The sequence below is a fragment of the Aegilops tauschii genome, chromosome 3 (assembly GCF_002575655.3).
Source record: "Aegilops tauschii subsp. strangulata cultivar AL8/78 chromosome 3, Aet v6.0, whole genome shotgun sequence".
NCBI classification, from domain to species: domain Eukaryota; kingdom Viridiplantae; phylum Streptophyta; class Magnoliopsida; order Poales; family Poaceae; genus Aegilops; species Aegilops tauschii.
Genome location: NC_053037.3, coordinates 545,165,930 through 545,227,108, shown reverse-complemented (window position 1 = coordinate 545,227,108; position 61,179 = coordinate 545,165,930). Strand labels below are relative to the sequence as shown.

General features: G+C 43.6%; 3 protein-coding genes and 1 pseudogene across 3 annotated transcripts; all 4 read left to right on the top strand.

Annotated features, from left to right (window-relative positions):
- Window positions 1-4,810: 4,810 nt before the first annotated feature.
- On the top strand, window positions 4,811-6,432 carry LOC109778634 (uncharacterized protein At4g15970). Its single transcript, XM_020337199.3, has 3 exons — window positions 4,811-5,150; window positions 5,248-5,622; window positions 5,725-6,432. The coding sequence occupies exons 1-3, from the start codon at window positions 4,941-4,943 to the stop codon at window positions 6,229-6,231; spliced, it is 1,092 nt and encodes a 363-aa protein (XP_020192788.1). The 5' UTR covers window positions 4,811-4,940; the 3' UTR covers window positions 6,232-6,432.
- Window positions 6,433-11,830: 5,398 nt separating this feature from the next.
- LOC109778642 (uncharacterized protein At4g15970) lies at window positions 11,831-13,567 on the top strand. Its single transcript, XM_020337204.4, has 2 exons — window positions 11,831-12,778; window positions 12,862-13,567. The coding sequence occupies exons 1-2, from the start codon at window positions 12,107-12,109 to the stop codon at window positions 13,369-13,371; spliced, it is 1,182 nt and encodes a 393-aa protein (XP_020192793.1). The 5' UTR covers window positions 11,831-12,106; the 3' UTR covers window positions 13,372-13,567.
- A 4,703-nt stretch (window positions 13,568-18,270) lies between these two features.
- Window positions 18,271-19,595, top strand: LOC109778633 (uncharacterized protein At4g15970-like; annotated as a pseudogene).
- A 27,585-nt stretch (window positions 19,596-47,180) lies between these two features.
- LOC109774591 (uncharacterized) lies at window positions 47,181-56,907 on the top strand. The gene is made up of 4 exons (XM_073495575.1): window positions 47,181-47,259; window positions 50,787-51,224; window positions 52,573-52,937; window positions 53,030-56,907. The coding sequence occupies exons 1-4, from the start codon at window positions 47,181-47,183 to the stop codon at window positions 53,231-53,233; spliced, it is 1,086 nt and encodes a 361-aa protein (XP_073351676.1). The 3' UTR covers window positions 53,234-56,907.
- Window positions 56,908-61,179: the final 4,272 nt, after the last annotated feature.

Here is a 61,179-nt window from a genome sequence, read left to right as displayed (position 1 = left end):
TCCACGTCAGGGGGCCTCCACCTGTCCACGAGGGTGGAGGGCGCGCCTGCCCCCCTGGGCGCGCCCCCCTGCCTCGTGGGCCCCCTGACGCTCCACCGACCTCAACTCCAACTCCATATATTCGTGTTCGGGGAGAAAAAAAATCAGAGGGAAGGATTCATCGCGTTTTACGATACGGAGCCGCCGCCAAGCCCTAAAACCTCTCGGGAGAGCTGATCTGGAGTCCGTTCGGGGCTCCGGAGAGGGGAATCCGTCGTCGTCGTCATCATCAACCATCCTCCATCACCAATTTTATGATGCTCACCGCCGTGCGTGAGTAATTCCATTGTAGGCTTGCTGGACGGTGATGGGTTGGATGAGATTTATCATGTAATCGAGTTAGTTTTGCTAGGGTTTGATCCCTAGTATCCACTATGTTCTGAGATTGATGTTGCTATGACTTTGCTATGCTTAATGCTTGTCACTAGGGCCCGAGTGCCATGATTTCAGATCTGAACCTATTATGTTTTCATGAATATATGTGAGTTCTTGATCCTATATTGCAAGTCTATAGTCACCTACTATGTGTTATGATCCGGCAACCCCGAAGTGACAATAATCGGGACCACTCCCGGTAATGACCTTAGTTTGAGGAGTTCATGTATTCACTATGTGTTAATGCTTTGGTCCGGTACTCTATTAAAAGGAGGCCTTAATATCCCTTAGTTTCCGCTAGGACCCTGCTGCCACGGGAGGGTAGGACAAAAGATGCCATGCAAATTCTTTTCCATAAGCACGTATGACTATATTCGGAATACATGCCTACATTACATTGATGAATTGGAGCTAGTTCTGTGTCACCCTATGTTATGAGGCGCAGATCCCCTCCCACCCTGCGCCCACTCCAGAACTGCCAAGTGGCAGTTCGCCATCGGCTGCCGCACCAGATCCGTCTGCTCCCTTGCAGGCAGCGGATTCAGGATCTTCTGCGACCGCGTCTGCTTCATCCGACTCCGCCGTGTCGTCTACACACAACCGTCTTCAGATCCAGCAAGCTCGGCCAGCTCCGCCTCCTCCTGCCTGTTCACATACTCGGTCACAAAGCGGTATTGCTAAACCCAAGGTCTATAACGATGGATGTGTTCCTTGGGGCTCTTTCTGTGCCACAGGTGAACCGAAGACTTTGCAAGATGCCCTGGGAGATCCCAAGTGAAAACAGGCAATGGATTAAGAATTTTTTGCTCTTGTTGAGAACAAAACGTGGCGCCTGGTGCCTCTAGCTAGAGGGAGGAACGTCATTGACTGCAAATGGGTGTACAAAGTCAAGCGGAAATCTGATGGCACAATTGACAGGTACAAGGCACGTCTTGTGGTCAAAGGTTTAAAGCAAAGGTACGGAATCGATTATGAGGATACCTTTAGTCCCGTGGTCAAAGCTGCTACTATCAGGTTAATTCTTTCAGTTGCAATATCTCAAAATTGGTGCATGCGACAACTACATGTAAAGAACGCGTTTTTGCATGGTGTTCTGGAAGAAGAGGTCTTTATGAGGCAGCCTCCTGGGTATGAAAGTTCAGCTTTGCCACGACATGTCTTCAAGCTTGATAAAGCAATTTATGGCTTGAAACAAGCACCTCGAGCTTGGTATTATCGTCTGTATTGCAAGTTGCAGTCTCTTGGTTTTTCTGCTTCCAAGGGAGACACCTCATTATTCTTTTACCATCGGCATGGAGTCACTATTTTTATGCTTATTTACGTTGATGATATTATTGTCACCAGCTCCTCCTCTAAAGCAGTTGAAGCTCTTCTTAAGGATCTGCACATGGATTTTGCGCTCAAGGATTTGGGCAGTCTTCATTTTTTCCTTGGGATTGAGGTAAAGCATGTTGCTAGTGGCATTGTTTTGTCTCAAGAGAAGTATGTACAGGACATCCTTGAGCGAGTGGGCATGAAAGGTTGCAAGCCTTCTCCAACTCCTTTGTCTACTTCAGAGAAATTGTCTCTTCATGATGGTGTGAAGCTTGGAGCTGAGGACTCCACCAGGTACAGGAGTGTTGTAGGGGCTCTGCAGTATTTGACCTTAACCAGGCCAGATATTTGTTTCTCAGTTAACAAAGTTTGTCAGTTCCTGCATGCTCCTACTAGTACTCATTGGATAGCGGTAAAAAGAATTCTTCGGTATCTTCAGGTAACCAAGAGTCATGGTCTTAAACTTGCTAAGTCAGATTCTACGCTTGTCAGTGCCTTTTCAGATGCAGACTGGGCAGGTTGCCCTGATGACCGAAAATCCACTGGAGGCTTTGCGTTGTTTTTTGGTGGTAATTTGATTTCTTGGAGTGCACGTAAGCAAGCTACTGTGTCCAGATTGAGTACTGAAGCTGAGTACAAGGCCTTAGCAAATGCCACTGCCGAGATTATTTAGGTACAGAATCTGTTAACAGAGTTGGGCACTCGTCACTCATCTGCAGCGTCACTTTGGTGTGACAATCTTGGTGCTACCTATCTCTCTGCCAATCCTGTTTTTCATGCTAGGACGAAGCACATTGAGATTGATTATCATTTTGTCCGTGAGAGGGTGGCCAACAAGCTTTTGAACATTCGGTTTGTTCCTACTGGTGATCAAGTGGCGGATGGTTTTACTAAACCAGTATCACTGCGGCAGCTGGAGGTTTTCAGACGCGATCTCAACTTAGATAGTTGTGATTGAGGGGGAGTGTTAAACATTGTAACATAGTTAGGGCGTGGCGTGTGTTGTAATCTGTTAGGATAGGTTAGGTTGTTGTGATCTGATCCTATAGTTAGCTTGGAGATCAATCCACACCTAACCTAACCCTAACCTCTCTATAATCCTGCGCCGGCCTCTGGCCTTTATTAACACGTAGCGCGCCCCTGCAGTAGCATGCGCTTCCAGCTATTTTCACACATTGATCATTGTGTTGTGTGATAATCATGCGCTTGATGTTTTTTTATGCTCTCTTGCTTCAGCAAGATGTATTGCACTTCGGGTTGTTAAGGTTTACAATCCAGTTTCCCATATAAACTGGAAAAACTAGATCTTTATGTTCGACTCGGTTTTCCACACTATTAAACTGACTCAATGTATATGTTGAATGCCAAAGTACATAAGGGGAAATAGAAATGAACATTGCAAGACAATCAAGCTATCACTGCTCATGAATGCAACAATATGGTAAGCTATATATCAAGAAAGATGGAGCAGGGACCTTGTACCTAAAAACATCGAAAATTAGCAGGGACATGCAGGTGCAGTAGGTACCTGACGCACCTGCGGATCCTTCTGCAAGCGTTGATCTGTGCCGTGATTCGAACAAATGTTCCGACGGAAATTTATTCAAAAATGAATGCAAATTTTTAACCATCGCAATAGAGACAATACACATATTTATCGTAGATAGGAAGGGTGCTAGCGAGTGGGGCATTTTATAGGATGGGTTCCATGGACCCTTTAAAAAAAATACCAAAACATATTTGAAAGTTGAAATAATCTACAAATACATACACATGTTCTCTAAGTATTTATAAAGTTCCATTAAACATACAGTTATTTGCCAAAAATTGCTTTTGGAGCTCAGCCTCCATGGAGGTTGGTTTTTGAAAAGTTCAAATTCCGAAAACTTCATATTTTTACATTTAAAAAATTCTGAAAAAAATGCAAAGATACATGGAGGCATAATACACATGTATGTAAAATTTCAGGATGAAATACGTTGAAATGACGGTTGTGCGAAAAAGAAAAATCTATGGCTTTTCAACACAAATACTATTCATCCCAAAAGTCCACGAATTTGTTCGTTTTGCACAGATCGCATCTCCAGGTATTTCATTCTGAAATTTTACACAAATACACATCACATCCTTGTACAGAAACCAAAAAGTATGAATTTTCAGTTTTTTTTTAAAAAAAATCGGCCTCCATGGAAGCCGAGCTCTAAAATGCCATTCTCGCTATTTGCATGCTACATAAAATTATTAAAGAAAATTGGCCTGAATACAACAAAGCAAAAAACCATTTTAATCTATGTAATAGTCTTTTTTGTGTATACAGTTATCATGAATGTTTGTAATTTTTTTCCTATAAAATTGATCAAACTTCCAAAGTTTTGACATAAGACAAATCTAATATGTGAAGTAAAAAGAAACGGAAGGAGTATATCACATATGAACATAGGGTGTGCTTAGGTCTTAGTCGACTGAGACTTAACCAAGTCTCAGTCAAGTGCTATAACATGTAAGAAGGAACAAAGAAAAAACTAAAAAGAAAAATTGCACGGATCTCAACGTAAGATCTTATGAATATAGCATCGACCGAGACATAACGAAGTCTTATTAGTCGACTGGGACTTAGCAAAACAGATGAACATATAAGTTCAAGAAATTTCATACATATATGCTCATGCTTATTTATTTTTCTATTTTTTAAGATGTAGGAAATGTATTTTCGATGAAAACCGAATAATGAGCTCCCTAGAGCCCGGCCAACATTGCACTTTCCGGAGTGCTAGCACACTAAATTACGCTATACCTACCTATCGTAGGTACGTACTGGTCTCTCTTGTCGCTCATGCACATGCTGCCATCTCACCTCTGACCTCGGGATCATCATGGCCATTGGCCAGTACGTCCGTCTGGTGGCCGTCAGAAAGTCAGAATATGCCGGCCACGAGATACCTCCATGGCATGGCCATTGCCAAGCCGGAGAACAGCGCGCTCTTGGGTACGTCCCCATGTGTGTGCAGGTACGTTTTGACATCTTCCTTGCCGTACACATGGAGCAGGAAGCAAGTACAACTGCCACATCATTCAAAACCAACGAATGCACATGGATCGTCGAACCTTCTGCTAGCTCCTCTCATGCACATGCAGATACGGTCGACCTACGCATCTAGCAGAGGAGTTTAAGTATACCTCTGCAGGCTAGCTAGCAGCATTGGCTCCGGGTCATGGCGATCGGCAAGAAGAGCAAGCAGCGCAATGGCGGCGTCAGCCACTCGGCCTCGTTCCTCCTCGGGGCTCTCCTGCCCACCCTCCTACTCCTCCTCCTCGCGTCCGATCGGGTCGAGGAGCGACTGACCGGCATATTCATATCCAGCTTGGGGAATGGATCGCCTCATCAGATGATTAGCCACGCCAACCTCTCGAGCGCGGAAAAGGTTTGCCTGCTCGGGGCTTAGGTTGTGCGGCCCTAGGGTGCACCCGGGCCCGGTCGATACTTTTGAAAATCATACAAATTGATGGTAAAATTTCCAGGACATGCAGGAGGAGAGATTCCCAGGGCTCGCAGAGCTGCTGCCAAAGGTGGCCACCGACGACGGGACGGTGATCGTAACGTCGGTGAACGAGGCGTGGGCGGCACCGGGCTCCCTCCTCGACCTATTTCGCGAGAGCTTCAACAACGGCGAGGGGATCGCACACCTCCTCAACCACACCCTCATCGTGGCCGTTGACCCCGGCGCCATGTCCCACTGTGAGGCCGTGCACCCGCACTGCTACCTCCTCGAGGTCACGTCCGCCAATGTCAGCTCCGCCAACGGCTTCTTCACCGAAAGCTACCTTGAGCTCGTCTGGGCCAAGCTCTCCCTCCAGCAGCGCGTCCTCCAGCTCGGCTACAACTATCTTTTCACTGTAAGTAAATTATCATTTTTCATTCACATTTCAACAAGTGAACCAAAATGTAATTCAAATATACACACTCTGATATTGTCAGTTAATGTTATGTCCATGCAGGATGTGGATGTTATGTGGTTGCGTAACCCGTTCCGGCATATCAGCCTCTACGCCGACATGGTCGTCTCCACCGATCGCTTCAGTGGTGATGCGGAGGCGCTCACGAACGCACCCAACACCGGCTTCTACTACGTCAAGTCCACGAACCGGACGGTGGAAATGTTGAGGCGATGGCGCGTAGCGAGATCGCGGTTCCCACCGACCCACGACCAAGCGGTCTTCAACGAGATCAAGGCCGAGCTTGCCGCTGGCGAGCTGGACATCAAGTTCGTGTTCCTTGATACGACACTCTTCGATGGCTTCTGCCAGTTCCATAGCAAGATGGACACGGTGTGCACGATGCACGCTAACTGCTGTATCGGGCTCGAGAACAAGGTGCATGACCTCGGGAACATGGCTGCCGACTGGAAAAACTACACGAACAAGGTGATACCGTTGGAGAAGAGGAGTCACGAGTCGAGGTGGACGTTTCCCGCCAAGTGCGAGGCATCGATGGGACACCGCTAACTATTGGAGTATACAATCCAGAACTTGAGATGTCAAATTTAGCTGAGCTGCACGAGTAGCGGAAAGGCCTAGCGGTCCAATAGGCGGAGCCAAGATTTAAGCATAGTGAGGGCAAGTGAGACGATAACCGCAAAAGTATTACCATATGATGTGCTCTCGGTTTGAGTTTATACTGGCATTTCTACAGATGCCAACATATGTTATTAAGAGTTTGCATATCAACCGAAATGAGATCAGGGCGAGCTCCATCTCCTCAGTCAGATTTTCAATTTCAAAAGTAAGGTGGTACGTTATTATTTCATCTTCATTCTTGAAACACATCAAACTTCAAAAATAACTAACTAGTCTTCGAAATCAATATTTGTGTTGTGTGATTGTATGGTACTATGGTAGTATCCAAGCTAGACAGGCTAACAGTTCCGAACTAGGAGTTTACATAGTGAGGGGGCAAATAAAACTTCAAAAAATAGTATGTAATTCTAATAGATCTAACAAAAATACTATACATAATATCTAAAGATCTAACGTTAACATTAATATGCAATGATATACATCAGGTCTAGGGTTGACTCGCATGAGCCACGCCGTCATATATGAGACTCTGATGATCAATGCGTCAGGGATGACGGGTGCGCACCAAAACACGTTGTTGTGATGTCGAATGCGGCGACACAAGAACAAAGTATCAAAAGAGCTCGTGATGGCTACTGGCTATGCCCTAGGTCAACGACGACGATCAAGTCTAAACGGAAGTTGCTATGTACGTGATGAATATGTCTCGCCCTCAGCAAGATACAGGCTTGTCTCGCCTCAGCGTAGCTACTAATGGGCCAACCCAAGTAGCTTCATGCAGGTTGTTTTGTTTTCCATCTCTTTTTATTATTTGTTTGTTCATATTTTTAAGCTATTCTAAATACACACACGCACACACACACACACACACACACACACACACACACACACACACACACATATATATACATACATACATACATACATACATACATACATACATATATATATATATATATATATATATATATATATATATATATATATATATATCTCAAAACTTAGTTTTACTTTAGTTTTTTTAAAACCATGAATCTGAAAAATGTCAAATCGGTATAAATTTTCTTTAGCCCGATTTAGAAAAATGTTCATACCATTAAAATCGTTTGTGACATTTAAAATGTTATTGCATTGCAAAACAATGTACATGACATTTAAAAATTTGTTTATACAATGTAAAGAAAACGTTCATGTAATTCAAAAGTATTGTACCATTAAAAAATGGAAGGTACATTTGAAAATATGTTCACACACTTCGATAATATGGTAATGACTTTTTAAATAAAATTATACTATGTACAAAAATGTTCGCATAATTAAATATGGTTTCTACCATTCAAAACAGTCGGTACACATTTATTTGAAAATTGTTTAACACCCACTAAAAAAGTTCAAAAACATGTACCTAAAAATATAAAAGAAGTATTTTAAAAATATTAAATGTGTATAGGAATAATTTGATGTATGCAAAAAATGTACAATGTGTATAAACAAATAGAAATCAAAACATATATTTGAAAAAAAATCTCAATCGTGTATTCGAAAAAATGTTAAACATGTATAAAAAACTGTTCCGGATGGATGCAAAAAATGTACAACGTATAGGAAAAATGTAGACATGTGTGAAAAAAATCCACTGAAAATGAAGAAAGAAACATAGGAAATTGAAGAACACCAACGAAAAATAAAGAAAAAGAAAAAAAAGGAAAGAAGGAAAATCAAAGAAAATAAAAGAAAAGCTAATCTAAAACAATGAAACGGATAAAAACTCACATAGGAAAAAGAAAACATGTAGCAGCTATAGTTCTGGACCAACCTAGTGGTGCCGTACGAGAGGCAAGGCGAAGTTAAGTCTCACAGTAAGTGAGTCATAGCTAACATACTGCAAATGGTTGCAAACTTACCTACCATCTTGCTCATGAGAACAACGGCGGCGACCTAAATCTTGGTTTATTTCTAGACATGGGGCGCCATGTGTGGCAGCTAGTTTATCTCTAGAAGTGGGGTGTCATGTGTGGCTGTTGCAACCCCCCGATATTGCATGTATCCCAACTTCAGTCTTTTTTGAATAAATAAAGTGGTGATGATCCTAAAAAAAGTGATGACTGCCGATTTCGTGATCAGGCGAGCCCGGGCACGCCTACAAATTTTCGGCATCCAATAAATTATCCACCAACTCTATCTACACTAAGATTTAATTAAATAGCGTACTAGGCTATGTTTTCACACCTTGATGACTTCTGAAAAATAGATTGACTATAGCAATTGTATTCAGTATTGTATTCGAAAAAACAAGGATGGATCTAGCTGGCGGCCGGAGGCTCGTTAGCCTCGCGAGCGGCCGGCCAGAAAAAGGTAAGCGCCTGCCCCTGTCCTAGTATATTAAAAAGACAAAATTACTGCAATGCAAAAGTGATAAAAAAGACACTGCTAATTAATTATCCTATGTAGTCTTTTCTCATATAATAGATGCCTGCATGCAGTTGCATTAATGTTCCTTATGTTCATCCCTTGTATATTAATTTTCGCTTTCCAAAATTATAAAAGACATATCTTCTAAACTGCGTGTCGAAATTCAGATCCATTTTCACCGTTGAAACCCTTGCGACGTGCTCTTCAAAAGTAGATCCCGCATGGGGATATTTTGACAAACTAGTCTTTCTGCCAACTAAACATCAATATGTGTGCAACTGGACTACATTGCCGCGCCAATTGAGCATATGCGTGTGCCAATAGTTCTGCCAACTAAACATCAATGTATGTGCAACCAGACTACATTGCCGCGCCAACTGAGCATATGTGTGCCAAAAATAGTCCTACCAAGTAAACATCAATGTGTGTGCAACTAGACTACATTACCGCGCCAACTGAGTATATGTGTGTGCCAATAGTCCTGTCAACTAAACGTCAATGTGTGTGCAACTAGAAAACATTGCCGCCCCAACTGAGCATATGTGTGTGCCAATAGTCCTGCCAACTAAACATCAATGTGTGTGCAACTAGACTACATTGCCGCGCTAACTGCGCATGTATGTGTGTAACTAGTCCTGCCAACTGAACATCAATGTATGTGCAACCAGACTACATTGCCGCGCCAACTGAGCATATGTGTGCCAAAAATAGTCCTACCAAGTAAACATCAATGTGTGTGCAACTAGACTACATTACCGCGCCAACTGAGCATATGTGTGTGCCAATAGTCCTGCCAACTAAACGTCAATGTGTGTGCAACTAGACTACATTGCCGCGCTAACTGCGCATGTATGTGTGTAACTAGTCCTGCCAACTGAATATCAATGTGTGTGCAACTAAATTACATTGCCGCGTCAATTGCGCATATATATGTGCAACTAGTGTCCTGCCAACTAAACATCAATGTGTGTGCAATTAGACTACATTACAAGCCAACTGAGCATATGTGTGTGCAACTAGACTACATTAGAAGCCAACTAAATATCAATGTGTGTGCAACTAGTCTTCCTGTTAACTAAATATCAATGTATGTGCAATTAGACTACATTACAAGTCAACTAAACAGTAAAGTGCTAGGTGTTAAACTGCATGAAACAATCAGCCAGAGAAACTTATACTGGGTTTAAAGGGTGAATTTACGAATTACAGAAAAGTTGATAAATTTGGATGCAAAAATGACGAAGAGATAAGGTTCCTGTCTATCTGTGCGTGTGGATAGGAACGAAATTGCTTCGTCCAGATTCAGCAAACCACCATCGCAGTCCGCCTGCAGCAAGACGAGCCGGAGGGCGCCGCTATTTTGCCGTGTCTCATTTCGTTGCCGCGCGAGCGAGAGGAGCGCAATCACGGCCGACCGCGACGCTGGCCCGTTTGACCTCCCCTCCAATCAATTCCAGCCGTGAGCGCCTCTTTCTCCCACACCGACGAAGGGAAGAGAACTTAATCCATCTATGGGAACTTAGAAGGAGCGGCCAGGAGATGGGTCGGCAGCGAAGATGGCCGGCGCGAGCTGGCGGCGACGGCCAACGCGAGGAGGATGGGGACGAAGGATGTGGACCCGTTTGGATGGCGACAAACGCTAGTGGTTGAAAGCGCCCGACCAGGTAGCACCTTGCGCGCGGCGGTTCGGGCGAGATCGTGTGGCTAGGGAGCGGCCGCTCGTGAGAGCCAGATAGTGCCCGCGCACTTTGTAGTATTTAGGAAAAAACAAAGCTCAATTGGAAAGAAAGAGTAAACTCCACTTAACTTCTTAACTTCATGATGAAGAATAATTGCAACTCCTGATCTTGCATAGCTGCCACCTTCCCAAAGCTTGACGATCTGTTGAGCATCGGACTGTATATAGACATTTTGTGCAAACCACCTCTGCGCGCACATGGTGGCATCTTGCCTCTCACCTCGTACCAAGACCACCATATGGCTGCACGTGCTCCTACTTGGATCCGGTGGCGTAATCACGTACGTACACCTGGCCGCTGGAGAGATAGAATGCCTCGACAGCGTGCATGAATTTCGGAGCTCCATCCCCGAGTCAACTGTGTCTTTCGTATATACTCCGCACACAGACTGACGAAAAGCATGGGACGATCATCAGAGATTCGCGCCGCGTTCAGCTGCCTCTTCCACGTACGTGGGCGAGCAGGAGAGAGCGTGCGGGGCGGCGTGGCGTTCGAACAGCGCCAGATGGCGCTGCCGGATGATCAGAACCTTCGCCTCGTACATCTACCACGGTTTAACAACCGTTCTTCGTACAAAGCTCTTTGCCCGGCTCACGTACACCATTAAGATTACGATGCCCGGCCATGTGAATCAGCGTTTTGAGTGGACATCGGATCTGGAAACGGGTGGACGCTTGCGTGCAAAGCGGGAGGTGGGGAGATCGTGATCCGAGCCTAAGAGAAACACCACTAAAATTATGACAGTTTAGAGAATCAATTTGTGAATGGACGGTCAGAAGTTCCGACCTATTCATCGACTGTCAACGTAGCAGAAAAAATACATAAAGGTTACATCTAGGACCATGGACAACCTAGGGAGGACTACAAAAACTGAGGTGAGTCGATTAGCTCCTCCCTCACTTTTTGTGTCAAGTAAGGGCGAAACATTTCTTCCCAAGGTGGGTGATGTTTTCGTCGACATCAAGGTGCATATGGTGTCATCGTTTAATCTCAACAATATTCATTGGCTCAGTCTCTTAGAGGTGTTCATAAGCGTAAGCGTAGGATTTATCGTACCTGTCTGTGTATACATAAACGTCTGCGCCTGTACATTGTTTCTAAACAAAAAATATCCAATAATCGTAGGAAACCGCCTGTCCATTGTTTCTCGAAAAAAAAAGAGCCAAAAATAGTAGGTTACGGCAAGCACGCATATATACGCATAAGAGGGTCCCCCGCAAAAAAAAAAAGTAGTATGCATAAGAGGGAAGGAAGAGACAAACACACGTTGGCGTTCACTACACGGTTGCCCGGCTGAACTGACTGAAATTAAGGAATGCATGAGCATGGACGCACTAGGATTAAAATGGCCTTGCTTCGCGTGCCTGGTCGGCGTTTGAAGAGTCAAGACACTACTAGTAGCTAGGACAAGGAGTAGTATAGTGCTCCTTGTAAGACGCACTCGGATTGACCTTGGTTCGCGTTCATCCTAGAGATCAATGGTAATATAAGTAGGGATGGTACACTTATATTCAGCAAAGGTGTTTAGCAGAGTAGGAGCATACATACGTCTGCATTCTAAGCTGGAGTAGAACAGAAGTAGTATATCGCCTTACGGGTCTCTGCAACAAGTCCGTCCACCGACGAGTACTGATCGATCTGGTGCGATCGGAATGGGCGGCCTGAGGAGCACGCAACACGATTGCGGCGGCGGCGTCAGCCACTCGCTCTCGTTCCTCCTCGGGGCTCTCCTCCCCACCGTGCTGCTCTTCTTCCTCGCCTCCGACCGGGTCGACGAGCAGCTGTCCAGCATATCGACCTTCAGGTTCGGGAACGGATCGGCAGCTCATCAGCTGACTAGCCATGCCGCTAGCCTCCCGACCGATGTCGGGGATGGTGCCGACGAAAAGGTACGCGTAGTCCAGTTGCAGTCTACAATGCCCGCGATGGCTGGGAGATTAACCGATTTGCATGCGCAGGAGGAGTCATTCCCGGGGCTGGCGGAGCTGCTGCCGAGGGTCGCCATGGACGACGGGACGGTGATCATCACGTCGGTGAACGAGGCGTTCGCGCGGCCGGGCTCCCTGCTCGACCTCTTCCGCGGGAGCTTCCGCGACGGCGAGGGGATCGCGCACCTCCTCAACCACACCCTCATCGTCGCCGCAGACCCCGGCGCCTTGGCCCTCTGCGAGGCCGTGCACCCGCACTGCTACCTCCTCCAGGTCATGGCCGCCGGCGTCAGCTCCGCCAACGGCTTCCTGACCAGAAGCTACCTCGAGCTCGTCTGGTCCAAGCTCACCTTCCAGCACCGCGTCCTCCAGCTCGGCTACAACTATCTCTACACCGTAAGCTACATAAGCCACCGTGGCTCAAAATACTCTCGTCTCACATTTCAGTGTTTGATCCGAAATTTGTTATTATGATGCAGGATCTGGATGTGATGTGGCTGCGCAACCCGTTCCGGCACATCAGCCTCTACGCGGACATGGCCATCTCAACCGACCGGTTCAACGGCGACGCTGAGGACCTGACGAACGCGCCGAACACCGGCTTCTACTACGTCAGGTCCACGAACCGCACGGTGGAGATGCTGAGACGGTGGCGGGCGGCGAGGTCGCGGTTCCGGCCGAAGGCCCACGACCAGGAGGTCTTCGAGGCGATCAAGGGCGAGTTCGTCGGCGGCGAGCTGCAGATAAAGCTAGTGTTCCTCGACACGGCGCTCTTCGACGGCTTCTGCGAGTACCACGGCGAGATGGACAGGGTGTGCACGATGCACGCCAACTGCTGCCTCCGTCTCGTGACCAAGTTGCACGACCTCAGGAACGTGGTCGCCGACTGGAAGAGGTACTCCAGCCTGACGCCGCCGGAGAAGATGAGCAGCAAGCTCAGGTGGACGTACCCCGCCAAGTGTGCGGCGACGATGAAAATACCAGCATAATTAATGGCTTTTTACTAGTTTGTGTAGTGACCTTACGAACTTTTATGCAGTGATTTTGGTTTCGACACTTTTAGAAGATATTTCTATGGAAGGATAGATGTTGGTATTTGGACTCGCAATGGGCCTGAATCTTAACTTCATTTCTTCAGTCTCGATTTGGATTCATGCCACAATTTTTTAAAATTCTTTGTCAGAACAGGTTTGCGTGCTTAGGTCTTAGTCGACTGAGACTTAACCAAATCTCAATCGAGTGACATGGTGTATAAAGAGAAAAAAAAGGGAAAGAAAAACTTCGTACGAATCTCCATGCAAGATCAAAAGAATATAGTATTGACTGAGACATAACAAAGTATCAGTCGATTGAGACTTAGCAATCCCGTTTCCTTTTTATATTAATATAAAGGCTAAACAGCCAAACCAATACAAAGTGGTGTGAAAATACTGCACAGGTCAAAAGAAACGATAACCAGGTGGATAGAAAAAAAAGCTCCACGCACGTCATGGAGCCCCACCACTGGTACACTCTTCCTTCCCCAAATGCAAATGGCCAAAATAATCGACCGTGCGGACGACCACCTGCGTAGTACGAGCGTACGAGCGTACTTTAGAAGATATTTCTATGGAAGGATAGATGTTTGGTATGTGAATTTCTAATAGATGACACTATATTTTTCTTAGATGATGCTAATTTAGTTTGGACATGGTATATTCGACATGCGCCCACACACGGTATGTGGTGTGAGCCAGAGGCAGCCCACACGGGCTGTGTGTGGGCGGACATTAGAATTGCCCACACGTGTGGGCGCGGCTACTTCGTGCCACACGCCCAACAAATAGTACTCATCTCCATCCCGCGTGTGTGGCACGAAGCAAAAATGCCTACACATCCTAAAGCAGCTACGTTAGGTACCCCACAGGATGACGATTTAGTTGCCATCCTGGTTGGCAGATGTAGTTATCCGGGATGGCAAGTGTAGTTGTAAAAGCATGGCAACTCTATCTGTTTTGGTTAACTATAGTTGCCATGTCTAATTTATGATAGTTGCCGCGTGTAATCAAACCGTAGTTGCCGTGTGTGATTAACTACTTGCCACATATGGTCAAACAGTAGTTGCCCTGTGTGTTTACCTAGTTGCCACGTGTGGTCCAATCATAGTTGCCATGTACTGTTAATCACAGTTGTCATGTGTGTTTATCTGGTTGCCACGTTCGCGCAGCTGCAGTTGCCGTCTAGCAAAGAATCACAGTTGCCATGTGTGTCCTGAGTTGCCACGTTCGCGTAACTGCAGTTGCCATCCACAACGTAGGAGTGTCGTGTGGGACGAAAAGCAGTTCGCTTACACGCGCATGACCTAGGTGGTGGGTGTGTGGGCAGAAACTAGTTCGCCCAAACAGCGCAGCTGGCAAACAACATGGTGCGGGCGTGTGGGCAAACTCTCCAACGCCCACACACCACACACCAGCCCCGTCCTACGTGGCACAGAAAATCAACTTTTTCATGTCAAGATTCGTGTAAAAGGCACTGGACGACGATCCAGGCGTGTGGGCGAGTTGGGGATTCCGTTTAGTTTAATCATCATAGATTCTGAGCCCACCCTCCATTTTTCTTTTGGATTCGCCACTGCACGTACGGCTGGGTCACGTACGTGTGCCTTTTATCTTCGGGGACGTTTCCCGTTGCCCTGCCTCAAAAGCAGTTCTACGTTGGCTTTGAGCAAGGGCCGAGTGCGTATGCGCAGTGGAAACCATGCGCCACCTGGAAGCTTTCCTCGCCGGCAAACCTGTTGCGTGCACAAGTCGCTGATAGTGAGCTTAATTTCTTCACTGCACTAGTTTGGCTGAAAGCTTGCAACGACGGGAGCGAAACCAGGGGATCTTGTTCTTTTGTGTGGAAGTGGATATCTATGGCCCCTTTTTTTAAGGCAAGGACATGTATGAATTTAATAAAGTACCATGATAATGATACGTACTTGGTAAGTAAAGATGAACTTAATCCTTCATGCGTGCATCCGTCTCCATCTACCTAGTTTTTGTCCTTGGCCGGAGCAGTACAAATTGGTCTCTGTTGTGGCCAACTCCCAAGGCCAAAGGTCGGGTAAATGCATGCAATACCCAGTAAAATTAACGAAAGTAAATACAAAGTTAACCCTCAAGAAGAAAGAAATTCAAAAATGAATTAGAATACATAAATTGCAAAAATTCCACACTTCTTAAAAACAAAAAATACACTTTTTATAGTATGCAAGAACAAAGATATAATAGTGGATTTTTGGTAAAAAAAAATCTAGGAATGAATGAATTACTGCCATTGGTAGAAAGGAAATGAAAAATAATCAAATAAAAAAATGTTGCACACAATTTACGTAAAAATTATGCTTTTTTTTCATAATATGCAAGAATAAGCACATAATAGTGAAATTTTTGGAAGAAAGCAAGTCTCCAAAGAAGGAATGAGTTAGTAGCATTGGTTTTAGCATTAAAGAAGAAAGAGAATGAAATAAAACTAAAATAAAATCAAAACAGTACAGTTTTCTAAGAATGAATGAATTAATGGCTTTGGTATTACACTTTAAGAAAAAAAAAATTAATGAAAACTTAAAAAATCAAAACAATCTATTTTCCTAAGAAAAAATGAATAAGTGGCTTTGGTATTGCTCTTTAAGAAGAAAGAAAATTAAATAAAGATAAAAATACAAATAATGAAGTTTTGTAATGAAGAATGAATTAGTGGCATTGGTATTAACCTTTAGAAAAGAATGAAAATGAAATAAAATCTAAAACAAACAATAAAAAAATTTGCACATCATTTACAAAAATATGTTTTTTTTAATATGCAAGAATAAGCATGTAATATTGGGATTTTCCAAAAACAAAGGTAGTCTCCTAAGAAGGAATGAATTAGTGGCATTGGTATTGCCATTAAAAAGGAAATAATGTAAAATAAAATCAAAATAATGAAGTTTTTCTAAGAAAGAATGAAGTAGTGTCTTTTATATTACCCTTTAAGAAGAAAAAAATGAAATGAAAACTAAAACAATAATTTTTCCTATGCTTTAATGAATTTATCTTTGGTATTACCATATAAGAAGAAAGAAAATTAAATAAGAATTAAAACTAAATCAAAATTATAATGTTTTCTAAGGTAGAATGAATTAGTAACATTCGTATTACCCCTTAAGAAGATATAAAATTGCCCCTAAAAATGAAACAAAATAATGACAATATTTACACAAAAGGTGTGCTTTTTTAAATACGCAAGAATAAGCATATGATAGTGGAAGATCTCAAAAAAGAAATAGTTTCCTAATAATGAATGAATTAGCGGCATTGGTATTACACTTAAAGAAGAAAGAAAATGAAATATACATAAAGTAAAAGTAAAAATAAAGTTTTCTACAGAAGAATGGATCAATGGCGTATTAAACTTTTAGAATAAAGAAAATGTAAAAAAACTTGGACACAATTTTGCAATGAAATTGCACTTTTTGAGTATGTAAGAAATGGACATATAATAGTGCAATTTTTGTACTCTAATGTAACGTATACACATATTTTATTTTATACTCACTTACATCCCAAATATGCCCATAAAACCGACTAAAAATAGAAGAAAAAACCTATACAAACAGCCTAATAAAAAAACACGTAATGGGTTTTAGCCCAGTAAGGAATCGACTAACTCAAAACATTGGTCAGTCAAATCCTTTCGGCCCAAAACCTGACGGGCTTGTTACATTAAAAAATGTCACGTATTTAAAAAATGTATGTGCCCTTTAAAAAAGGTTTATAAATATATAATAAATGTTTACATAATTCAAGAAGATGTTTCATATATTAAAAATAAACACAAAATAAAAATAAAGTTTTCTAAAGAAGAATGTATTAGTGGCATTGATATTAAAATTTTAAAAGAAAAAAAACTTGCACACAACTTTGCACTGAAATTGCACCTTCAATATGTAAGAAATACGCATATAATAGTGCAATTTTTGCACTCTAATATAATATATATACACATATTATCTAGTATTTGCGTGTATACACACCCAATATCCCAAATATACCATAAAAACATTCCAAGTATACCCATAAATAGCCGACTAAAAAAATATAAAACAGAAGAAAAAAGGCACACAAACAGCTCAATAAGGAAATGCGTAGCTGGCTTCAGCCGAATAAGGAATCTACTGACCCAAGACAGTGGTCAGCAAAACCTTTTGGCCCAAAACCTGACTGCACACACAACAGAAAAAACTAAAGAGCATGCATCTTGAAGCAGCAATCAGCGGTAAAAAAAAATATTGACGGATCCAAATTTAAAAATCGGGCAACATAAATATAGCTAAAGTCCAAAATGGATATTTTACTTACTCTGCATTTTTCAAGCGCTGTAGAGCTGCAACACTTCTTTATACGTTGAGGTCTCCAAGCAACAATGAACTGGTGCATTCTCAACAACAAGAAAAAATGAACTAGTGTATAGCGCGCATTAGAAAATTCAGGTTCCCGTGCCAGTCTTTGTTATCGCACGAGCACATGCTACCAACTCACCTCTGATCATCGTGGCCAGCACGTACGCCATGGTGGCCATCAGAAAGTCAGAATGTCGCCGAGATACCCTATGGCGCCATTGCCATTGCCAACTCGGGAAACAACCCAAATTAAACACCGTGCTCTTTGGTCCATGCGTGCAGCCGTGCAGGTTTGTTTTCACCTGGAGTGACGAGAGTTGGTGTTTTTTAAGTACAAAAATGGAAGCCTTTGGAGCGTGACGAGCTTCTGACCGTGTCAGCTCGCGTTCGTGGTGGGAGCGACGTGCAGGGAACAGCCTAGGGGCGCCATGTCTGGCTGTATATATATGCAGGCTAGTTGGGCTTGCAAGTCCACGGCGACTCGGTCATGGCGATGGACATGGTGGCCGGCCTGGGAAAGCAGCGCGGCGTCAGCCACTCGGTCTCGTTCCTCCTCGGGGCCCTTCTCCCCACCCTCATGCTCTTCTTCCTCGCCTCCGATCGGGACTTCCAGTTCGGCTACTCACCAGCTGACTACTAGCAATGCGACTAACCTCCCAGGTGACGGCTCGGACGGCGAGAAGGTATGTCGCGCAGTTCATTCGCAGTGTGTTGCATGGCATGGTACTGTATGTACAGTGGTTGAGAAACTAACCGATTTCCATCATGCAGGAGGAAGCATTCCCGGGACTCGCTGAGCTGCTGCCAAAGGTTGCCATGGACGACGGGACGGTGATCATCACGTCGGTGAACGAGGCGTGGGCGCGCCCAGGCTCCCTCCTCGACCTCTTCCTCGGTAGCTTCCGCGACGGCGAGGGGATCGCGCACCTCCTCAACCACACCCTCATCGTCGCCGCCGACCCCGGCGCCTTGGCACTTTGCCAGGCCGTGCACCCGCACTGCTACCACCATGAGGTCACCTCCGCCAACGTTACCTCCGCTAACCGCTTCATGACCAAGAGCTATCTCGAGCTCATCTGGGCCAGGCTCGAGGTCCCACAACGTATCCTCCAGCTTGGCTACAACTATCTCTCCACCGTAAGCTACCCCGCATGCCTTTAACAATTTCACAAACTGTTGAGAAACATTGCATTCTCTTTTTTCTCTCATTACATTTAATTATTTCTTTTTTAGTTGTGGTACATTTTATTATTTCAAAAGAGTGAAATATCACCCACTATGTCTAGGTTATGCATCTTCAGTTAATATTATTGCTGGCAGGATGTGGATGCCATGTGGTTGCGCAACCCGTTCCGGCACATCAGCCTTTACGCCGATGTGGCCATGTCGACTGATCGCTTCAATGGCAATGCCGAGGACCTACAAAATGTGGGAAACGGCGGCTTCTACTACATTAGGTCGACAAACCGGACGGTGGAGATGCTAAGTCGCTGGCTGGCAGCGAGGTCGCGGTTCCCCTCCGCCCATGACCAAGGAGTGTTGAACGAGATCAAGGCCGAGCTCGCAGCTGGGGACCTACAGATCAAGTTCGTGTTCCTTGATACGGTGATCTTTGGCGGTTTCTGCCAGTTCCACGAAGAGATGGACAAGGTATGTACGATGCACGCCAATTGCTGCATTGGGCTCGAGAACAAGGTGCACGACCTCACCAACATGGTTGCCGATTGGAAGAACTACACAAGCAAGATGCCACCGGACAAGTTCAAGTGGACGTTCCCCACCAAGTGCAAGGCGTCGATGGGAAAACGCTAATTAGTGAAATGGAGTATTATAAGAACACAATCCAGCATTGCAGATGCAAAAAGAACGAAAGAGAATTACCTCCTCCTCCCCATCCCCGTGCATCTTGACGTCCCTATGAAGACCCTTCAGTTTGGTCTGTTTTCCATTGTTATTAAGTCCTTTCCGTTTTACTACACGATAACGCCTCAGTCTTGCTGATATTTCACTAAGGTTTGTTCAAGGTTTTTATTAGTTTTGTGAAACACTTTAAGAGAAGGTTTGCCGTAAACCCGAGTGAAACTCAAACTAGCTAGTACAAAACTACATTGAAACTGAATCCAATGAAGTAGGCACCAAAACCATATGAACCCCATGAAACCACTTTGAAAGTTGTTGGATACCTTATAGTACCTGCATGGTTAAAATATAGTTTCGGAATGTTTTATTCAATTTTTAAACACAAAATTTTGAAATCCACTAAAACGTGAACCAAAACTATATGAAAATATGAAACCATGATGAGGTTACTGAAAACCATATGAAATTTTATCGATAAAAAATGGGTTCGGTTTCGTCAATATTTGATTCCAGTTTCATAACATGAACATTATAAATTTGAAAAATGTTCAACATCGATATTCTTTGACAGACTGTCAAGATAACGAAAAGGTTTATGGTTTCAAACTTTAAAATGCGTGGGTTCTTAAGAAGTGGAGAGTTCTAAATTAAAAAATGTATGATAAAGGATCCCACGAATGTCAAAGTGCTTGGAATCATTGGATAGTCCTTGGACATCAACATACATGTGGGAAATCCTCATTGATTCCATATGCGCAATTTCACATAGAGTTGTCTGAGCCACAACCGAGGTATGTGGCCTAGTCCTACCCCGACTAACGAGTGTGCGACTATTCAGAATACCGGAGAATGCTTCGGTGGCTACTAAATGGTGTGACGCTCTCAATCGAAAAACTGAGATGCTCGGGTGGATCTCAGTTCGGTTCTCTATGATAGCTTTACAAGAAACCTGAATTGCCATGATAGAATCTTTCCGCAATAGCTCCTCTCTTTTCTTCATCTTGTCGTGGTGGGTATGGGTGGTGATCACCCATGGTTGCTATGGTGAAGTGGTTATAACAGTTAACATATATGCCTTTATTTTAGTGTCATTAGAGTTTGCATGACACAAATGTATGTGTACATGTTAGTCATGGCAAAGTTGTTTGTGCATCTCGACGACAGTACGAAGGACAACTAAAGATGGATGCGAACTAATTAACTTGAGTTCTTGCATGAGGATATATGCTTACCAATATATGGTACAATATATGTGAAGATGTGGCTTGGATTCAAATGTTAGGTTCGGGAGTTGATTGCAGGAATCATTGAAACAAGTTTGTGTAGAAGTCACATAGGAATAGTTTGGGTCATTTCTGTCATTGTATCCGAGTTGTAATCAAGCTAGCTAGTCTATCTCTCTTGTTTTTCTTAGGTTAGGTAACAACATGCCATTGAATTATAGTCACCAGAAAATGGAATAAATAGGAGACACATAGGTGCAAGTCGCCAATCATAATGTATTCATGTGTGTGTTTTGGTCATGAGTGTTCAAATTGGATAAAAAACGGTGGCTTGTCTCCTTTCATGATCAGGGTTCGAGTTAGTTCGGATAGATAAAAGCAAGTCCTCAGTCCTTCCCTCCCTCCCTCCTCTCTCTCTCTCTCTCTCTCTCTCAACTGGTACAATACACCAAAAAGTCCATCCAGTATGTATGGACGAGATAGTGCCAATCATTCATGATAGAAGAACGAAAGCCACACTTAATACAAGTTAAGATGAACCAGGGAGGCTATGTTGAAAGAGCAAGAACTAGAGTACAGATCTCAGGGAGGAAAAACAGGAGTCTGAACCAGGGAGGTTTTCCTCGCAGATTGAGATGAACAGATTCAAGGAGTGGCCAAATTGAAGGAAATATGACCTAGAGGCAATAATAAAGTTATTATTTATTTCCTTCATGATAAATGTTTATTATTCATGCTAGAATTGTATTAACCGGAAACATAATACTTGTGTGAATACATAGACAAACAGAGTGTCACTAGTATGCCTCTACTTGACTAGCTCGTTGATCAAAGATGGTTATGTTTCCTAGCCATTGATATGAGTTGTCATTTGATTAACGGGATCACATAATTAGGAGAATGATGTGATTGACTTGACCCATTCCGTTAGCTTAGCACACGATCGTTTAGTATTCTGCTATTGCTTTCTTCATGACTTATACATGTTCCTATGACTATGAGATTATGCAACTCCCGTTTACCGGAGGAACACTTTGTGTGCTACCAAACGTCACAATGTAACTGGGTGATTATAAAGGTGCTCTACAGGTGTCTCCGAAGGTACTTGTTGGGTTGGCGTATTTCGAGATTAGGATTTGTCACTCCGATTGTCGGAGAGGTATCTCTGGGCCCACTCCGTAATGCACATCACTATAAGCCTTGCAAGCATTGCAACTAATGAGTTAGTTGCGGGATGATGTATTACAGAACGAGTAAAGAGACTTGCCGGTAACGAGATTGAACTAGGTATTGAGATACCGACGATCGAATCTCGGGCAAGTACATACCGATGACAAAGGGAAAAACGTATGTTGTTATGCGGTCTGACCGATAAAGATCTTCGTAGAATATGTGGGAGCCAATATGAGCATCCAGGTTCCGCTATTGGTTATTGACTGGAGACATGTCTCGGTCATGTCTACATAGTTCTCGAACCCGTAGGGTCCGCACGCTTAAAGTTTGATGACGATTATATTATGAGTTTATGTGTTTTGATGTTCCGAAGATAGTTCGGAGTTCCGGATGTGATCACGGACATAACAAGGAGTCTCGAAATGGTCGAGACATAAATATTGATATATTGGAAGCCTATATTTGGATATCAGAAGTGTTTCGGGTGAAATCGGGATTTTACCGGAGTACCGGGGGTTACCGGAACCCCCCCGGGGGTTTAATGGGCCTACATGGGCCTGATACGTCTCCAACGTATCTATAATTTTTGATTGCTCCATGCTATATTATCTACTGTTTTGGACATTATTGGGCTTTATTATTCACTTTTATATTATTTTTGGGACTAACCTATTAACCGGAGGCCCAGCCCAGAATTGTTGTTTTTTTGCCTATTTCAGAGTTTCCAGAAAAAGAATATCAAACAGAGTCCAAACGGAATGAAACCTTCGGGAACGTGATTTTCAGAACGAATATGATCCAGGAGACTTGGACCCTACGTCAAGAAATAAAGGAGGAGGCCATGAGGTAGGGGGGCGCACCCACCCCCACCAGGCGCGCCCTCCACCCTCTAGGCCCCCTGTTGCTCCACCAACATACTCCTTCCTCCTATATATACCTACGTACCCCCAAACGATCAGATACGGAGCCAAAAAAACCTAATTCCATCGCCGCAACCTTCTATACCCACGAGATCCCGTCTTGGGGCCTGTTCCGGAGCTCCGCCGGAGGGGGCATCGATCACGGAGGGCTTCTACATCAACACCATAGCCCCTCCGATGAAGTGTGAGTAGCTTACCTCAGACCTTCGGGTCCATAGTTATTGGCTAGATGGCTTCTTCTCTCTTTTTGGATCTCAATACAATGTTCTCCCCCTCTCTCGTGGAGATCTATTCGATGTAATCTTCTTTTGCGGTGTGTTTGTTGAGACCGGTGAATTGTGGGTTTATGATCAAGTTTATCTATGAACAATATTTGAATCTTCTGAATTCTTTTATGTATGATTGGTTATCTTTGCAAGTCTCTTCGAATTATCAGTTTGGTTTGGCCTACTAGATTGATCTTTCTTGCAATGGGAGAAGTGCTTAGCTTTGGGTTCAATCTTGCGGTGTCCTTTCCCAGTGACAGTAGGGGCAGCAAGGCACGTATTGTATTGTTGCCATCGAGGATAACAAGATGGTTTTTTTATCATATTGCATGAATTTATCCCTCTACATCATGTCATCTTGCTTAAGGCGTTACTCTGTTTTTATGAACTCAATACTCTAGATGCATGCTGGATAGCGGTCGATGAGTGGAGTAATAGTAGTAGATGCAGGCAGGAGTCGGTCTACTTGTCTCGGACGTGATGCCTATATACATGATCATACCTAGATATTCTCATAACTATGCTCAATTCTGTCAATTGCTCAGCAGTAATTTGTTCACCCACCGTAAAATACTTATGCTCTTGAGAGAAGCCACTAGTGAAACCTATGGCCCCCGGGTCTATCTTCATCATATTAATCTTCCAACACTTAGTTATTTCCTTTGCTTTTTTACTTTGCTTTTATTTTACTTTGCATCTTTATCATAAAAATACCAAAAATATTATCCTATCATATCTATCAGATCTCACTCTCGTAAGTGACCGTGAAGGGATTGACAACCCCTTATCACGTTGGTTGCGAGGATTTATTTGTTTTGTGTAGGTGCGAGGGACTCACGCGTAGCCTCCTACTGGATTGATACCTTGGTTCTCAAAAACTGAGGGAAATACTTACGCTACTTTGCTGCATCACCCTTTCCTTTTCAAGGGAAAACCAACACAGTGCTCAAGAGGTAGCAAGAAGGATTTCTGGCACCGTTGCCGGGGAGGTCTACGCAAAAGTCAACATACCAAGTACCCATCACAATCCCTTATCTCCCGCATTACATTATTTGCCATTTGCCTCTCGTTTTCCTCTCCCCCATTTCACCCTTGCCGTTTTATTCGCCCTCTATTTTCGTTTGCCTCTTTTTCGTTTGCTTGTCGTTATGGCTAGTCCTCTATCTTCTCCGTTGTCTCCCGAGAATGAAGTTCTAAATTTTAAACAAAGGGAGGGAGAAAATTTAAAAGACGCTTGGTATAGAATTTGCAATGCTCAAAATAGATCTGCCAGGAAGCAATCTACTTCCGTTCTTCTCCGCAATTTTTATGTAGGCGCTAATCCTTGGTATAGATATATTCTTGATACCATTACCGGAGGGAATTTCTTGGGTAGCCATACTTTTGACTCTTATAATGCTATGATAGATTTATTTGGCTCGCCACCTCTTTTGGTTAATGGAACTATGTTAACTTTGGAGCATGTAATGCAAAGACTTGAAATTATTGAAAATAAAGTTGCTACCGTAGAGTTAATTGAAAATCTGGATAAAAAGATCCACAACCAAATTACCCAATATGGATCTAAGGTAGGAGTCACTTTGAAAAATATTAAGGAGAAGGAACCCATAGTTAATGAAAAAATAAGTCAAGATTCCACTAGAATTGATAAACTTGAGGGTATCATTACCAACTTGGGAACCGCTTTTTCTTCCGTAAAGAATACTCCTAGTCCTTCAACTAAAATTGCTAAGCTTATGTATGTTCCTAAAAACAAGGGTGAATCCTCTAATAAGGAAACTGCGGATCTCAAGTCTATAAGTATTCATCCCAATCTTTTTGCTATCATTAAGGAACCAATTGTTGCAAATGAATTTTTCGATCTTGTGCCTAAAAGTTTGGTATTTACTAAAAAGAAAGAAATTCCTAAGGATGATAGATGTCTCATTGAAGAATTGCCCACCAAAGATGGCAATACCTAGATCTATCCTTGCTTATATGCCTAGCTAGGGGCGTTAAACGATAGCGCTTGTTGGGAGGCAACCCAATTTTATTTTTAGTTTTTAGTTTTTTGCTTCTGTTTAGGAATAAATAATTGTTCTAGCCTATGGTTAGATGTGTTTTTATGTTTTAATTAGTGTTTGTGCCAAGTTAAACCTATAGGTTCTTCTTGGATGATAGTTATTTGATCTTGCTGTAATTTCCAGAAACTTCTGTTCACGAAAATAATTGTTAAAAATCACCAGAACGTGATAAAATACTGATTCCAATTGATGCTGATCAATAAACAAATTTTCTAGGTCGTCCTATTTTTGCTGATTTTTTTCGAGTTCCAGAAGTTTGTGTTAGTTACAGATTACTACAGACTGTTCTGTTTTTGACAGATTCTGTTTTTCGTGTGTTGTTTGCTTATTTTGATGAATCTATGGCTAGTAAAAGAGTTATTAAACCATAGAGAAGTTGGAATACAGTAGGTTTAACACCAATATAAATAAATAATGAGTTCATTACAGTACCTTCAAGTGGTCTTTTGTTTTCTTTCGCTAACGGAGCTCACGAGATTTTCTGTTGAGTTTTGTGTTGTGAAGTTTTCAAGTTTTGGGTGAAAGATTTGATGGATTATGGAACAAGGAGTGGCAAGAGCCTAAGCTTGGGGATGTCCATGACACCCCCAAGATAATCTAAGGACACCATAAAGCCAAAGCTTGGGGATGCCCCGGAAGGCATCCCCTCTTTCGTCTACTTCCATCGGTAACTTTACTTGGAGCTATATTTTTATTCACCACATGATATGTGTTTTGCTTGGAGCGTCTTGTATGATTTGAGTCTTTGATTTTTAGTTTACCACAACCATCCTTGCTGTACACACCTTTTGAGAGAGCCATGCATGATTTGGAATTTGTTAGAATACTCTATGTGCTTCGCTTATATCTTTTGAGTTATATAGTTTTGCTCTAGTACTTCACTAATATCTTTTAGAGCGCGGCAGTGGATTTGTTTTATAGAAACCATTGATCTCTCATGCTTCACTTAGATTATTTTGTGAGTCTTATATAGCATGGTAATTTTCTTAAATAATCCTAATATGCTTGGTTTCAAGATTAGTAAAAACTTTCTTATGAGTGTGTTGAATACTAAGAAAAGTTTGATGCTTGATAATTGTTTTGAGATATAAAGATGGTGATATTAGAGTCATGCTAGTTGAGTAGTTGTGAATTTGAGAGATACTTGTGTTAAAGTTTGTGATTCCCATAGCATGCACGTATGGTGAACCGCTATGTGATGAAGTCGGAGCATAATTTATTTATTGATTGTCTTCCTTATGAGTGGCGGTTGGGGACGAGCGATGGTCTTTTCCTACCAATCTATCCCCCTAGGAGCATGCGCGTAATACTTTGCTTTGATGACTTGTAGATTTTTGCAATAAGTATATGAGTTCTTTATGATTAATGTTGAGTTCATGGATTATACGCACTCTTCTTCCTTCCGCCATTGCTAGCCTCTCTAATACCGCGCACTTTTTGCCGGTATCATACACCCACCATAAACCTTCCTCAAAACAGCCACCATATCTACCTATCATGGCATTTCCATAGCCATTCCGAGATATATTGCCATGCAACTCTCCACCGTTCCGTTTATTATGACACGCTCCATCATTGTCATATTGCTTTGCATGATCAAGTAGTTGACATCATATTTGTGGCAAAGCCACCGTTCATAATTCTTTCATACATGTCACTCTTGATTCATTGCATATCCCGGTACACCGCCGGAGGCATTCATATAGAGTCATATCTTGTTCTAAGTATCGAGTTGTAATTGTTGAGTTGTAAGAAAATAAAAGTGTGATGATCATCATTATTAGAGCATTGTCCCAAGTGAGGAAAGGATGATGGAGACTATGATTCCCCCACAAGTCGGGATGAGACTCCGGACGAAAAAAAAGAGGCCATAAAAAAGAAGGGAAAAGGCCCAAATAAAAAAATGAGAGAAAAAGAGAGAAGGGACAATGTTACTATCCTTTTACCACACTTGTGCTTCAAAGTAGCACCAAGATCTTCATGATAGAGAGTCTCTCATTTGGTCACTTTCATATACTAGTGGGAATTTTTCATTATAGAACTTGGCTTGTATATTCCAATGATGGGCTTCCTCAAAATGCCCTAGGTCTTCGTGAGCAAGCGAGTTGGATGCACACCCACTTAGTTTCTTTTGTTGAGCTTTCATATACTTATAGCTCTAGTGCATCCGTTGCATGGCAATCTCTACTCACTCACATTGATATCTATTGATGGGCATCTCCATAGCCCGTTGATACGCCTAGTTGATGTGAGACTATCTTCTCCCTTTTTGTCTTCTCCACAACCACCATTCTATTCCACATATAGTGCTATGTCCATGGCTCACGCTCATGTATTGCGTGAAGATTGAAAAAGTTTGAGAACGTCAAAAGTATGAAACAATTGCTTGGCTTGTCATAGGGGTTGTGCATGATTTAAATACTTTGTGTGGTGAAGATAGAGCATAGCCATACTATATGATTTTTTAGGGATAACTTTCTTTGGCCATGTTATTTTGAGAAGACATGATTGCTTTGTTAGTATGCTTGAAGTATTATTATTTTTATGTCAATATTAAACTTTTGTCTTGAATCTTTCGGATCTGAATATTCATACCACAATTAAGAAGAATTACATTGAAATTATTCCAAGTAGCACTCCGCATCAAAAATTCTGTTTTTATCATTTACCTACTCGAGGACGAGCAGGAATTAAGCTTGGGGATGCTTGATACGTCTCCAACGTATCTATAATTTTTGATTGCTCCATGCTATATTATCTACTGTTTTGGACATTATTGGGCTTTATTATTCACTTTTATATTATTTTTGGGACTAACCTATTAACCGGAGGCCCAGCCCAGAATTGCTGTTTTTTGCCTATTTCAGAGTTTCCAGAAAAAGAATATCAAACGGAGTCCAAACGGAATGAAACCTTCGGGAACGTGATTTTCGGAACGAATATGATCCAGGAGACTTGGACCCTACGTCAAGAAATAAAGGAGGAGGCCACGAGGTAGGGGGCGCGCCACCTCCACCAGGCGCGCCCTCCACCCTCGTGGGCCCCCTGTTGCTCCAATAACGTACTCCTTCCTCCTATATATACCTACGTACCCCCAAACGATCAGATACGGAGCCAAAAAACCTAATTCCACCGCCGCAACCTTCTGTACCCACGAGATCCCATCTTGGGGCCTGTTTCGGAGCTCCGCCGGAGGGGGCATCGATCACGGAGGGCTTCGACATCAACACCATAGCCCCTCCGATGAAGTGTGAGTAGTTTACCTCAGACCTTCGGGTCCATAGTTATTAGCTAGATGGCCTATTCTCTCTTTTTGGATCTCAATACAATGTTCTCCCCCTCTCTCGTGGAGATCTATTCGATGTAATCTTCTTTTGCGGTGTGTTTGTTGAGACTGGTGAATTGTGGGTTTATGATCAAGTTTATCTATGAACAATATTTGAATCTTTTGAATTCTTTTATGTATGATTGGTTATCTTTGCAAGTCTCTTCGAATTATCAGTTTGGTTTGGCCTACTAGATTGATCTTTCTTGCAATGGGAGAAGTGCTTAGCTTTGGGTTCAATCTTGCGGTGTCCTTTCCCAGTGACAGTAGGGGCAGCAAGGCACGTATTGTATTGTTGCCATCGAGGATAACAAGATGGTTTTTTTATCATATTGCATGAATTTATCCCTCTACATCATGTCATCTTGCTTAAAGCGTTACTCTGTTTTTATGAACTTAATACTCTAGATGCATGCTGGATAGCGGTCGATGAGTGGAGTAATAGTAGTAGATGCAGGCAGGAGTCGGTCTACTTGTCTCGGACGTGATGCCTATATACATGATCATACCTAGATATTCTCATAACTATGCTCAATTCTGTCAATTGCTCAACAGTAATTTGTTCACCCATCGTAAAATACTTATGCTCTTGAGAGAAGCCACTAGTGAAACCTATGGCCCCCGGGTCTATCTTCATCATATTAATCTTCCAACACTTAGTTACTTCCTTTGCTTTTTACTTTGCTTTTATTTTACTTTGCATCTTTATCATAAAAATACCAAATATATTATCCTATCATATCTATCAGATCTCACTCTCATAAGTGACCGTGAAGGGATTGACAACCCCTTATCGCGTTGGTTGCGAGGATTTATTTGTTTTGTGTAGGTGCGAGGGACTCACGCGTAGCCTCCTACTGGATTGATACCTTGGTTCTCAAAAACTGAGGAAAATACTTACGCTACTTTGCTGCATCACCCTTTCCTCTTCAAGGGAAAACCAACGCAGTGCTCAAGAGGTAGCAGTGCCTTAGTGGAGAAGAGGAGGGGCGGCCAGGGCAGGCCGCGTGCCCCCTCCCCCTATAGTCCGAATTGGACAAGGAAGGGGGGGCGGCGCCCCCCTTTCCTTCCTCTCTCCCTCCTCCTTCCCCCTTCTCCTACTCTTGTTGGAAATATGCCCTAGAGGCAATAATAAAATGGTTATTATTGTATTTCCTTGTTCATGATAATTGTCTGTTGTTCATGCTATAATTGTATTAACTGAAAACCGTAATACATGTGTGAATACATAGACCACAACATGTCCCTAGTGAGCCTCTAGTTGACTAGCTCGTTGATCAAAAGATAGTCATGGTTTCCTGACTATGGACATTGGATGTCATTGATAACGGGATCACATCATTAGGAGAATGATGTGATGGACAAGACCCAATCCTAAGCATAGCACAAGATCGTGTAGTTCGTTTGCTAGAGCTTTTCCAAATGTCAAGTATCATTTCCTTAGACCATGAGATTGTGCAACTCCCGGATACCATAGGAGTGCTTTGGGTGTGCCAAATGTCACAACGTAACTGGTGGCTATAAAGGTGCACTACGGGTATCTCCGAAAGTGTCTGTTGGGTTGGCACGAATCGAGACTGGGATTTGTCACTCCGTATGACGGAGAGGTATCTCTGGGCCCACTCGGTAATGCATCATCATAATGAGCTCAATGTGACCAAGTGTTTGGTCACGGGATCATGCATTACGGTACGAGTAAAGTGACTTGCCGGTAACGAGATTGAACAAGGTATTGGGATACCGACGATCGAATCTCGGGCAAGTAACGTACCGATTGACAAAGGGAATTGTATACGGGATTGATTGAATCCTCGACATCGTGGTTCATCCGATGAGATCATCGTGGAACATGTGGGAGCCAACATGGGTATCCAGATCCCGCTGTTGGTTATTGACCGGAGAGTCGTCTCGGTCATGTCTGCATGTCTCCCGAACCCGTAGGGTCTACACACTTAAGGTTCGGTGACGCTAGGGTTGTAGAGATATTAGTATGCGGTTAACCGAAAGTTGTTCGGAGTCCCGGATGAGATCCCGGACGTCACGAGGAGTTCCGGAATGGTCCGGAGGTAAAGATTTATATATGGGAAGTCCTATTTTGGCCACCGGAAAATGTTCGGGATTTTTCGGTATTGTACCGGGAAGGTTCTAGAAGGTTCCGAAGTGGGGCCCACCTGCATGGGGGGACCCACATGAACGTGGGTAGTGGGGGCAAGGCCCCACACCCCTGGTCAAGGCGCACCAAGATCCCACCTTAGAAGGAATAAGATCATATCCCGAAGGGATAAGATCAAGATCCCTAAAAAAGGGGGATAACAATCGGTGGGAAGGGAAATGATGGGATTTCTTTCCCCCACCTTTGCCAACGCCCCAATGGACTTGGAGGGCAAGAAACCAGCCCCCTCCACCCCCATATATAGTGGGGAGGCGCATGGGAGCAGCACCCCAAGCCCTGGCGCCTCCCTCCCTCCCGTGACACCTCTTCCTCCCCGCTTGCGCTTGGCGAAGCCCTGCCGGGATCCCGCTACTTCCACCACCACGCCGTCGTGCTGCTGGATCTCCATCAACTTCTCCTCCCCCCTTGCTGGATCAAGAAGGAGGAGACGTCCCCACTCCGTACGTGTGTTGAACGCGGAGGTGCCGTCCGTTCGGCGCTAGGATCATCGGTGATTTGGATCACGACGAGTACGACTCCATCAACCCCGTTCTCTTGAACGCTTCCGCTCGCGATCTACAAGGGTATGTAGATGCACTCCTCCCCTCTCGTTGCTAGCATCTCCTAGATTGATCTTGGTGACACGTAGGAAAATTTTGAATTTCTTCTACGTTCCCCAACAGTGGCATCATGAGCCAGGTCTATGCGTAGATTCTATGCACGAGTAGAACACAAAGTAGTTGTGGGCGATGATTTGTTCAATTTGCTTGCCGTTACTAGTCTTATCTTGATTCGGCGGCATTGTGGGATGAAGCGGCCCGGACCGACCTTACACGTACTCTTACGTGAGACAGGTTCCACCGACTGACATGCACTTGATGCATAAGGTGGCTAGCGGGTGTCTGTCTCTCCCACTTTAGTTGGATCAGATTCGATGAAAAGGGTCCTTATGAAGGGTAAATAGCAATTGGCATATCACCGTTGTGGCTTTTGCGTAGGTAAGAAACGTTCTTGCTAGAAACCCATAGCAGCCACGTAAAACATGCAACAACAATTAGAAGACGTCTAACTTGTTTTTGCAGGGTATGCTATGTGATGTGATATGGCCAAAAGGATGTGATGAATTATATATGTGATGTATGAGATTGATCATGTTCTTGTAATAGGAATCACGACTTGCATGTCGATGAGTATGACAGCCGGCAGGAGCCATAGGAGTTGTCTTAATTTATTGTATGACCTGCGTGTCAATGAAAACGCCATGTAATTACTTTACTTTATTGCTAACCGTCAGCCATAGTAGTAGAAGTAATAGTTGGCGAGACAACTTCATGAAGACACGATGATGGAGATCATGATGATGGAGATCATGGTGTCATGCCGGTGACGAAGGTGATCATGCCGCGCCTCGAAGATGGAGATCAAAGGCGCAAGATGATATTGGCCATATCATGTCACTTTATGATTTGCATGTGATGTTTGTCATGTTTACATCTTATTTGCTTAGAACGACGGTAGCATAAATAAGATGATCCCTCGCTAAAATTTCAAGAGATGTGTTCCCCCTAACTGTGCACCGTTGCGAAGGTTCGTTGTTTCGAAGCACCACGTGATGATCGGGTGTGATAGATTCTAACGTTTGCATACAATGGGTGTTGACGAGCCTAGCATGTACAGACATGGCCTCGGAACACAAGCGAAACACTTAGGTTGACTTGACGAGCCTAGCATGTACAGACATGGCCTCGGAACACAAGAGACCGAAAGGTCGAACATGAGTCGTATAGTAGATACGATCAACATGGAGATGTTCACCGATGATGACTAGTCCGTCTCACGTGATGATCGGGCACGGCCTAGTCGATTCGGATCATGTATCACTTAGATGACTAGAGGGATGTCTATCTAAGTGGGAGTTCATTAAATAATCAGATGAACTTAATTATCATGAACATAGTCAAAAGGTCTTTGCAAATAATGTCGTAGCTTACGCTTTAGTTCTACTGAGATATGTTCCTAGAGAAAATTTAGTTGAAAGTTGATAGTAGCAATTATGCGGACTGGGTCCGTAAACTGAGGATTGTCCTCATTGCTGCACAGAAGGCTTATGTCCTTAATGCACCGCTCGGTGTGCTGAACCTCGAGCGTCGTTTGTGGATGTTGCGAACATCTGACATACACGTTTTGATGACTACGTGATAGTTCAGTGCGTAATGTTGAACGGTTTAAAATTGTGGCACCAAAGACGGTTTTGAAACGTCGCAGAACATATGAGATGTTCCAAAGACTGAAATTGGGATTTTAGACTAGTGCCCACTTCAAGAGGTATGAGACCTCTAACAAGTTTCTTAAGCCTGCAAACTAAGGGAGAAAAGCTCAATCCTTGAGCATGTGCTCAGATTGTCTGAGTACTACAATCACTTGAATCGAGTGGGAGTTAATCTTCCAGATGAGATAGTGATGGTTCTCCATAGTCACTGCCACCAAGCTATTAGAGCTTCGTGATGAACTATAACATATCAGGGATAGACATGATGATCCTTGAGCAACTCGCGATGTTTGACACCGCGAAAGTAGAAATCAAGTAGGAGCATCAATTGTTGATGGTTAGTAAAACCACTAGTTTCAAGAAGGGCAAGGGAAAGAAGGGATACTTCATGAAACGGCAAATCAGCTGCTGCTCTAGTGAAGAAACCCAAGGTTGAACCCAAACCCGAAACTAAGTGCTTCTGTAATGAGGGGAACGGTCACTGAAGCAGAACTACCCTAGATACTTGCTAGATGAGAAGGTAGGCAAGGTCGACAGAAGTATATTGGATACACATTATATTAATGTGTACTTTACTAGTACTCCTAGTAGCACCAGGGTATTAGATACCGGTTCGGTTGCTAAGTGTTGGTAACTCGAAATAAAAGGCTACGGAATAAACGGAGACTAGCTAAAGGTGAGATGACGATATGTGTTGGAAGTGTTTCCAAGGTTGATGTGATCAAGCATCGCATGCTCCCTCTACCATCGAGATTGGGGTTAAACCTGAATAATTGTTATTTGGTGTTTGCGTTGAGCATAGACATGATTGGATTATGTTTATCGCAATACGGTTATTCATTAAAGGAGAATAATGGTTACTCTGTCTATTTGAATAATACCTTCAATGGTCTTGCACCTAAAATGAATGGTTTATTGAATCTCGATCGTAGTGATACACATGTTCATGCCAAAAGATATAAGATAGTAATGATAGTACCACATACTTGTGGCACTGCCACTTGAGTCATATTGGTATAAAACGCATGAAGAAGCTCCATGTTGATGGATCTTTGGACTCACTCATTTTTGAAAAGATTGAGACATGCGAACCATGTCTATTAGTATATATGCATGAAGAAAGTCCATACAGATGGATCATTTGGACTCACTTGATTTTGAATCACTTGAGACATGCAAATCATACCACATGGGCAAGATGACTGAAAGGCCTCGTTTTCAGTAAGATGGAACAAGAGAGCAACTTGTTGGAAGTAATACATTTGATGTGTGCAGTCCAATGAGTGCTGAGGCACGCAGTGGATATCGTTATGTTCTTACTTCACAGATGATTTGAGTAGATGCTGAGAATATTTACTTGATGAAACACAAGTCTGAATTATTGAAAGGTTCAAGTAATTTCAGAGTGAAGTTGAAGATCGTCGTGACAAGAGGATAAAATGTCCGTGATATGATCATAGAGATGAATATCTGAGTTATGAGTTTGGCACACAATTAAGAAATTGTGGAAATTGTTTCACGACTAATACCGCCTGGAACACCATATTGTGATGGCGTGTCCGAACATCATAACTGCACCCTATTGGATATGGTGCATACCATGATGTCTCTTATCGAATTACAACTATCGTTTATGGGTTAGGCATTAGAGACAACCGCATTCACTTTAAATAGGGCACCACGCAATTCCGTTGAGACGACACCGTATGAACTATGGTTTAGACAAACCTAAGCTGTCGTCTCTTAAAAGTTTGGGGCTGCGACGCTTATGTGAAAAAGTTTCAGGCTGATAAGCTCGAACCCAAAGCGGATAAATGCATCTTCATAGAATACCCAAAACAGTTGGGTATACCTCCTATTTCAGATCTGGAAGCAAAAGTGATTGTTTCTAGAAACGGGTCCTTTCTCGAGGAAAAGTTTCTCTCGAAAGAATTGAGTGGGAGGATGGTGGAGACTTGATGAGATCATTGAACCGTCACTTCAACTAATGTGTAGCAGGGTACAGGAAGTTGTTCTTGTGGCACCTACGCCAATTGAAGTGGAAGCTTATGATAGTGATCATGAAACTTTAGATCAAGTCACTACCAAACCTCATAGGACGACAAGGATGCGTACTACTTCAGAGTGGTACGTAATCCTGTCTTGGAAGTCATGTTGCTAGACAACAATGAACCTACGAGCTATGGAGAAGCGATGGTGGGCCCGGATTCCGACGAATGGCTTGAGGCCATAAAATCCGAGAGGATCCATGTATGAAAACAAAGTATAGACTTTGAAAGAACTACTTAATGGTCGTAAGGCTGTTGGGTACAGATGGATTTTAAAGGGAAGATAGACAATGATGGTAAGTGTCACCATTAAGAAAGCTCGACTTGTCGTTAAGATGTTTTCCGGCAAGTTCAAGGAGTTGACTGCGATGAGACTTTCTCACTCGTAGCGATGCTAAGAGTCTGTTAGAATTATATTAGCAGTTACTGCATTATTTATGAAATCTTGCAGATAGGATGTCAAAACATTGTTTCCTCGACGATTTTCTTGAGGAAAGGTTGTATGTGATACAACCAGAAGGTTTTGTCAATCCTGAAAGATGCTAACAAGTATGCAAAGCTCCAGCAATCCTTCTAAGGATTGGAGTAAGCATCTCGGAGTTGGAATGAACGCTTTGATGAGATGATCAAAGATTTTGGGTTTATACAAGGTTCATGAGAAACTTGTATTTCCAAAGAAGTGAGTGGGAGCACTATAGATTTTTTGATGAGTATATGTTGTTAACATATTGTTGATCAGAAATGATGTAGAATTTCTGGAAAGCATCCAGGGTTATTTGAAAAGTGTTTTTTAATGGAAAACCTGGATTAAGCTACTTGAACATTGAGCATCAAGATCTATAAGGATAGATCAAAAACGCTTAATAGTACTTTCAAATGAATACATACCGTGACAAGATTTTGAAGGAGTTCAAAATAGATCAGCAAAGAAGGAGTTCTTGGCTGTGTTACAAGGTGTGAGTATTGAGTAAGACTCAAGACCTGACCACGGCAGAAGAGAGAGAAAGGACGAAGGTTGTTCCCTATGCTTTAGACGTAGGCTCTACAGTATGCTATGTTGTGTACCGCACCTGAAGTGTGCCTTGCCATGAGTTAGTCAAGGGGTACAATAGTGATCCGGGAATGGATCACATGACATCGGTCGAACTTATCCTTAGTATCTAGTGGACTAAGGAATTTTCTCGATTATGGAGGTGGAAAGGGGGTTCGTCGTAAAGGGTTACGTCAATGCAAACTTTGACACTAATCCAGATGACTCTGAGTAGTAAACCGGATTCGTATAGTAGAGCAGTTATTTGGAATAGTTCCAAGTGGCGCGTGGTAGCTACATCTACAAGATGACATAGAGATTTGTAAAGCACACACGGATCTGAATGTTGCAGACCCGTTGACTAAAACCTCTCTCGTAAGCATAACATGATCAAACCCTAGAACTCATTGAGTGTTAATCACATGGTGATGTGGACTAGATTATTGACTCTAGTAAACTCTTGGGTATTAGTCACATGGCGATGTGAACTTTGAGTGTTAATCACATGGCGATGTGAACTAGATTATTGACTCTAGTGCAAGTGGGAGACTGTTGGAAATATGCCCTAGAGGCAATAATAAAATGGTTATTATTGTATTTCCTTGTTCATGATAATTGTCTGTTGTTCATGCTATAATTGTATTAACTGAAAACCGCAATACATGTGTGAATACATAGACCACAACATGTCCCTAGTGAGCCTCTAGTTGACTAGCTCGTTGATCAAAAGATAGTCATGGTTTCCTGACTATGGACATTGGATGTCATTGATAACGGGATCACATCATTAGGAGAATGATGTGATGGACAAGACCCAATCCTAAGCATAGCACAAGATCGTGTAGTTCGTTTGCTAGAGCTTTTCCAAATGTCAAGTATCATTTCCTTAGACCATGAGATTGTGCAACTCCCGGATACCATAGGAGTGCTTTGGGTGTGCCAAACGTCACAACGTAACTGGGTGGCTATAAAGGTGCACTACGGGTATCTCCGAAAGTGTCTGTTGGGTTGGCACGAATCGAGACTGGGATTTGTCACTCCGTATGACGGAGAGGTATCTCTGGGCCCACTCAGTAATGCATCATCATAATGAGCTCAATGTGACCAAGTGTTTGGTCACGGGATCATGCATTACGGTACGAGTAAAGTGACTTGCCGATAACGAGATTGAACAAGGTATTGGGATACCGACGATCGAATCTCGGGCAAGTAACGTACCGATTGACAAAGGGAATTGTATACGGGATTGATTGAATCCTCGACATCGTGGTTCATCCGATGAGATCATCATGGAACATGTGGGAGCCAACATGGGTATCCAGATCCCGCTGTTGGTTATTGACCGGAGAGTCGTCTCGGTCATGTCTGCCTGTCTCCCGAACCCGTAGGGTCTACACACTTAAGGTTTGGTGACGCTAGGGTTGTAGAGATATTAGTATGCGGTTAACCGAAAGTTGTTCGGAGTCCCGGATGAGATCCCGGACGTCACGAGGAGTTCCGGAATGGTCCGGAGGTAAAGATTTATATATGGGAAGTCCTATTTTGGCCACCGGAAAATGTTCGGGATTTTTCGGTATTGTACCGGGAAGGTTCCGAAGTGGGGCCCACCTGCATGGGGGGACCCACATGAACGTGGGTAGTGGGGGCAAGGCCCCACACCCCTGGTCAAGGCGCACCAAGATCCCACCTTAGAAGTAATAAGATCATATCCCGAAGGGATAAAATCAAGATCCCTAAAAAAGGGGGATAACAATCGGTGGGGAAGGGAAATGATGGGATTTCTTTCCCCCACCTTTGCCAACGCCCCAATGGACTTGGAGGGCAAGAAACCAGCCCCCTCCACCCCTATATATAGTGGGGAGGCGCATGGGAGCAGCACCCCAAGCCCTGGCGCCTCCCTCCCTCCCGTGACACCTCTTCCTCCCCGCTTGCGCTTGGCGAAGCCCTGCCGGGATCCCGCTACTTCCACCACCACGCCGTCGTGCTGCTGGATCTCCATCAACTTCTCCTCCCCCCTTGCTGGATCAAGAAGGAGGAGACGTCCCCGCTCCGTACGTGTGTTGAACGCGGAGGTGCCGTCCGTTCGGCGCTAGGATCATCGGTGATTTGGATCACGACGAGTACGACTCCATCAACCCCGTTCTCTTGAACGCTTCCGCTCGCGATCTACAAGGGTATGTAGATGCACTCCTCCACTCTCGTTGCTAGCATCTCCTAAATTGATCTTGGTGACACGTAGGAAAATTTTGAATTTCTGCTACGTTCCCCAACAACTCCAACTAGGAAAGGAGGGAGTCCTACTCCCGGTGGGAGTAGGACTCCTCCTGGCGCGCCTCCTCCTGGCCGGCCGCCTCTCCCTCCCTTGCTCCTTTATATACGGGGGCAGGGGGCACCCCATAGACACAACAATTGATCTCTTGATCTCTTAGCCGTGTGCGGGGCCCCCCTCCACCATAATCCACCTCGATAATATCGTAGCGGTGCTTAGGCGAAGCCCTGCGTCGGTAGAACATCATTATCGTCACCACGCCGTCGTGCTGACGGAACTCTCCCTCAAAGCTCGGCTGGATCGGAGTTCGAGGGACGTCATCGAGCTGAACGTGTGCTGAACTCGGAGGTGCCGTGCGTTCAGTACTTGATCGGTCGGATCGTGAAGACGTACGACTACATCAATCGCGTTGTGCTAACGCTTCCGCTTTCGGTCTACGAGGGTACGTGGACAACAGTCTCCCCTCTCGTTGCTGTGCATCACCATGATCCTGTGTGTGCGTAGGAATTTTTTTGAAATTACTATGTTCCCCAACCGTGGCATCCGAGCCTGGTTTTATGCGTAGATGTTATATGCACGAGTAGAACACAAGTGAGTTGTGGGCGATATAAGTCATACTGCTTACCAGCATGTCATACTTTGGTTCAGCGGTATTGTTGGATGAAGCGGCCCGGACCGACATTACGCGTACGCTTACGCGAGACTGGTTCTACCAACGTGCTTTACACACAGGTGGCTGGCGGGTGTCAGTTTCTCCAACTTTAGTTGAACCGAGTGTGGCTACGCCCGGTCCTTGAGAAGGTTAAAACAACACTAACTTGACAAACTATCGTTGTTGTTTTGATGCGTAGGTAAGAAAGGTTCTTGCTCAGCCCGTAGCAGCCATGTAAAACTTGCAACAACAAAGTAGAGGACGTCTAACTTGTTTTTGCAGGGCATGTTGTGATGTGATATGGTCAAGGCATGATGCTATATTTTATTGTATGAGATGATCATGTTTTGTAACCAAGTTATCGGCAACTGGCAGGAGCCATATGGTTGTCGCTTTATTGTATGCAATGCAATCTCCCTGTAAAGCTTTACTTTATCACTAAGCGGTAGCGATAGTCGTAGAAGCATAAGTTGGCGAGACGACAACGATGCTACGATGGAGATCAAGGTGTCGCGCCGGTGACGATGGTGATCATGACGGTGCTTCAGGGATGGAGATCACAAGCACAAGATGATGATGGCCATATCATATCACTTATATTGATTGCATGTGATGTTTATCTTTTATGCATCTTATCTTGCTTTGATTGACGGTGTCATTATAAGATGATCTCTCACTAAATTATCAAGGTATAAGTGTTCTCCTTGAGTATGCACCGTTGCGAAAGTTCTTCGTGCTGAGACACCACGTGATGATCGGGTGTGATAGGCTCTACGTTCAAATACAACGGGTGCAAAACAGTTGCACACGCAGAATACTCAGGTTAAATTTGACGAGCCTAGCATATGCAGATATGGCCTCGGAACACTGAGACCGAAAGGTCGAGCGTGAATCATATAGTAGATATGATCAACATAGTGATGTTCACCATTGAAACTACTCCATCTCACGTGATGATCGGGCATGGTTTAGTTGATTTGGATCACGTGATCATTTAGAGGATTAGAGGGATGTCTATCTAAGTGGGAGTTCTTAAAGTAATATGATTAATTGAACTTAAATTTATCATGAACTTAGTACCTAGTAGTATTTTGCTTGTCTATGTTGATTGTAGATAGATGGCCTGTGTTGTTGTTCCGTTGAATTTTAATGTGTTCCTTGAGAAAGCAAAGTTGAAAGATGATGGTAGCAATTACACAGTCTGGGTCCGTAACTTGAGGATTATCCTCATTGCTGCATAGAAGAATTACGTCCTGGAAGCACCGTTAGGTGCCAGACCTGCTGCAGGAGCAACACCAGATGTTATGAACGTCTGGCAGAGCAAAGCTGATGACTACTCGATAGTTCAGTGTGCCATGCTTTACGGCTTAGAACCGGGACTTCAACGACATTTTGAACGTCATGGAGCATATGAGATGTTTCAGGAGTTGAAGTTAATATTTCAAGCAAATGCCCGGATTGAGAGATATGAAGTCTCCAATAAGTTCTACAGCTGTAAGATGGAGGAGAAAAGTTCTGTCAGTGAGCATATACTCAGAATGTCTGGGTATAACAATCACTTGATTCAACTGGGAGTTAATCTTCTGGATGATAGCGTCATTGACAGAATTCTTCAATGACTGCCACCAAGCTACAAGAGCTTCGTGATGAACTATAACATGCAAGGGATGGATAAGACGATTCCCGAGCTCTTCGCAATGCTAAAGGTTGCGGAGGTAGAAATGAAGAAGGAGCATCAAGTGTTGATGGTCAACAAGACCACCAGTTTCAAGAAAAAGGGAAAAGGGAAGAAGAAGGGGAACTTCAAGAAGAACAGCAAACAAGTTGCTGCTCAGGAGAAGAAACCCAAGTCTGGACCTAAGCCTGAGACTGAGTGCTTCTACTGCAAACAGAATGGTCACTGGAAGCGGAACTGCCCCAAGTATTTGGCGGGTAAGAAGGATGGCAAGGTGAACAAAGGTATATGTGATATACATGTTATTGATGTGTACCTTACTAATGCTCGCAGTAGCACCTGGGTATTTGATACTGGTTCTGTTGCTAATATTTGCAACTCGAAACAGGGACTACGGATTAAGCGAAGATTGGATAACGACGAGGTGACGATGCGCGTGGGAAATGGTTCCAAAGTCGATGTGATCGCGGTCGGCACGCTACCTCTACATCTACCTTTGGGATTAGTTTTAGACCTGAATAATTGTTATTTGGTGCCAGCGTTGAGCATGAACATTATATCTGGATCTTGTTTGATGCGAGACGGTTATTCATTTAAATCACAGAATAATGGTTGTTCTATTTATATGAGTAATATCTTTTATGGTCATGCATCCTTGAAGAGTGGTCTATTTTTATTGAATCTCGATAGTAGTGATACACATATTCATAATATTGAAGCCAAAAGATGCAGAGTTGATAATGATAGTGCAACTTATTTGTGGCACTGCCGTTTAGGTCATATTGGTGTAAAGCGCATGAAGAAACTCCATACTGATGGTATTTTGGAACCACTTGATTATGAATCACTTGGTACTTGCGAACCGTGCCTCATGGACAAGATGACTAAAACGCCGTTCTCCGGAACTATGGAGCGAGCAACATATTTGTTGGAAATCATACATACATATGTATGTGGACCGATGAATGTTGAGGCTCGCGGTGGATATCGTTATTTTCTCACCTTCACAGATGATTTAAGCAGATATGGGTATATCTACTTAATGAAACATAAGTCTGAAACATTTGAAAAGTTTAAAGAATTTCAGAGTGAAGTTGAAAATCATCGTAACAAGAAAATAAAATTTCTACGATCTGATCGTGGAGGAGAATATTTGAGTTACGAGTTTTGTCTTCATTTGAAACAATGCGGAATAGTTTCGCAGCTCACGCCACCCGGAACACCACAGCGTAATGGTGTGTCCGAACGTCGTAATCGTACTTTACTAGATATGGTGCGATCTATGATGTCTCTTACTGATTTACCGCTATCGTTTTGGGGTTATGCTTTAGAGACGGCTGCATTCACGTTAAATAGGGCACCATCGAAATCCGTTGAGATGACGCCTTATGAACTGTGGTTTGGCAAGAAACCAAAGTTGTCGTTTCTTAAAGTTTGGGGCTGCGATGCATATGTGAAAAAGCTTCAACCTGATAAGCTCGAACCCAAATCGGAGAAATGTGTCTTCATAGGATACCCAAAGGAAACTGTTGGGTACACCTTCTATCACAGATCTGAAGGCAAGACTTTTGTTTCTAAATTTGGATCCTTTCTAGAGAATGAGTTTCTCTCGAAAGAAGTGAGTGGGAGGAAAGTAGAACTTGATGAGGTAACTGTACATGCTCCCTTATTGGAAAGTAGTTCATCACAGAAACCGGTTCCTGTGACACCTACACCAATTAGTGAGGAAGTTAATGATGATGATCATGAAACTTCAGATCAAGTTGTTACTGAACCTCGTAGGTCAACCAGAGTAAGATCCGCACCAGAGTGGTACGGTAATCCTGTTCTGGAGGTTATGTTACTAGACCATGACGAACCTACAAACTATGAAGAAGCGATGGTGAGCCCAGATTTCGCAAAATGGCTTGAGCCATGAAATCTGAGATGGGATCCATGTATGAAAACAAAGTGTGGACTTTGGTTGACTTGCCCGATGATCGGCAAGCCATTGAGAATAAATGGATCTTCAAGAAGAAGACTAACGCTGACGGTAATGTTACTGTCTATAAAGCTCGACTTGTTGCGAAAGGTTTTCGACAAGTTCAAGGGATTGACTATGATGATACTTTCTCACCCGTAGCGATGCTTAAGTCTGTCCGAATCATGTTAGCAATTGCCGCATTTTATGATTATGAAATTTGGCAAATGGATGTCAAAACTGCATTCCTGAATGGATTTCTGGAAGAAGAGTTGTATATGATGCAGCCGGAAGGTTTTATCGATCCAAAGGGAGCTAACAAAGTGTAAAAGCTCCAGCGATCCATTTATGGACTGGTGCAAGCCTCTCGGAGTTGGAATAAACACTTTGATAGTGTGATCAAAGCATTTGGTTTTATACATACTTTTGGAGAAGCCTGTATTTACAAGAAAGTGAGTGGGAGCTCTGTAGCATTTCTGATATTATATGTGGATGACATATTGCTGATTGGAAATGATATAGAATTTCTGGATAGCATAAAGGGATACTTGAATAAGAGTTTTTCAATGACGGACCTCGGTGAAGCTGCTTATATATTGGGCATCAAGATCTATAGAGATAGATCAAGACGCTTAATTGGACTTTCACAAAGCACATACCTTGACAAAGTTTTGAAGAAGTTCAAAATGGATCAAGCAAAGAAAGGGTTCTTGCGTGTGTTACAAGGTGTGAAGTTGAGTAAGACTCAATGCCCGACCACTCCAGAAGATCGAGAGAAGATGAAAGATGTTCCCTATGCTTCAGCCGTAGGCTCTATCATGTATGCAATGTTGTGTACCAGACCTGATGTGTGCCTTGCTATAAGTTTAGCAGGGAGGTACCAAAGTAATCCAGGAGTGGATCACTGGACAGCGGTCAAGAACATCCTCAAATACCTGAAAAGGACTAAGGATATGTTTCTCGTTTATGGAGGTGACAAAGAGCTAGTCGTAAATGGTTACGTCGATGCAAGCTTTGACACTAATCCGGAAGATTCTAAATCGCAAACCGGATACGTGTTTACATTGAACGGTGGAGCTGTCAGTTGGTGCAGCTCTAAACAAAGCGTTGTGGCGGCATCTACGTGTGAAGCGGAGTACATAGCTGCTTCAGAAGCAGCAAATGAAGGAGTCTGGATGAAGGAGTTCATATCCGATCTAGGTGTCATACCTAGTGCATCGGGTCCAATGAAAATCTTTTGTGACAATACTAGTGCAATTGCCTTGGCAAAGGAATCCAGATTTGACAAGAGAACCAAGCACATCAAGAGACGCTTCAACTCCATCCGGGATCTAGTCTAGGTGGGAGACATAGAAATTTGCAAGATACATACGGATCTGAATGTTGCAGACCCGTTGACTAAGCCTCTTCCACGAGCAAAACATGATCAGCACCAAGGCTCCATGGGTGTTAGAATCATTACTGTGTAATCTAGATTATTGACTCTAGTGCAAGTGGGAGACTGAAGGAAATATGCCCTAGAGGCAATAATAAAGTTATTATTTATTTCCTTATATCATGATAAATGTTTATTATTCATGCTAGAATTGTATTAACCGGAAACATAATACTTGTGTGAATACATAGACTAACAGAGTGTCACTAGTATGCCTCTACTTGACTAGCTCGTTGATCAAAGATGGTTATGTTTCCTAGCCATTGACATGAGTTGTCATTTGATTAACGAGATCACATCATTAGGAGAATGATGTGATTGACTTGACCCATTCCGTTAGCTTAGCACACGATCGTTTAGTATTCTGCTATTGCTTTCTTCATGACTTATACATGTTCCTATGACTATGAGATTATGCAACTCCCATTTACCGGAGGAACACTTTGTGTGCTACCAAACTTCACAACGTAACTGGGTGATTATAAAGGTGCTCTACAGGTGTCTCCGAAGGTAGTTGTTGGGTTGGCGTATTTCGAGATTAGGATTTGTCACTCCGATTGTCAGAGAGGTATCTCTGGGCCCACTCGATAATGCACATCACTATAAGCCTTGCAAGCATTGCAACTAATGAGTTAGTTGCGGGATGATGTATTACAGAATGAGTAAAGAGACTTGCCGGTAACGAGATTGAACTAGGTATTGAGATACCAACGATCGAATCTCGGGCAAGTAACATACCGATGACAAAGGGAACAACGTATGTTGTTATGCGGTCTGACCGATAAAGATCTTCGTAGAATATGTGGGAGCCAATATGAGCATCCAGGTTCCGCTATTGGTTATTGACCGGAGACGTGTCTCGGTGATGTCTACATAGTTCTCGAACCCGTAGGGTCCGCACGCTTAATGTTTGATGACGGTTATATTATGAGTTTATGTGTTTTGATGTACCAAAGATAGTTCAGAGTTCCGGATGTGATCACGGACATAACGAGGAGTCTCGAAATGGTCGAGACATAAAGATTGATATATTGGAAGCCTATATTTGGATATCGGAAGTGTTCCGGGTGAAATCGGGATTTTACCGGAGTACCGGGGTTACCGGAACCCCCCGGGGGTTTAATGGGCCTAGATGGGCCTTAGTGGAGAAGAGGAGGGGCGGCCAGGGCAGGCCGCGCGCCCCTCCTCCTCTAGTCCGAATTGGACAAGGAAGTGGGGGGGGGGGGGGCGCCCCCCTTTCCTTCCTTTCTCCCTCCTCCTTCCCCCTTCTCCTACTCCAACTAGGAAAGGAGGGAGTCCTACTCCCACCTCCTACTCCCGGTGGGAGTAGGACTCCTCCTGGCGCGCCTCCTCCTGGCCGGCCGCCTCTCCCTCCCTTGCTCCTTTATATACGGGGGCAGGGGGCACCCCATGGACACAACAATTGATCTCTTGATCTCTTAGCCATGTGCGGTGCCCCCCTCCACCATAATCCACCTTGATAATATCGTAGCGGTGCTTAGGCGAAGCCCTGCGTCGGTAGAACATCATCATCGTCACCACGCCATCGTGCTGACGGAACTCTCCCTCAAAGCTCGGCTGGATCGGAGTTCGAGGGACGTCATCGAGCTGAACGTGTGCTGAACTCGGAGGTGACGTGCATTCGGTACTTGATCGGTCGGATCGTGAAGACGTACGACTACATCAACCGCGTTGTGCTAACGCTTCCGCTTTCGGTCTATGAGGGTACGTGGACAACACTCTCCCCTCTCGTTGCTGTGCATCACCATGATCCTGTGTGTGCGTAGGATTTTTTTTGAAATTACTACGTTCCCCAACACAAATATCTTTACTGATGCTGCTGGGAAAGATATTTGTTTGTCAGGTAACTCTAATTATGCAGGGTTATAACAACATGAAGGTATAGCCGTCTTTGTCTACAAACATGCGAGAGGGCAACATGAGGCGATTTTCATTGCTGCAGCATCTACGGTTTCTTCTATTATCCAGACTGAAGCTAGAGCTTTGGAATTGGGTGCCCAAATTGCCAAGGCGGTTAATCTTCATAGGCCCAATTTCTTAACAGATAACCAGGTTTTGGCTGAAGTGCGGCGAGGCGATGCCTTGAAAATTACCCTAGCCACTAGACTATCAGGGATAGTCTTAATGCTTTCATCAAGCACACTAAGGAAGCTTATCCTAGAGTATTCAGGATTAATAGGTCAAGCAACAAGGGTGCCCATAGGCAAGCTCAAGATGGTTACAACCTTCGTAATATTGGAGCTTGTATTTTCACTTGTGTAGGTGTTAGGCACAGCAGGGGATCTTATCCTGTCAGAGTGTATTGCTAATTTCAATGTGCAGTCCTGCATATTGCTCTCTGTGACATGCCTTTAAACTAGAATAAAAGTTTGAAACTTTTCAAAAGAAATATGTATAGAGATGGTGAATCTCTGGGTTATTCTGAAAAAAATTATGCGTTTTTCTGAGATCGAGCTCACGATCTCGTGCTACCCCCAAAAAAAGATAAACTAACTGACCTATTTTGCTCACCGCGACACTTTCTAGGAATAAATTTCGGCTACTGGTATATAAGAAGCTCTGTCTGGTAGCTTTCTTGCCAGGCTTTTCACACGGAATGACGATTTGAGGCGGAGTGAACAACACCTTAATATATCATCTAATAGAAAAAAAAAACGCATTAGCATGAAAACTACTCTGAAGTGTTTTCTCTACTTGCCTTAATATATAGTGTTTTTAGGTATTTTGATGAAAACGCCATGAAAATAATTATTTGATATGATTTTTCTAAAATGTTTGAAATATAACTTCGAGTCTTGTCAAAAAATGCACTAAGGAAATGCTTTTGATTGTAGATGACGAGTTGATGCTATGTCGCAGTGTGTCCCTTCGCCGAACGTTCTTCATGTAGTGGCAGGCCCATTTTTACAGTTTGGCACAGGGCCCCTGATTTTGCCGGCCCGGCCCTGGTTGAAAGAGCAAGAACTAGAGTACAGATCCCAGGGAGGAAAAAGAGGAGTCTGAACCAGGGAGGTTTTCTTCGCAGATTGAGATGAACGGATTCAAGGAGTGGCCAAATGCCTTTACTGATGCTGCTTGGAAAGATACTTGTTTGTCTGGTAACTCTAATTATGCAGGGTTATAACAAATATGAAGGTATAGGCATCTTTGTCTACAAACATGCGAGAGGGCAACATGAGGCGATTTTCATTGCTGCAGCATCTACGGCTTCTTCTATTATCCAGTCTGAAGCTAGAGCTTTGGAGTTGGGTGCCCAAATTGCCAAGGCGGTTAATCTTCATAGGCCCAATTTCTTAACAGATAACCAATTTTGGCGGAAGCTGCGGCGAGGCGATGCCCTAAAAATTACCCTGGCCACTGGACTATCAGAGATAGTCTTAATGCTTTCATCAAGCACACTAAGGAACTTGATCCTAGAGTATTGAAGATTAATAGGTCAAGCAATAAGGGTGCCCATAGGCAAGCTCAAGATGGTTACAACATTCGTAATGTTGGAGCTTGTATTTTCACTTGTGTAGGTGTTAGGCACAACAGGGGATCTTATCCTGTCAGAGTGTATCGCTAATCTCAATGTGCAGTCCTGCATATTGCTCTCTGTGACATGCCTTTAAACTGGAATAAAAGTCTGAAACTTTTCAAAAAAAAAGATGTATAGAGATGATGAATCTCTGGGTTATTATATCTTTATTACCTACTAATAAAGCGGCTATTGATTTTGTCGAGTTCACCGTCACGATGTTTTTGCAAAAAAAAACTTATCTGAGGTGGTATTAAAAAAGTTGCCCATCCGTGCACAAATAAATCTGGCTTGTATTGGGGAATATCCTATGTGACGCACGTTGCGGCAAACTGTGGAAGGAACGCACAGGGTTCACGCGCAAGCGACGCGATCTGGGCCGGCCCGTTAGCGGTTAGCGTAAAGTACGACGGGTGGTTTCTCCCGAATCGGTTTTTTCTGTTCTTTTTTTGGCTGGTTTTCTTTTAGGTTTTTTCTTTTTCGTTTCTTTTCTCTTCTGTTTCTTTTTTTATTTTCGTTTTGGTTTTATCTTTCCTGTTTCTTTCTTCTTTTTTCATTTCTTTCCTTTTTCTGTTTCTTTCTTCAAAATTTTGCAAATTTTAAAAACGTATAGAATTCAAAATTGTTCGCAAATTTGAAGATATGTTTGTTTTCACAAAAAATTGTTCGTGTTTTCAAAAAATGTTCAAAAAATTGAAAGTATGTTTGTGTTTCAGAAAATGTTTGCTTTTAAAATATAGTTTGGGATTTTCAAAAATTTTCCAGTTATTCTAAATTTGTTCGGAATGTTATGGTTTGAATTTTTCACAACTTTCCAGAAAATGTTCAGAATGTCAAAAATCGTTTTATTCACAAAATGATCTTGAATTTAAAAAAAAGTTCTCATTTTCAAAACGTGTTCACAAATTAAAGAAAAAATATGTTTTAAAAAATTTGTTCGCAAACTCAAAATATGTTCGAGGCATTTAAAATATTTTCTCATTTCTAAATTTTGTGTTATAAATTCGAAAATGTTCTGTAATTTCAAAAAAATGTTCTAGAGTTTTCAATTTTGTTCACCTATTCAAAAAATGTTCATGTTTTCTGCATTTTCGAAAAAATTGCGTTTTGAACAAATTGTTTCGTAATGTCCAAAAAAATTCTGTAATTGTTTCGAAAATGTTCTGTAATTTCAAAATAATCTCCCAGAGTTTTCAATTTTTTTCACCTATTCAGAAAATGTTCATGCGTTTTGAATTTTCGAAAAATTTGCGTTTTGAAAAATTTTGTGGGGGCACGGATTTTTTTTCCCTTTCCGAAAGAGGCACGCCCGTGCCTCTCACGAAATCATAGTCGTGCCTCTTGCGAAAGGAAAAAAGGAAGAGAAAATGCGGGTTTTTTCCCGTTTCCATGAAGGCACGGCCGTGACTTCCGCGAAAGCACACCCGTGCCTCTCGCGAAAACAAAACCGTGACGCTCGCGAAAGGAAAAAAATAGAAAACGCGTTTTATTTTTCAGTTTCCGAGAGGCACGGCCGTGACTTTCGCGAAAGCACACCCATGCCTCTCGCGGAAGCAAAACCGTGACTCTCGCGAAAGAAAAAAAAACAGAAAACGTGTTTTTTCCCGTTTCCGAGAGGCACGGCCATGACTCTCGCTAAAGCACAACCCTGCCTCTCGCGGAAGCAAAACCGTGACTCTCATGAAAGAAAAAAATAGAAAACGTGTTTTTTTTTTGTTTTCGAGAGGCACGCCCGTGACTCTCGCGAAAGCAGAACCGCGCCTCTCCTGGAAGCAAAACCGTAACTCTCGAGAAAGAAAAAAAAGCGTTTTTTCGCGCACTTTTTTTGATTTTTTTGTCGGAAAGCTAAGGAAGACCGGTGAAAAACCAAAACGTTTATATATATATATATATATATATATATATATATATATATATATATATATATATATATATATATATATATATGTAGCTTTTATTCAAACCGTCACCGCCATTACAGGGACGAAAGGCAATCCATCGGGCTGGCCTAACCAAACATGGCGGCCAGCTCCTATTTTCAAAGCATGCTTCGCTAAATTGTGAGACTCAACATTTGAACTCCTAAATTCGTGGACTAAATTACATGAAGTAAAAGAAGAAAACTGTAACTTAATCTCCTGGATGATGGCTCCATAGGTGGCACCACTACCTTTGTAGACCTCTTCCACTACCCCTTTGCAGTCCGATGCAATATGCACTCGGTTCTCGTTCAAATCCCCGGCTAGGGCTAGCCCTTCTCTAATAGCCAAAGCTTCAAGAGTTGCTGGATCACATATATTGGTGTACACGCACACCGAAGCTCCAAGAAAGCTGCCCATCTGATTTTTGCAAATGGCTCCCACAGCACCATACTTGCCCCTCCCTCCTACTGCTGCATCAACATTGAGCTTCACATGATGATCTGGAGGGGCCAACCATCTTGTCGGACGTGCATTTGTGGTCGTCGTGGTTGGCCTTCTTAGAGTAAGCACTTGTATCTCCGACAGATACGATAACACAAAGCCATGTATAGCATGAGGCGTCTTGAAGATACCCTCATAAATTGCCTTCCTTCGAGCTCCCCAAATGGCCCATAATGTCACTACAAATTTTATGAATTCCTCCAATAACAACGCTGCTTTCATAGCAAAGATCCACTCCCTTGCATCTTCCTCCTGATGAACACTCAGTTGATCAAGGATGCCTTCAGTAGACAGCGCACAAGTGCTTCAAGATACCGGGCAATTCAACAAAGCATGCCTCCATGTGTCGTGAACCCCGCACAACATACATGCACCCGTAGTGGCCATATTCCGCCGATGCAGGACTTCGCCCGACGGTACAGAATGCCTTGCTAACCTCCATATGAAGACCCTAAGCTTCGATGGGACCTCAAGTTTCCATATTAAAAGCCACTCCTTGCTATCCCCTTGAGTATTCGATGGTCTGATGTTCCTCTAACCATCTTTCTCTATTCAACTTTGTCCTAAATGGTCCTAAATTTGAGCTTTGGGGCTCGTGGGCTATGAGAGATTCCTTTCAAAACTGGGCCGGGCCGGGCCGGGCCGGGGGTTTCAGATCCCACCGCCTTCCATTTTTTCTCAGCCGAAATCGGAATGATTCAACTTTTAACGGGACTTCACAGACATAACGCCGAGCAGGTGCTGCAGGGGAAACCATCAAACTAGGCTTCCGCTGACAGCGGGCCCGGCAGAGAGCGCCGTTAACACCGTCTCCCTCGGCCTCGCGCCCTTCTACTCCAAAATTTCGCCTCTCCGGCCGCCTCGCGTCCATGGAGAAACCTCGGAAGCCCCGCGGCTTCCCCGTCGGCTACCGCCCCCGCCGGAAGAAGTTCGCGCGGCTCCCTCCACCCGCAGCGGCCTCCCCCGCCTCTCCGCCGCCCGGGATCCTACCGCCGCCACCGCCAGCAGAGGCCACCCCCGCCCCTCCTCCGCGCGGGCCTCTCCCGCCGTCACCAACGGCCGCGACCACGGGCCCTCCGTCCAGCCGCCTCCCTCCATCATCCTCTGCAGCGCCGACCGCGCCCCCTTCCTCTGGCCTCCTACCTCCACCGCCCCCATCGGTAAGTTCGGCAGCCTCCCTCGAGATATGCACATCATGTAGCTCGTGCGTGCCTTGTTGAACTGTATGTTCATCGGGGGCAGGATCAGATGGATAATTGATCGCAAAAGCAGGGGGTGCGGGGGAGGGGACATTAATTGTTGAAGGAAGGCATCAACTTGATCTTAGGAGAGTCAGATTCAATTGCAGGTATTTGTGCCAGTTTGTGCCAGGGATGTTTGCCGTTGGGGTCGGCCGATATTAATGTGACTACGCACTATATGAGGCCAATATTTATAAATGGACAGCAAAGTTGATTCGTGTGAATGTCATTCAGCATAGAGAATAAGGATAAACATAGTGCTGGTGATCAGACTTTTAAATTCGAGGGTTACATTGGGCACAACCAAATACTAGTTAATTAGAGGTACAGATTTAGGATTAGCTAGTCTTAGAATCTGTAGTATGGGCTTATGCTTCAAAGCTATGATTATTGATTCAGTCCTAGAAGATTGATTTCTGATGACTGGGACGACTTGGCCTACATGCATGTATAATCTATTGTATGGGCTTATGCTTCAAAGTAGTCTGTTGGTGGTCTCGCCAGGACGGGGATCTTGAGCGACTTCTTGATTCAGTGCGCGGTCCATGTGTTTGCGCCTTTAGACCAGGAGGAGGTACAGGACATTAATTAGCTTGTCGTAAATCTGAGCTATGTGTCACAGACTCAGATCACATGGGGTACAGAAATGTTGCAGTATGTACTTACATGCTATTACCTATTTCACTGAATACCCAAGCGAATAAAAAGAACATTAATTAATTAGGATGAAGGGCCAGATGTCAATGTGATACAAGGAGCATGCGCGTCCGAGTTTTCATGTAGAACACCTTGTAATCAACTCCAATTAGCACCAACAATAATTTGTTTTAAATCTTCTGATGCAATGCAAACTGAAGTTGGATTTGAAATTTGTATTTGTTGATTGTACTTACACTATTTATAGAGCTTCTGACTGCAAACATCTTTGTTGTGCACTAAAAATGCATTATTCTGAGAGGAAATCATGAAGCTTGAAATTATTATCATTAGGTACATTAGCAATCACGTGGATAACTGCTAATTTTATGTGGTGGATCTTTTATTTGGAATAGCTTGTTGTTGATTTAGTGCTATGTATATAGTTAAAATGTTATTGATAATAATTCAATGATGTGTTTTTAGATTCACGTAGTACTTTTAGGCATGGATTATAAGATTTTGATGCGCTTCAAAACTCTCTTGAATGGTTGAACCATTTCTGTTACTGTATGCATGTTGCAAAACTTGTTTTAGCATGTATATTTGCTGATCACATTTCAATTTGCAGAGTGTCCTGCTGCCACCCACTGTAGCACCCACTGTGCCTCTTGGTCGCGTCCTGCTGCCACCGCCCCTCGACGCAAGTGCAGTCTCCTCTCTCTTCATGCGATACTTTGGCCCGGACATATGACACGCTGGATGCGCAATAATGTTGATCATATAACCTTTGACTATTGCAAGCATATGTGTTGTCCGCTGCTCTACTCTTGCCCACCGCTTTTCCTGTACTTTCAAACGCATGCACATTATACATCCATCACATGCTTCATCTTACTCATTCGAGGTGATTTTTTCTTGTCACAGCAGTTGACCAGTGCCACCCCCCTACCTCTTGACCTTCCACCACTGCCACCGCCCACGGTTCACCATCGGGTGAGGATCCTTGGGTAGCTGCATGTTAACAATCAAAGAACTCAGATAGTTTTCTATCCTTGTTTTTCACTTACGGTGTTTCACTTTTCCAGATGGAGAAGCTAACAGAAGCATTTACACAAACGAAAGAAGCAATTGAAGCTGAACTCAGTGATGAGGATGATGAGAAAGGCTCAGTGGTGCTATGGGGCCTGATGAGAGCAGACTCTCTAAACACAACATTGGGCTGCTATACCATAGACATGATTCTCGTTGGTGATGCCAGTTGCACTTACCCGTTCTTTTCTTGTGTTTAGAAGTGATTGATGCTGTGGAGGGCTGTAAAATCGTGCTTGCATTTTCCCACTGGTGATATTAGTTGGTTGTGGTAAAAATAACAATGAACGTAGTAGTAGAAACACCAACATGCCAACACGCAGGTGGAGTTTAGAACAAGTTTCAAGGAAGAAATACATTTGATATGGCAAACCTATGTTCTATCTTTGTTGTGACAGATGACATCAAACATTTTTTCAGCAACCAACTAAACCGTGCTGTGATAGTCGGTTTTTTGAATGGGAACAATTCTTGAGCATCTCAGTTGTGTATACACGCATGATCCGACACCCAATGAAGTTTTCAGACTAGCATCGAAATTGAGTTTGCACCTGATACGCTGCCTTTTATGAAATAGTACGAACATTACAATACAGTTGAGCAATGAATACTGCTCCCAAGCAGCAAGCTGCTTGCTTGAAAAGTTTAATCTAAATTATTACTTTCTTAACGCCTCCTGCTTGCTTGACGACCCCTGGGCGAAACCTTCTTCGGCCCCTATGTGGAATAAACCAAGGAGCTGCTAGATCCTGGTCTCCTTGCGGAGTAATACAAGGAGATGTTGTATCTTCCTCTTTCTCCTCTCCTTGCTGAATAATACAAGGAGCTATTGCGCCTGCTGCTGCATCTTCCTCTTCCTCGTCGCCGGCGACATCTGCTTCAAATGTGGCGTAGCCCTTGGCCTCGTACTCTCGTCTCATCTTCTCCTGCTCGGCCTGGATTTGTACAATGATTTTGTCCAACTCGGCGGCGGCCGAAGGATCCCGTAGAGCCTGACTCTGCCCAACAGGGCTCGCTTTGAAGGAAAGGTAATAATCCAGCCTGTCCTGCGGCACCCGGAAAATCTTCTTCATCTCCTTGTCCACAGTCATAGTCTTCCCCTCATCTTCTTTGTTGGGCTGCGACGCTCCCATACTAGCGGCGGCGGCGTAATCAATAGTGGTTGTCGATGATTTTCTGTTGATGTGGTGAGGTGAAAAATCAAATCAGGCGCCTCGAAACTCGTACTTATGCTCTGAACATCTGCACCGAGTCGGATTCAATACCGATGGAAGTAGTAGGACTCGGAGAAAGAGAAGGCACGTACCCAGCAACTGCGCTCGCCGTCGCCGATCTGCTTTCCTGGTTTGCTCCCTTCCTTGTTGGCTTGTCCTGGCCAAGGGAGAAGGTACTAGTTCAGTAGATCTGGGTTCAAGCATGAAATCTGGTATTAACCGGAAGGAATTGAACAAAAGACTCACACGAAGAGGCAGAGACGCGTCGCCGGGACGGGGACCCAAGGGACCTAGGATTGCCGCCGGAGCCTCGGGTGGGGCCGGAAGGGCATAGCAAAGCTGGGAATTCGACGGAGGATGCCGGAGCAGAGCCGCGCCAGTGGAGGGCGGTGCCGGAGACGGCCGGCGAACGTCGGGGGGCGGAAGAAAATCGGGGGAGAAGGGTTTTTATTTTTATTTTTTGCCACCACTTACTTTTCACTTTGATAATTTGCCACCCCTTACAGGAAGCGGCAATTCGGTGCTCGAGCTCAGCTGCACCTGATATCTTGTTCGTTGGTTGATGCGTTGGGATTGGGAAAAGAGGGGCAGATGTGTCAGAGCTGGTTCGACCGAAAAGCGGAATACACCTGCTATACGGGCGTGCACAGTGGTGGCTGTGGGCCCAGTTCGTACGTTGCGTGGGCTGTGTCCGTTACGGCGGTGTGCTGAGCCTAGGAGCAGAACGTCGTCTTGGGGAGCTGAGCCATGGACCAGTTCGTCGTTAGTAAGGCAAGTGGATGAGAAACCAAACCAAGCCGTCTAGGCTCCCGGGGGAAGCACGCAGTTGTGCTCTTGAGGCCCGTAGCCGGAAATTAAATTAAGGTTGTAGATGGTTCTGGTGGAGGCTGCCTCATGGCTCGCCGGGAGTTTGATTTGAAATGGCGGCTGATTCTACCGGTGACGAATCCATGGAGGCCAATGGATTGGAGTTCCTGCTAGATCCGGTCAACAGGTGTGGAACCAGCTCTTCACTGTCGTCGATGCCATTTTTTTTACGAGTTTGGGGCATAGTTTCGTCGCGATTTTTACTGCGTTGATATAGTTTCGGAGTTGCTTCGATTCCAGGTTCCCCCGAATTTGCCGACAACCTGGAGCATCCAGATCGGGTTCCCCCTGCTGTGCTGCCGCGAGTCGGAGAGGATCAGGTCGTAGCGGAGGAGTCGAACTGCACGTGAGGCTGCGCCCAGGGGGTCGGCGGCCGTAGCCCGCAGAGAAGTGGATGCCAGGCCAGATGAGGAAGAACACTTCGCCTATGCACTCAACGCGGTCCACCGGGAAGGTGAATCCCAAAGCTCCAGGATAGACGAAGAGGTGACTAACTGTTGATAATTTTCACCACTGATTCGCATTAGTAGGTGAGAAAATTTTGTTGGGGCTACGTGCGTATAAATTTAATTGTTTAGACGCTTCAATTAAACCAACTGTTGTCGCTCATCTATGGTTGTGAAAATTTGCTTTTGCTGTTCATTCCTTTTTGTGTGGGTGAGTGTCCAGCAATGGATTTTTTTGCTGTAGTCCTAAGCAAAATGATTTAGTTGTTCACTCGTTACATGCTACGGCTGGGCAGTGCTCCGCCTGATAAAACTCGATGCCCATCGACAGTTCCTAATTTAGTCAATATATACCGATGTCTCAATACTAATGTTTACAACTTGTCGACGGTTCCTGATTCAGTCAATTTAAATGCTGATGCACATCAATTTATCAGCACAAACATTTTTTAGGGACTGTTTTGTCTAGACATATGGTTCTCATTTCCATAAAATTTCACCAAAATTGCATATCATTTAGTAGGCATAAGAATAAGAATATATATATATATATATATATATATTTCGGTCAAAATGGCATTGCGGCAAAATATTTAAGTGAACGTGAATTTGAGCAGAATTAAAATAGCACACAAATTTCATCCAACGCTGGTTCAGTCAAATTTAAGTCAGAATTTTTGTCACTCAGCCAAACTGAACCGAAATAACAATGCGGTTGATTCCAGTGATGGCCCAATTCTGTTCGCAATCAAGAAAATGAGCTGTGATAAAACATTTCATAGATCCGAAGTACATTATGGTCAACTGTATTTCCTCGTCATAGAATATCTTTAGTGGATTGTTAAGCATTACGACTTCTTTTTGTTATCTATTCTTTGTTGCTATTGCTGCTACTGCACATTATATTTTCTTAAAACACTTACTTCTTGGGATGATCCATGAGGATGATGGTGCAGCAGCCATTGTACTTAAGAACTTAAAGGTTGATCTCGGCAAACATACGCAACAAGGTAAATCCACATTGTGAACTGATAACCAAACGGTTAGTCTTTTACTTCCAATTCTCTGTTGGTAATCTCACAGATATGAATTATGTTGATTATCTTAGGTTATCATAATGATTGCTGACATGTCTGAAGATCAAACATGTGAAGATAGCTATCGCGGAAGGCCTTGCGCAGCGCATTGCCACCTGGGATGCGCCTGAAACAGTTGAAGGGAAAACGATTTGTGTCCATTGCATCTCTTGTGCTGAATATCTTATCCTAGAGTAATTCAGGTTAATATTAGTTTGACGTTGTTCTGAACAGGTTTTCCAATTCCTGTGATAATGCATGTATTCATGGCTCTTGTCCCTTAACAAAATTGATGTGCAAGTTCCAGCCGGTTCCAATCAAGCTAATGGCTTTTCTTCCGGTACTTTGATGGCTTAATTAATTAGGAGGATCGATACCTCAAAACTGGAGTTCGTGTGTAGAACCAAGAAGCAGAGATGAAGAGGCGTCAAGAAAGAGGAACTCAGATGAGAAATTCTGAATTTTCAATGCTCATTTCATGTATTTAATATTGTGAAGTGTTGAAGATCTGTACTTTTGGCAATATGTGTTTAGAATAATTATTCAAAGTAAAATCTGTGTTTAGAATAACTGTGTTCAGCTTCTATGCCTAGAATAACTATTCACAGTAAAATCTTGATGTGTATAGCAGCTAGTATGCAAAGTTGATCATGGTGCTACCGGGAGGCGCTTGCAATGTTTTGTTCTCCGTTGACCATATTAGCTTGTAAAATCAATACAGTACAGACTAAGCAATACTGCATATTGGCCTTTCCTGACAGATGTTTGTTGTTCAGTTTATAAAAAAGTTTGCCAACAAAATTATTCAGTGGCAAGACTATTCATCGGTTGCATAGCAGCGGACAGCTAGTTGCATAGCAACAATTATTCTATACCTACAAAGCAGCCTGGCACAGCAGGCAATGAACTCGCGGACGTGGAGGTTGTTAATCCTACAATTAGCGCTTGCAGATGGTGCCAAAGATGGCGGACACATCGCAGACTTCCACTTGCATCCTGAATCCCGAATGAGTGCTCATAACAAATTTTGCAGTGTGATTAGACCTGATTTTTTAGATGAATTACACCTGAGTTTTTTTTTCTTGAGGGGCAATTAGACGTGAGCTAGGATTAAGTTTTGACTCCCCTCGGAATCCACAGATGAAACTTGGTGTGGGGAAGACGAAGTAAGCCGGCTGAGGTGGAAAGCCTGTACAGCAAGGCCTAGGAAAACATCAGGGCCATTAGCGTTTTCTATGGACCGGGACGGTGCTTCCCCAACAAACAGCAATAAATGAGGTGGGCCTGTTTTTATTTCTCAGCAAATACGCAGATATACGGGAGAGAAATACTGCCTAATGCTGCGATCTCGAGGTAAAGGGATGCCTGGGATATCGGGAGCATCTGAGCACGTGCTCAGAATTGAATTTCCGCTCCTTACATTGTTATTGATCTGTTGCCACCCTTTTTTTGCATTTTGATTTTTTGCCATTTTTTCATACAAAAACAATACTTGCAAATCATTGACATAATATATGCATAAAATAGTGGACCAAAATACCCTTTATGCTAGATTGACCAGTGCACCCAGCCGATTCAACGATTGAAATCAAATCAGGAGGGGATGAACCCATTCGTGGTCGCCGCTGCCGCCCTCTCTGATGGCCGGCTGCTCTCCTCCAGGCCGTCGGCCGCGCCGCCGGAGTACCAGATGCCGGGTGGACGCACCACGGGGAGGGCCTAGGGCGCCGCTCCAGGCCTCCATCCGGTGGCTCGCCTGAAGGTCGCCCCGCAGGGATCGAACTTGCTACCTCGGCCCGCCTCAAGTGCGTGGCTAACCACCACGCCATGCTGGTCTCGTCACGGCAAGGGCCCTAGGTGCCCCTCCGGGCTTGTGCAGGGAGCACGGGAAGCCTCCCTTGTCGGAGGCGCGCGAAGGACAGGGAGGGCGGGCTCTGGCATCGGGTAGCCCACAGCTCGGAGGTGCGCGCGACGGGGGCATTGGGTACTGGTTATGTTGGCAAGTTGGAGGGATATGAGGTCGGCGGCACTGCCGGTGACGAGAAGCTGGTGGCTGGGGCATGGGGCGGGTGAGGGAGATGGGGAGTGAGCTTCTCTCCCGTGTCTTGTATACCTGTCAATCGGGAGGCAGCAGGGCGGGGCGGAGGGATTTGGAGGTCAGCCATGGAGCAACGTGCCCCCGATGGAGATGGAGCAGAGCGCCCCGTGATCTAGTCGCCGCTGTTTCGTGACCCGTGAGTGGTCAATGGGGTGGGGGCAGGGGCAATCTCGGTTTATCCCATGGACAGGGGCAAATCTTCCAAGTCTCAAGTAAGGAATGGCAAAAAAGCAATTACGAGATAAGGAGTGGCAAATCGTCAAACTCCAAAGTAAATCGTGGCAGGAGAAGGAGACAGAGTGCAGGGGAGATGAGAGCGGGGCCAGCTTAGGGGGTGTTTGGTTCAGGAATTTTTTAGTCCCAAGGACTAGAAAAAGTTCCTAAAAAGTCACTAGGAACCAAACGGGAGGGACTTTTTCTACAGGGATTAGAAAAAGACTGTACTAGAGAGTCTTTTTTGATTAGTCCCTGGGACTAGAAAAAGTCCTAGGACTTCTGAACCAAACACCCCCTTAGTCAGTATACAGGGGTGCTCTGGGCCGAGTGGGGCTGGACCGAATCCCAACTCGGTCGCCCAAGGGGACCCACGCCTATCTTTCTTTGGAAAATATTTTTTCAACTAGTACAAAAGCCCGTGCGTTGCACTAGGCAAAAAATTCTTAAAAACTACTCTGCATCCCACTACGCGCCACTTGTTACATCCAACTCTAACAAACATAAACAAGGTTACCCTCATTCTCTGTAAGGTGAATATACCTTTGTTTTGCCACATGTTTAATTATTGCTTCTTTTTCAGTCCCTCCACAAGAAAACTTCCATCACCTCTTCTCATGTCGCCGCCATTGTGCACCGCCAGACAAAGTCCGCCAAGCGCCGACGGTGGCGGGAAGGTCCTTCGGAGGTGTGGTGCCCTAGTGGGGTGCGCAATATGGCGAGGGTTGGTTGTTGCGTGCGCATTGTCGTCTGGTCCGGGCTGGTGGCTTAGCTCCAACGCGTTGGCTACCTTTGGTGGAGGCCCGACCTGGCCGGGTCATTGAAGAAGGGGGTTGTGCGACGGGGTCCTGGGCGGCGACAAGTTTTTGGTTGTCTTAGGATTTTGGATAGGGAAGTGAGACAACAGTGCCATCCCTTTGTAGGAATAAGGTTTTCCCGTCCTATCCCCATTTCGTTGCTGTGCTCATCGCTAGTGAAGGGCGTGTGGATCTTTTTCCCTGGCGGGTCTTCCAGGATCTATTATGTTTAGGTTTCCGGGGGATCTGTCCGAATTCTACCGGTTTTTGTGGTCTTCAGAGTTTCTACATGCCTCTCCTGGTCTACATGTTTTTTTAATATACAAGAATAAGCATGTAATATTGGGATTTTCCAAAAACAAAGGTAGTCTCCTAAGAAGGAATGAATTAGTGGCATTGGTATTGCCATTAAAAAGGAAATAATGTAAAATAAAATCAAAATAATGAAGTTTTTCTAAGAAAGAATGAAGTAGTGTCTTTTATATTACCCTTTAAGAAGAAAAACATGAAATGAAAACTAAAACAATAATTTTTCCTATGCTTTAATGAATTTATCTTTGGTATTACCATATAAGAAGAAAGAAAATTAAATAAGAATTAAAACTAAATCAAAATTATAATGTTTTCTAAGGTAGAATGAATTAGTAACATTCGTATTACCCTTAAGAAGATATAAAATTGTCCCCTAAAAATGAAACAAAATAATGACAATATTTACACAAAATATACACAAAAGGTGTGCTTTTTTAAATATGCAAGAATAAGCATATGATAGTGGAAGATCTCAAAAAAGAAATAGTTTCCTAATAACGAATGAATTAGTGGCATTGGTATTACACTTAAAGAAGAAAGAAAATGAAATATACATAAAGTAAAAGTAAAAATAAAGTTTTCTACAGAAGAATGGATCAATGGCGTATTAAACTTTTAGAATAAAGAAAATGTAAAAAAAAACTTCGACACAATTTTGCAATGAAATTGCACTTTTTGAGTATGTAAGAAATAGACAAATAATAGTGCAATTTTTGTACTCTAATGTAACGTATACACATATTTTATAGTTTTTGCATATAAATTTTATACTCACTTAACATCCCAAATATGCCCATAAAAACCGACTAAAAATAGAAGAAAAAACCTATACAAACAGCCTAATAAAAAAACACGTAATGGGTTTTAGCCCAGTAAGGAATCGACTAACTCAAAACATTGGTCAGTCAAATCCTTCCGGCCCAAAACCTGACGGGCTTGTTACATTAAAAAATGTCACGTATCTAAAAAATATATGTGCCCTTTAAAAAGGTTTATCAATATATAACAAATGTTTACATAATTCAAGAAGATGTTTCATATATTAAAAATAAACACAAAATAAAAATAAAGTTTTCTAAAGAAGAATGTATTAGTGGCATTGATATTAAAATTTTAAAAGAAA

Excerpts from the sequence above, each read along its gene's own strand:
- LOC109778634 (XM_020337199.3), top strand. The coding sequence starts at position 4,941 with ATGGCGATCGGCAAGAAGAGCAAGCAGCGCAATGGCGGCGTCAGCCAC. Across the intron at positions 5,151-5,247 it reads ACCTCTCGAGCGCGGAAAAG|GACATGCAGGAGGAGAGATT; the intron begins GTTTGCCTGCTC and ends TAAAATTTCCAG. Across the intron at positions 5,623-5,724 it reads GCTACAACTATCTTTTCACT|GATGTGGATGTTATGTGGTT; the intron begins GTAAGTAAATTA and ends ATGTCCATGCAG.
- LOC109778642 (XM_020337204.4), top strand. The coding sequence starts at position 12,107 with ATGGGCGGCCTGAGGAGCACGCAACACGATTGCGGCGGCGGCGTCAGC. Across the intron at positions 12,779-12,861 it reads GCTACAACTATCTCTACACC|GATCTGGATGTGATGTGGCT; the intron begins GTAAGCTACATA and ends ATTATGATGCAG.
- LOC109774591 (XM_073495575.1), top strand. The coding sequence starts at position 47,181 with ATGCCTTTACTGATGCTGCTTGGAAAGATACTTGTTTGTCTGGTAACT. Across the intron at positions 51,225-52,572 it reads TACCTCCACCGCCCCCATCG|AGTGTCCTGCTGCCACCCAC; the intron begins GTAAGTTCGGCA and ends TTCAATTTGCAG. Across the intron at positions 52,938-53,029 it reads CGCCCACGGTTCACCATCGG|ATGGAGAAGCTAACAGAAGC; the intron begins GTGAGGATCCTT and ends TCACTTTTCCAG.